Here is a 72,089-nt window from a genome sequence, read left to right as displayed (position 1 = left end):
CAACCCTGTTACTAATTTTTGTTTTAAATTGAAACATTTCTCAAACTGTAATAGCAAAAATGTTATTTATTTATTGAGATGTCCATGTGGTCTACTTTATGTAGGAAAGACAACTAGACCCATTAAATTACGTGTGGTGAACACAGGTCACGTATTCACAATAACGTGGTAGAGGCCCCTTTGGTTTTACATTACAATGAAATGAGACATGCTGACACTGACATTCAGTTCTTTGTGATCTGGCAATATGCACCCAAACCTCACACAAAACAAAATATAGACAGACTTCTGTCTCAACAAGAAAATCGCTTTATTTTTATGTTTAACACAATGTCTCCTTATGGATTGAATACAGCCTATGATTATTCCTGTTTTTTGTAATATGACCTGGTAGCTTTGAACATGTAATTGGCACAAGGCCTTCTCTTGTTTCTAAAATGTACTGTTTCTTTAATGCTAGTTGCACCTGTTGGCAATATAGCACATTTAAGCATTGCTATGAGTACTCATTGTTAAGAACGCTACAAGCCTTCCTCATGACAGATGTGATATTATTCACTGGCATTTGGTATGTATGTGTTAAGACTCCTCTGTATAATTACATTAGCAATATTAGTATTCTTAAGATTGTATAGCATATTCAAGTCTCGTATTATTCTTCTTATATAGAGTCAAATATACTTGCTCAAGCCACCTTAAGCCCGATGGACAAAGCATCAGCGAAATAGGAAAATACCGGAATCCTATTCAGGCTTAAAATATTCTAAGGAAATTCTCCTCAAAGTAAAGGGCAATTTAGCCCTAATTTTTGTTACAATATACTTTAAAATCAAGTTTTGGCTCAAAATTCTTCGGCTACATACAGCCAACATCGATCTGCAACTACTTTTGCCTGTGGTACCTGTTTCATCTGCGGCTCGACATGCCACTAGTGCCGCCCCAGTGAACGGATCTCCAGCCTTCACCTGGAACTTGGCAACCAGGAGACCTCACCAGGTGGAATTTATTTTTCCCACGGGACTTTGTTTGCTTCTGTTTCACTGTATAAGGTTTGATTTTTATGACTGAATTATAAAAAGTCTTATTGATGTTTCCAGTAGCCATCAGTGCTTGTTATTTTCCTTCAGTACCTGGAGGTTGGCAACCCTATCCAGCTTCCACCTAGAAATTGGTAACTATATCCACTAGCTGAAAAGGCCTGAATGTACACACAGTTTACAAGTATGGTTGCCAGCTCCGAGTTGGGAAATACCTGGAGATTTTTGGGGCAGAGCCTGAGGCGGGTGGGGTTTGGGGAGGGGAGGGACTTCAATTCCACAGAGTCCAATTTTCAAAGTGGACATTTTCTCCAGGTGAACTGATCTCTATCGGCTGGATATCAGTCATAATAGCGGGAGATCTCCAGCTACTGCCTGGAAGTTGGCAGCCCTATTTACAAGTCTACCATGGCTCCTGTCAAGTGAACGTGTGCTGGGAGTTCCTGGTTTTTGGGTGTGTGGGGGCCAGATTCAGATGGGGACTGCAATGCACAGGGAAAGGAGGCTGAAGCCTACCCCTCCCATGTCATTTTCCTGACCTGAAATGGCTCCAGGGGACTGCTGTTGGTCCTGTTAGGGAACCTAATGTCCATAAACATGTGGCAGCAACTGTTTATAATTAAGAGCCTAACTATGTCAAAATTCAGAGCGAGAGATCAACAAAGAGCCAGAAACGAAGAAGGCCCATTTGCATAGCTGGTGATATGCAACTGAACATTAATCATCATGGACATGTGGATGAATAACCCATAAATTAATCTTGAACTTTTGTTAAATCTTTTTATAAGTTTTGTTGTACTGGTCAAAGACCGCAATAAAATTTTATTATTCTAACCTATACAGTTTCCACAGCCTAAACACTGGCTGTTGCATGTCAAGCAGCACATGTGAGGTCTCATAATAAGTAATAAATATACACAGGACCACCCAGCTTGATAGTTTTCATGCACTGGCATATATTTGTGCATGGTTTGAACCTGGATTTCTGGCAACTGTACTCTACCATTTCCCTTTTCAGTAAACTCTTTAGTTCCATTTGGCTCCAGAGCTGTAGGTCACTGGCCCTTGGTGTAGGGTTGCCAACCTCCAGGTACTAGCTGGAGATCTGCTATTACAACTGATCTCCAGCCGATAGAGATCAATTCACCTGGAGAAAATGGCCGCTTTGGAAGGTGGACTCTATGGCATTGAAGTCCCTCCCCAAACTCTGCCCTTCTCACGCTCCGCCTCCAAAACCTCCCACCGGTGGCTAAGAGGTAGTTGGCAACCCTATCTTGGCGTAGATCGTCTGGGGTTACCAACCTCCAGGTACAGCTGTAATTCCCCTGCAATTACAATTGATTTCCAGATTGCAAACATCAGTTTATCTGGAAGAAGTGGAAGCTTCAGAGGTCACTGTCTATGGTATACCATTCAGTCCACCTCCTGAAGCTACCATAGAGTCTAGGAGACATGGAAGTCCTCGAGTGACATAATGTTCCCCTCCCCTCAACAAATTCGGCCCTCTTCAGGCGCTGACCCCAAATCTCCAGGAGTTTCCAAAGCTGAAGTGGGCAATTAATTGTAAACCCACCAGAATATATAAGTGGCCAGAACACAATATGAAGGAGGCCTGAACCTTCTTTCCAAAATAAGTTTTGAAAACTCCTCTCAAAAACTGTATTTCCAAGCACAACCCTCGTCCATTTTGAATGCCAGAACGGCTCTAAATTCCCACTAGTCATTTGTTCCAATCCTAGCCTTCCAACCTGATAAAGCAGACAGCTTGTTTGGGAAGGAGCCATTCTCCGAAGGAAGGAGGAGACGCCTCGTGAGGTTGGTTGCTTTCACCACAGCTTCCTGCCTTCTTCTTTCTTTTTACCATAGATGGTAACATGCACAGTCACAGCCTTCCCTGCCATGTGGAAACTAGAAATAAAACAGACGTAATACTGAAACTTCTCCAGAGACGGCTGCTCTATTTCTAGGATTTTTTTGCATTCAGGAACGGGCGACGGGAAGGGATTTGTTTTGTTGCTGGGACAGAAAGGAACATGGTGAATTAATGGGTCATGTCTGTATGCGAGCCGATCATGTAGAATAGCAGATACGTAGCGTCTTCATTTTTGTGTTGATTGTATGAATAAAATCATAAAACGGTAGGACCGGCAAGGAACCTGGACCAGGGCTCATAGCCAGCCTACTTGCTAGAAAGGGCTGCCGCATTTCCCACTGAGGGTTCAGAGAGACCAATGTAAAAATCTGTTATTTCCACATAATCAATAGACGCTCCTAGATTCCTGTTGCCAGATCTAAATATGCATTTTAGTAACTGTGAAATGCTAACCTCAGAAATATACAAGCTGATTAAGAACAATTATTTTAAAGTGTAGCAATTATCCTTTACCCTATGTAAATATTCTGACATGTTCATAGTCATAGTTCCCCCCACCCCTCGGGCAAGGATGAAATGTGAGGAAAAATGATCTTGGAAATTCCACGAGGACCACAAAAGGAGTGAGGTGGGTCAGGTTGAGAAGACTTTGGAGCAGCGTCCCTTAGGGACTAGCGACATCTGTCTCTGGTGTTTTTAAAACCAGCAGATGTCTGTTCTAAAAACATGCTCTTTGCCTTTAAATCACTGGTTCCCAACCAGGGGTCCACGGACCCCCAGGGGTCCGTGAGAACTAAATTAAGGTCCGCGAAACAAAGTTATAAACCCATAATAAATTAATATTTTCAATTAAAAGTTCTCTATTATAAAAAACATATATTCAAATATTATTCTAAGTTTAATGTTTAACTAACAGTTATGATTAAAGTTTATTTTCAAATTCTCGGAATTTTTGTTTTGAACCTTGGGGTCCCTGCACCGAACAAAAAAGTCCTAGTGGTCCCTGGTCAAAAAAAGGTTGGGAACCACTGCTTTAAATCAAAGCTTTCAAAACATGCATTTAAAATATTTAATTTTAAATAGCAAAAACAAATCCTTAAGTGGGGCGAACTGGTACTTGAGGTAGGGCAGTGTACGTACCCTCTGGGACCAGCCACCTTTAACTTCAAGGTTATGTCTGTGTCTCATCAAGGGCCTCCCCCCATCATGCCAATCACAAAAGCAGAAAAATCAGACCGCCAGGGTTGGAGAAGGTTGCCAAATACCAGTAGGAAAATTCCTGGAGATTTGGGGGTGGAGCCTGGGGTAGGGTTACCAACCTCCAGGTACTAGGTGGAGCTCTCCTGCTATTACAACTGATCTCTAGCCAATAGAAATCAGTTCACCTGAAGAAAAGGGGCTCTTTGGCAATTAGACTCTATGGCATTGAAATCCTTGTCCTCCCCAAACCCTGCCCTCCTCTGGCTCTGCCCCCCAAATATCCCTCCAGTGTAGGGTTGCCAACCTCCAGGTAGTCACCAACAAAAATAAACATCTCTGTACTGTTACCACAGGTTAGGAAATTAGTACAAGTATGTGCTAGCACATTCTTGTACTAACCTCCAGGTAGTAGCTGGAGATGTCCTGCTATTGATCTCCAGCCAATAGAGATCGGTTCCCCTGGAGAAAATGGCCGCTTTGGCAATTGGACTCTGTGGCACTGAAGTCCCTCCCCTCCCCAAACCCCGCCCTTCTCAGGCTCTGCCCCAAAAACCTCCCGCCGGTGGCTAAGATGGACCTGGCAACCCTACTTCGGTGGGGAAGAGGGACCTGGCAACCCTAGTCTGGGGAGGGTGGGGTTTGGGGAGAGGAGGGACCCTCAGGGTATAATGCTGCAGACTCTACCCGTCTCCAAAGCAGCCATTCTCTCCAGGGGAACTGATCTCTATAGTCTGGAAATCAATTATAATTCCAGGAGATCTCCAGGTGCCACTTGGAAGCTGACAAACGAAGTTGCTCTGCAAAAGAGAAAACCATTACTTAGCCTTCCAAAGTTAGTGCAGGCCACCATGTTATGTAAGAAGGTTAATTAACTATGAAACCCTCTAGAAATGCCTTTCTGCAGGCTTCCCTTTGCTGCTAATACATACGTATGGAGCACATCAATTGGTGAAGTAAAGTGCCATCAAGGCACAGCTGATTTATGGCAACCCCCATAGGGTTTTCAAGGCAAGAGATGGGCAGAGGTGGTATTGCCTGCCGCTGCACAGCATCCCTTGGTAGTCTCCCATTCAAGTACTAAGCTGGGCCGGCCCTGCTTAGTTCTGAGATTCGACGAGATTGTGCTAGCATGGGCCGTTGGACTGTGGATATTTAGCAGTGAGAGGTGCTTCTGCTGCATCTGATTCGGTCTTGAGAACCAGCCCTCAATCCCACTAAATAAAAGTAGCTGGAAATCATAGAATCATAGAGTTGGAAGGGAGCACCAGGGTCATCTAGTCCAACCCCCTGCACAATGCAGGAAATTCAAAACTACCTCCCCCCCTTACCCCCAGCGACCCCTACTCCATGCCCAGAAGATGGCCAAGGTGCCCTCCCTCTCATGATCTGCCCAAGGTCACAGAATCAGCATTGCTGACAGATGGTCATCCAGCCTCTGCTTAAAACCTCCAGGGAAGGAGAGCTCGCCACCTCCCAAGGAAGCCTGTTCCACTGAAGAACCACTCTAACTGTGTAGCTCTGAATGTACAAGGGATGGTTTGTTGTACAGGTTTGGGCAAAAGGGGCATACTCTTGGGGGCACCCCAGCATATGTTAAAAAAGTAATGTATCTTAAGTATAGATCAAAACTTCTTAAACTGTGGTGGGAGATATTTTGGGTGGAGCCTGAGGAGGGCGGGGTTTGGGGAGGGGGGGACTTCAATGCCATAGAGCCCAATTGCCAAAGCGGCCATTTTCTCCAGGCGAACTGATCACTATCGGCCGGAGATCAGTTGTAATAGCAGATCTCCAGCTAGTACCTGGAGGTTGGCAACCCTACCTGTGACTCCTGCAGTATCCTCCTCTAATTGTTCCATATCTGTCTTTTCTTACCATATTGTCACCGAGAGCTTGCAGTAGTGAGATTTCACTAACTCTGTATTTAAATTTCCTCATACCCAGTGCAATGAATATGTGCAATGAACAAGTCTCTATCCCAACCTTTATCAGTTCTCCGTATATGGAGCCTGGTTGGCACTGTACTTCTGGTAACGATTGTTCCTAGAGTGTTTGCTCTTCCAATTCCCACTGTTTCCTTTAAGGGATGATCGCCATTAGGCTATCAGTTGCTCTTTGTCTTGGAAATCCTAGCAGTGAGGGACAAACACTGTGCCGATTTGTCTCCCCCCCTTTCTTTTTGGCAACAGCAATTGAACGACCTGATTGCAGAGGGTTTAAGCGTTATCACGCTTTTCCAGTTGCACAGAGGGAGTTTAGGATAACTTTACCTTCTGAACCGCTGAGAATCTACTAATCTCTTCATTGCCCTGTTGAAGAATTTGGATAGCATTAGGCCTGAGGTGTTTTACAGAAGCAGAAAAACCATCCTGTTGTTGTAGGGTTGCCAGGTCCCTCTTCGCCACCAGTGAGAGGTTTTGGGGGCGGAGCCTGAAGAGGGTGGGGTTTGGGGAGGGACTTCAATGCCATAGAGTCCAATTGCCGAAGCAGCCATTTTATCCAGGTGAACTGATCTCTTATCGGCTGGAAATCAGTTGTAATAGCAGGAGATCTCCAGCTAGTACCTGGAGGTTGGCAACCCTATGCCTCAGGGGAGAGGAAGAGCAAGAAGGAGGCCCTTGAATGGAGACCCTCTTCCTCAGAAGAAGGCTCATTTTGCCTGAGAAAAGTGCCTCTGGAAGCCAGGGCCAGCATCAACGTATGCAGAGGTGGGGCATCTTCCAGGGCCCAGGGCTTTTGGCAGGGCGTACTGCCAGTGACCCCCACACCCATGCCTCCTCTGTAGGGTTGCCAACCTAGCTGGAGATTTCCTGCTATTACAACTGATCTCCAGCCGATAGAAATCAGTTCCCCTGGAGAAAATGCCCGCTTTGGCAATTGGACTCTATGTCCAATTTAAATACAGAGTTAGTGAAATCTCACTACTGCAAGCTCTCGGTGACAATATGGTAAGAAAAGACAGATGTGGAACAGAATTAGAGGAGGATACTGCAGGAGTCACAGGGAGAGGGGCTCAGAGGTAGATAGGGTTGCCAACCTCCAGGTGGTGGCTGGAGATCTCCCACTTTGGCAATTGGACTCTATGTGGGCCTGCCACTTTCTAAAAACTCTTGGCATGCACTAAAAAGATGTTGGCGGGCTCCATGTAGGGTTGCCAGGTCCCTCTTCATAATAGCAGGAGATCTCTAGCTAGTACCTGGAGGCTGGCAACCCTAGCGCCATGGCACCCACAGACACCACATTGCTCTATGTCATTTAAACCCCTCTCATTCTCCTCAATGGGCCAAAGTTACTTACAACATTCTCCCCTTCTCCATTTTATCCTCACAACAATCCTGTGAGGTGGGTTATGCCGAAAGTGTGACTGGCCCAAGGTTACCCAGCAAGCTTCTACTGCAGAGTGCGGATTCAAACCTGCGTCTCCCAGATCCTAGTCTGACCTTCTAGCTACAACACCACTGGCTTTTTAAAGCTTAAGGTTCCTTCAAACCTCCTCCAATATCAAAATGGCACTAATGCTCAAGTTTTGGTGCTATGCATATTTTTTCAAGTTGAGCAAGATAATCAGTCCCGTAAGAAAATGATAGTTCAACTAGAGATTTCGGTTGGTATCGGCTGTTCAAAATAATTTGTACAGCTGCCATTTTTCCTGTTGTCCAGCGGATGTCGCCCTTCCTCTAATATCTGCGGCAAACATTCCAGTTCCCAGCCCTGAATTTTAGCGCTGGTGTGTTACAAACAGGATGCATGGATTGGAAACCGAACTTGACACGTGAGAACTACTGCGGCTGTGCACAGAGAACAGCATGGCCAGTGCTCGGTTTATTCTGTTAATACAGAAAGCTCTTCTTCACGAATACAAATTCCAGAGGGAATAGTCATGTTAACCTATTAACAACAAAACAGAAAGAATCTTTTGGTACTTTAAAGACTATCAGGTTTACAGTGCAATCCTAAACAGAGTTACCGCCTCTATCTACTCTGTCCCAGATTTTATCTGAGTAGGCTCTAGTTATATATGGTAGTCTTTAAAAAGCTAGGAGACTCTTCTGTTGAATACGTGTGAGCCAGTGTAGTGTTGTGGTTAAAAGCATTGGACTTGTAACTGGAAGATCCAGGTTCAAATCCTCACGTGTGCCATGGAAGCTCACTGGGTGACCTTGGGCCAGTCACACTCTCTCAGCCCAACCTAGCTCACAGGGTTGCTGTGAGGATAAAATGGAGGAGAATGATGTAAGCTGCGTTGGGTCACCATTGGGGAGAAAGGCAGGGTATAAATAAATTAAATAAACACTGAGACATAAGACTTGGTTGCTTTCATAGCAGCCATTTAAGACTAGCATTGCTAAAATTTGTTAAGTCAATTTTAGGGGAGAATTGAGATGACATCACTAGCAACCTGTTGCACTTTGATGTTTACCCTGTTGTTGTCCTGTCTTTTTTTCAGACCAGATTTGTGGCTTAAAAAGCTTCCGCAGCAAAGTGGGGATTCCTAGGCCGTGCTCTAACCACTGCACTACACGGGCTTGCAAGACCATATAACTTGACAGCACCAAATCAGGAGAGCCAATTGTTACATATCAGAAAGCCGAACCAATATTATACTTTTCTGTTGTGAATGAAAATGGATCGACTTAATGGATGTTCACCTCAGTGCATCTGAAGAAGCAAGCCCAGATCCACAAAGTGTACACTGGAATAAAGCGTATATTGTATTACTCTTTAAAGTGCCACTAGATACCTGTTTTATTTAAACGTTCACAAGGTTATTAACATTGTCTAGAATGAATGCATGTGCATTGGTGGGAGAGACTGTAGGGTGGGAACTCCCTGCCCCAGGATGTGGTGATGGGCTGCCAGCTTGGAAGGCTTTAAGAGGGGAATGGACATGTTCATGGATGAGAGGGCTATCCATGGCTAGTCATGATGCACGCCTATTCTCGCCAGTATCAGTGCAGTCGTCTTGTTTGTGGGCTTCCTAGAGGCCCCTGGTTGGCCCCTGTGTGAACAGACTGCTGGACTTTATGGGCCTGGGTCTGATCCAGCATGGCTTTTCTTATGTTCTAACAGGTGTATTCTAGAAGAGGCTGCCAAATCATATACAATTTTCTGGGTTAGTTTATCTTTTCGTAAATCTTACTTGATGTTTACATTTTTCCATTACTGCTGTTTGCATAACTCGTTAATTGTACTGCAAATTTATTTCCATAACTGAGTAATGACTAATATAACTGCTAACATGAAGAAATATAAGAGTTTCTTAAGCTGTGCCTTGTGCCAGTGAAGATTTGGGGCATTTAAAAAAGTGTACAAAAATCCATTTGACTAGCTCAAATGTTCATGCAGCTATTTTTGTTGTTGTATTGAACTATTGTTGTTTTAATGATGTTTTAACTTTGTAATACTGGTCAAGGACCACAATAAATTATAATGAAGACTATTGCCCTTTTATTGTAATTTATTTTTTTCTTCTGCTTGCAGTTTAATTAATTGCATTTTGTTTTAAACTGGTAGTCTGGTCATAACATTTCTGAATCAATAACAAATTAATCTAACACTAAGCACTATACCACATTTCGTATGGATGTTTAGGATAAAGGGTAGCCAGATATACCCATGACATGTAAAGGTCACATGAATACATGAAGCTGCCTCCTATGGATTTGAACCATTCGTCTATTAAGATCAGCCCGGTCTATTCTGACAGGCAGGGGCTCTCCAGGGTCTCAGGATGAAGACTGTCACATAACCAAATACCAGTTCCATTTAACAAGAGACGCTGGGGATTGAACCGAGGACCTTCTGCACACAAAGCAGATGCTCTGCCACTGAGCCACAGCCCCTCCCCAGACAAGTTATCTTTCCCATCGTCTTAGCTGGCCCACTGTATTAAGGTACACTTGGTGATTCACAATAGAGTATGTGAACCAACTTCATTAATAACATACACATTATTGTTGAGGCGATTTGTGGCATTAAGATCTTTGATGACCATTTCTATATGCAAGGCACATAGGAATGTTACAGTCATCCCCTGAAAGAACCTCATGCAATGTAATCTAATGCTTCCTTCATCCTCTTTCTCTTTCTGAATTGGAATCCTTGCTGATGCACTGTAACCTAATGCTTCCTTCATCCGCTTTCTCTTTCTGAATTTGAATCCTTGCTGATCATCACTTGCTTTGACCACTGCAGCCAGAGGCAGAATAGAAAATAAACAGCCCTGGAAAAGAGCCCTGACCCCCCAGCCCACACACACAAAAGTGGGAAGGAGAGACTTCCCAGCCATCCCTGTGCTACAAATAGTTTGGTCAGGCGCCTCCTTTGCTGTCTGGAGTTCAGCCAGGTGCTTCTTTCCTTGCCCAGGGTGGGGCAAAGGTAGCAGGTTCCCAGGCTATCTTGTCCACTGGGACTTTCCCCAGTGGCCTTAATAGCCAACCCACCCCTAACTGCAGTCCTCTTTTCTCTTTCCTGTATTTTATTTACAACATGTCTATCCCACCTTTTCTTCCTTGTTGTGTCCCAATTCAGTTTGAATCCAGAACGGTGCTGCCAAGCTCAGTTCATTTCAGCACCTGTTTCCCAATAGATCCTGTGCTATGCCCAGCTTCCTGAAATTTAGCTCTTTCTCTCTTGCTGCCCTTATTCTCAGGTTGGGCCACCTCTCCCTCATCCTTCAAATCCCTCCTCAATCCCACCTCTTCTGTGTATCCTTTGTCTATAACACCATAGCTTTCATCCCCACACCAAACAAAGCCTAAACATTGCCTTGGCTCACAGTTTTTACCTCCATCACTTTCCACTCAACTCTTTCCTGCTCTGTTCTCTTAGGGCTCCAATGGGCCAGAATTCCTTGCTGCTCCCGCTTAGCCTCCTGTTATGCCAGCGTGGTGTAGTGGTTAAGAGCAGTGGTTTGGAGCAGTGGAGTCTGATCTGGAGAATCGGGTTTGATTCCCCACTCCTCCACATGAGCAGCAGAGGCTAATCTGGTGAACTGGATTTGTTTCTCCACTCCTACACACAAAGCCAGCTGGGTGACCTTGAGCAAGTCATATTCTCTCAGCTTCACCTACCTCACAGGGTGTCTGTTGTGGGGAGGGGAAGGGAAGGTGATCGTAAGCCAGTTTGAGTCTCCCTTAAGTGGTAGAGAAAGTCGGCATATAAAAACCAACTCTTCTTCTTCTAACAGCAGTTTTGAGGTGCACAGTTTTAAGCATGATCAAATAATAGTAACAACATCCAAAGCTGCTGTCTGAACAGTAGCAAAGGCCAGTTTAAAAGTTGGTAACTCCTTTCTTAAGTGTAAGGCTGTGAACTCCTAGGGACGGAGAGCTGTCTTTGCTTGTGTTGTGAATAGTTCATGGCAAACGTCTTTGACAGTCCAAGTTACAGTGTTTGACTGTGTTGACCAGACATGAGCTGACCACTGGCTAGAAAGTCTGGCAAACAGGTATGCTGAGCATTGTTGTTTTTTAACTGAGCATGCATAAAATGCGGCCCATACAAACAGACAGGCAGATGTTAACATTGCTAATGACTGCTTAGATGAACACTGAACGGGTTTCTTTTAAAAAGGCATTTCCTTATGACTGATTTGTATGATTTGCAAAGGATTTAATTGTCTATGTAAACAGTTGCCTGCAAAGCAGAGCAAGTGGGCAGCAGGGATGGGACACCCAGGCTTCCTTACACTGAATCAGACCACCGGTCCATCAAGGGCACTATTGTCTGGTCAGATTGGCAGCGCCTCTCCAGGGTTTCAGGCAGAGGACTTTCACATCACTGAGGCGCTGTGGCTCAGTGGTAGAGCATCTGCTTGATATGTAGATGGTCCCAAGTTCAATCCCCGGCATTTCCAGTTAAAGGAACCAGGCAAGTAGGTGATGTGAAAGACCTCTGCCTGAGACCCTGGAGACCCTGGAGAGCCGCTGCTGGTTTGAGTAGACAATACTGACTTTGATGGACCAAGGATCTGATTCAGTAGAAGGCAGCTTCATGTGTTCAGAATTCCAAATTGCCCCCCCTCCATTACTCAAATGATTTTTGGGAAGGGCTGTGGCTCAGTTTGTAGAGCATCTGCTTGGCATTCAGAAGGTCCCAGGTTCAATCCTCGGCATCTCCAGTTAAAGGGACCAAACAAGCAAGTGAAGTGAATGACCTCAGCCTGAGACCCTGGAGAGCCACTGCCAGTCTGAGTAGACAATACTGACTTTGATGGACCAAGGGTCTGATTCAGTATAAGGCAGCTTCATGTGTTCATCACCTACTACCTTTTAACGGGAGGCAAGGAATTGAACCTAGGACCTTCTGTATGCCAAGCAGATACTCTACCACTGAGCCACCGCCTCTCCCCAAGTAGAACTCTATCAGGCTCTACAAGAATGCACATGTGAATAAAGATTATTGTGTTGCCCTGTTTCATTAGGAAGGGACCACTGAAGCAATCTGCTGAACAGCCAGGAATGGGACGACAAACCGTTTGCTGAAAAATCAACTCACTTGATTGAGAAGGCAATTGGGACATGTGAGCCGAACCGGCGGATGTTTAAACATCCCTAGCTGTGAAGCTCTACATGCATCGATGGCAGCGGGAAATTAATAAATAATAATAATAAAGACAGCAACAGCTTGCCAACCCATTGACGAGGAAAGTGTTTGCTGATAATTGCCACCCTGGCAACTGCCCAGGTGAGCAGCCGCCAGCTGTCATTCTGAACTCAAGGCGTCAACAGAGAGATCACGTATTGGGGCACCTTGCTGCTTCTGTCTTTGTACACGTTCAACCCCGTTTCATTGGTTGCTATGGATACTATCTTCCCACCTGAGGTCCAGGATGAATTGAAAAATAGGCACAGGAAGTTTGTTTCCAGGCGTTTGTACTTTCCCCAGAACACTCAGTGCCCTCCTCCTGTAGAGAGGGCCGTCACGAATTGGCTCAAGTGATACGGTGAAAGGGGCCAGCCAGCTGGCTTCAAGATGGCTGACGTTCACATTAATCCCTTTGCCAGGCATGACCAGGGCTGCTTGTCTTCTGAGATTATCAGGTGGCAATTTCTTTTATGCTCCCACCCCCCACATCTTTGTGGCTGATTTTCATGGGTGTGGAGATAATACCTAAAAACATACAGTCAGCTGTAAAGGGTTTCGCATAGGGTTGCTGTGACAAGCCCATATTTTCCCTGCTGAGGGAACACACACAAGCTCCCAGGATTTTCTGGGACCTAGGGTTGTTTTAACCTAGCAACCTCCCCTCAGTTACCACCGTTTTCTAAAGGTAGCGTGTTTATATGCTTTGGGTTTGCTGCCTATCACTAGGGTTGCCAGGTCCCTCTGCACCACCGGTGGGAGGTTTTGGGGGTGGTATTTTTAAACAAGCGAGACCCTAATCTCTCACAGGTTGTATCTGGTCGTTTTATTCTGGCCTTTGCCGTAAATAAATTCATTCATTCATTTATTCATTCATAATAAATTATAATAACGCCATCACTTCATGCCTCTGCTCCCCCCTCCCCATGTCTCCTGCTAGTTGCGTGGCAAATCAACCCTAGTTCTCTCTGGATAGCAGAGTTGCTGCCCTGCTGTAGGACTGCTTCATTGCATGCACTTATGCTCTGCCCTTTATATTTATAAATAAACATTGCCCAGATGGGTAAGTCTTGAGTGCTTTCTCCTCCAAACACAAACAAAAAAAAACACCATCCTAAGCAGAGTTTACGCTCTTCTAAGGGCAAAGAGGTCAATGGGCTTGGAAGGGTACAACTCTGCTTAGGATTGCACTGCAAATGCCATAGCTCTACCATTGCCAGGACCGCTTGCAGCTCAGGGAAGCAAGGGGTGTGCAATGCTATTTTCATGCTTATGCCCTCCCCGCCTCCAAATTACCGAGTCTGATTTCTCTTGAGTGGCCCATCTATTTTTTCCTTTTCCACGGGCAAAGTCACGGCCTTCTCTCGCTTTTCCATTTCTTTCCGAGCTCCCCAGCCTCCCCACCAGCCTATTCAGTGAGGCCTTTCTATTGCCGCCTTTGTTCACTCGACCCGCCCAGTCGTTCAACGGGGTGTAGAAATATTTCTCTTTGGCTCTTTCCCATGCCTGACCCCCACCCCACCCCACCGCTCTTCCCCGCCTGCGTTTTGAGAAACAATCTCTTCCCTGAACAAGCTTGCCAGACCATTGGCATCTGGGACGGTCAATCAGCTCTCTCCTACCGGATGAAGAAATTCCTGGGTTTCTGATCTAAGAAGCCCCGAGATGTTTTGCACCTTTTGTCCACAAAACCAAGGCCAATTTCAATAGCAGAAAGACCCGTCCAGAACCCCGCACAATGGCACAGCCCCTCATCCCGTCAGGCTTGACAGGCTTTGGGGGATTTGCCTCGCTTCTGGATTGGCATCGGCAAATGGCTTTGCCCTGCTCCTCTCGGCCCAAACAATGGCCCGCTTTCCCATCTTTTATGCAGAGGCCAGTCCGGCTTTTCCATCTGGGGGCGAATCCCTTTTGTCCTTTTTCACCCACTCCTCCTCCCGGCCCCTTCGCTTTGTTCGCCATTCAAGTAGCGCATGACTCACCCTTCGCACACCCTTCCCCATCCATTTACAATAACGGGGTGCTGACGTCACTCTGCTGAACGTCTGCTCGTGGGAAATGCTATTTAGAGGGTGCCAAAACCGTGCTAAGGATGTGGCAAAGAGAAGGAGGCCCATGGACTTTGGAGTTTTCCCCATCAGTCCCTGAGGACTGATACAAAGAGGTTCAGTTCAAGCTAAAATGGCTTTCAGAGTGCAAGGAATCGAAGCCTTATTGCAAAAGGCTTGGACTTGCCAGAACCAAGTGGCCCTGGAAAATACAGGAAATGTTTATTTATTTCCTCATATTTATATCCCGTCCTAGTTTCCAGCAAGCTGGGCTCAGAGCGGGTCACAACTAGGGTTACCAGGTCCCTCTTTGCCACCGGTGGGAGGTTTTGGGGGCAGAGCCAGAGGAGGGCGGGGTTTGGGGAGGGGAGGGACTTCAATGCTATAGAGTCCAATTGCCAAAGCAGCCATTTTCTCCGGGTGAACTGATCTCTATCAGCTGGAGATAGGGTTGCCAATGGCCCAGTGGTGGCGGGTAAACTACCGCCCATCCACCGGGCTGCCCGCCAGCCAGCTGAGGCCCGGCGGGAACTGGGGGCACGCACGCGCAGATGCAGCACACGCATCACTTTCGGTTTAACCTGAAAGTGATGCGAACGCTCAAGCATAGAGTTTTGGCTGGGATCGCTAGAGCGTCCCCGTCACTTCTGGGTTAAACCAGAAGTGGTGTAGGCGGATAGCACGCGAGCACACTGTGCCAGGCGTGCGCGAGCATCGTGCGCTAATGCCACGGCCCCTCGAAGCTCCCGCTGGTGGGGCTGCGGGGCCTGGCAAGCCTAGCTGGAGATCAGTTGTAATAGCAGGAGATCTCCACCTAGTATTTGGTGGTTGGCAACCCTAGTCACAACATTTAATATAAAACATAGATTGAAACTTATTTAAAAGCACATAATAAAGGAGTACTTCTGAGCATGCGCAGATTCCTCAGCCTCCACACTTTTGAGATTAGCAGGGGACATTACAACGGCAGGAACCAGCCTTTCTGTCTTGTGGAGCAGGTGGAAAATGGCCACTGCTGACACCAGGAATTCTGGGTCCAGCAATGAATCCAAGAAGAAGAATCCCATGGCTAAATGTATGGCCCCCTGCTTATCAACAAAGCACAGAGGGCCCAAATTCAATCCCTGGCATCTCCAGTTGAGAGACAAACCTGGGAAAGCCCCTCCTCTGAGATCCCAAAGAGCGGTGGTCTCTCAGGTAGACCAGACATGATGATTATTATGGCAGTGACGAATATAAAGCATGAATCATCAAGAAAGGCTGATTGCTATTAGGGATGCCAGCCTCCAGGTGGGACCTGGGGATCCCCTGGAATTACAGCTCATCTCCAGGTTCCCTTGGAGAAAATGGACTCTATGGCATTGTGCCCTACTCAGGTCCCCGTCCTCCCCAGGATCCATTTCAAAACCTCCTGGAGTTTCCCAGCCTGGATCTGGCAACCCTATCCTCATCCCCCGCCGGTGAGTTGCCAACCTCCAAGTGGTGGCTGGAGAGCGCCCGCTATTACAACTGATCTCCAGCCAATAGAGATCAGCTCACCTGGAGAAAATGGCCACTTTGGCAATTGGGCTCTATGGCATTGAAGTCCCTCCCCTCTCCAAATCCCGCCCTCTTCAGACTCCACCCCCCAAACCTCCAGATGTTTCTCAGCTGAAAGCTGGCATCCCTAGCCAGGGGTGACCTGGCAACCCTAATTGCTATCGATGACTTGCCAAATGCTCTATCTCATCCCTCCTACGCCATTTATAGAGTCAGCTCAGTGGCCATTTGAGAGCCAGCGTGGTGTAGTGGTTAAGAACGGTGGTTTGGAGCGGTGGAGTCTGATCTGGAAAACCGGGTTTGATTCCCCACTCCTCCACATGAGCGGCAGAGGCTAATCTGGTGAACTGGATTTGTTTCCCCACCCCTACACATGAAGCCAGCTGGGTGACCTTGGGCTAGTCACAGCTCTCTTAAGAGCTCTCTCAGCCCCACCTACCTCACAGGGTGTCTGTTGTGGGGAGGGGAAGGCGATTATAAGCCGGTTTGAGTCTCCCTTAAGTGGCAGAGAAAGTCGGCATATAAAAACCAACTCCTCTTCTTGATTCCTTTTATTCTAGCTTGTGCTCCCTTGGTGAAGGATGTGTAGCCTCTCATTTTGTGCTTGTCTCTTGCTTTGTGTTATAACAGTTATGAACCCAAGTCTGCAACAAGCTGAAATTCTAGTTTATAGGAAAGACATATTAAAAGTATAACCTTATGAGGACCCATATTAGAGTGAGTACACACATTAAAGGTTCCACCTTATAGTTAGCACGTCACTGAAATGTGTAAGAAGTGTATGGGAAACACTTCACTGAAGCATCTAAAAGAATATATGCTGAATCCTTAAATGTATACATAGGCCAGAAGGTATCTCAAAGAAGTAGAAGTTAAAGAGCAGCAAGAGTACAGAAGTTCACTAGATAAGACAGAAGCTTAGAAATATTCTGCAAAGATTAGATCACACCTACTTAATTGGACGAAGGCATGCCAAGATGACAGCTTAATTGGGAAAAGGCATGCCAAGATGACACCAAGAGGTATACCTTATGTGTTATCTCATTTGGGGAGTTAAAAAGGGGTATCTGGCCAGTTTCAAAGGTATAGGGCCTGGCACAGGAATGAAGATGGTGAAAAGGCCAAAGGCCAAAGGCCAGTACCAATTAAGCTAATTGATTATGTGAGATCATGGGCATGCGTATGTAAGCCTTGTAAAAAATTGTATTTATGTTGAAAAGTGTATTGCCCTGTTTGACTTGCAAAGTTATGAAACACTAACCTAGAAGCACTGCCCTCTGGAGGGAGGTGCCTATTACAGGGGAGGTTGGGGGGGAAAGGCTTTGGGCTTGGGAACAGGAAGAAAGAAAGGGGGGGCTTGAACAGGGATACTATCCTGGGTCACTATAAATCCCGGACCGAGCCCCCAAAATGTAACCCTTTTTGCTGTAAAAAGGGCCAGGTTAGTGACCACAGGATTTTAGAGGCCCTATTCAAAACCTGGAACACTTACACACATCACGTTTATTGAAAGGGGAAGGGAATAATAAAGTCAAACTGGGAGTGTGAAGCAAAACAGTGAGCACAATAATTATATTAACCAGTCCCAAAGTCAGTGGGGGAAAAGGGGAGGAAGTCTCTTTAGTCTCTGGGGTCCTGACTCAAACTCAGTCCCCGTGACCCTCAGGATCAAAGACGGAGTCCAGAAGATGGCCACTCTTCTGCCAGCTGGCGTTCTCTGCGTCCCCGGCTGCTTTCTCCTCTGTAGAGTCTTTTTAAATTCCCCACAACATCAGGAGGACAATCCTCAGCTTCTCCTCTAGCTGAGCCTCCATCTTGGAGTCCTCTCCTCCTCCTTTCTTTCTTCCTGTTCCCAGGAAGTCAAACAGGGCAATACACTTTGCAAGTCAAACAGGGCAATACACTTTCCAACATAAATACAATTTTTTACAAGGCTTACACGTAGAAAGCACCCAAATATAAGAGGATGGTAGACAAAGGGCCCACAAATGTATAAATACTCCCAAATGCTGTATGATGTTTTGAAGAGTTGCATTTGTCTGTCTTGAGACAGAGTTCTTCCTGCTAGCACAATAAAGTTACCTCTTGCTTCTAAAGAAAGAACCTGAGTCGTCCCCGTTCTTGGTGGGTCTGTGCCATAGAGCGGGGTCTGGCTTTTACGTCCAACATTGGGACTACCCAATTCAGTGCTAGGGAGTGTAGGGGCAGGTTATAATTGCCATGCACACGCAGCTTAGCATTGGCATACAGTGCAAAGCTCCTTGTGAACCTGTCCCTCTCGCATTCCAGTCTTTAAGGCTGCTAAGAAGTTGCCCTTGAAGGCATTCAAGCAATGGCTGGTGCAACCTTAGCAGCCCTCGGAGAGGTTGAATAGGGACTTTTGTAGGAAGTGGCTGGTCCTTAGGGTTGCCAGATCCCTATTCGCCACCGGCAGGAACCTGAGGAGGGCATGGTTTGGGAAGGGACTTCAATGCCATAGAGTCCAATTGCCAAAGCAGCCATTTTCTCCAGGGAACTGATCTCTATCGGCTGGAGATCAGTTGTAATAGCGGGAGATCTCCAGCTACTACCTGGAGGTTGGCAACCCTACTGGTCCTTCAACGCATTGCTTACCTGCTCTATCCTTCCCTCCATTTAGCAGAATAACAAATGGGTCAAATTAAGGAGGGGAAAGTACACAGTTTGTAGAATCTACAACACCTGTACAAATAAAGTCTGCTATTTCTTTTACTAGCCAGCATGCTTGCCCAAAAACATACCCATGTTTGCCACAAAAAGCTCCCATGATTTAAGTTTTACCAGTGAGGCCGTGCTCCAACCTTCCTCTTCTGCACTTCCAAGGCTTGGTATCCATTCAGAGCAGGATCTGTGCAGTGGCTGTCCTGCTACTGGGGAACACTTCTTCAAGGGACACATTGGGCCCCATCACTTACGCGTGAAATTGACACAAGTGTTTTTGTTCTGTGAGGCCGTGAGCAACAAGTCCTGCATTTGCTGTCTGGCTGTTCTTACTTTCAACATTTCTTTTAATAATATTTTGCTTCCTTCTAAAGCATTAAGCAGCTTTGAAAACTGATATTAAAAAGTGGTATACACATTTCACCTCATTTCCTCCCTCGGATAACTAGAAGCCGCTGATGCTACTTCAGATAAGTGAACATCCGATGTTCAAAGGCCACAAAAATCCCCTTTTGTAAGAGTAGTAGTAGTAGAAGAGTTGGTTTTTATATGCCACTCTCCCCACTCTCAGGGGAAAAGATGCTGCTATATCCAGTAAGGAAAGGATGAAGACCACCCGCCTAGTTCCTCTGTTCTGCTTCATGGGCTTTCATGGGAGGATTTGGAAAGGCATGTACATAACATTCCCCCGGAATACACACCTGTTTTTAAATTTAGCTTGGCCCTTAGACTTCAGAGGGGTTTTTTTAAAAAAGAAGTTCTGTTTAAGGACTGTGGCCCTCATTGCAGAACAATAATGTTCGTAGAACACAACCCTACATTTCTGTGCTTCAAACTTCCTCAAACACATAACAGATCCCCCTTATTTAGGACTTTATAACTACCAAGATGTTAAGTTTTTGAACTGGAAAGTACAGATGAAGATATACACAAGGGAAACACTAGGACACTGTTGATTGTTATTTTTGTGCACACATCAGCTTGAAAAATAGCATGACCCCACCCACTGGTCCTGGAACCCTCACCCTGGGATTCTCCTTGCTACTCTGTAAAACGGGTGGGGAACGTCAGGCCCCTGGGCTGTTTAAGGCCAGCGAACTCATTTGCTTTGGCCCTTTGTAGGTCCTGGCAGATCTCTAGCTCAAAAGGATCTAAGACTGGTGATCCGCCCCCTCCCACGGAAAGGAATAGCCTCTATTCAAGGCGGATGTGAGTTTGTTTTGCCGAGAAAAGGAACCTGTTCCCCCCTTGCAGAAGAGTCGTTAGCTATGGAGCTGCTAGGACTGCCCAATAAACGGTGTTAACCCTTTCCTACCTGGGCCATGGAGAAACGTATTCCCTCTGTACTACAAGAGGGCTGGGGGCGCATTCCAATTTTAATATTAATATTAAGCATTCCAATTTTAATATACAGCTTTCGTTCACTTTGATATTAATTAGCTATGTACCTCTGCAATTTTTTTTTACATTTTAAGCATTTACATTTTAATGGTATTTTGTACTTGTTTTACTCTATATTAGTCAGTAATGTAAACTCAATTTGTTTGATCGTCTATGACTGCAAATAAAATGATTGAAAATAAAATAATTTCCAGTTCTTCTACAGGTATATGTATACACACACAATGTGGATGTCATTTTTGCATTTTAATTATAACTATATTAATAGTTCCACAGTCATCTTGCTGTACATATACAAATAGGGAAAACACAATTGTATTTACAACAAAATTAAGTTATTCCAATTAATTAGGCTCTCTATATACACACACACATAAAACAGGAGAACACAGGATATTTCTACATTAGTCACGTCTGATTTACAAATCAGTACGAGGTTCAGTTTGGCAGGGTCATGTCCATAGTGTAATATACACTAAGCAGCACCATATGGGTCCACAGTACAAATAATAATAATAATAATAATAGCAATATAAAAAAACTTAACGGTACCACAGAGACTTCCGCCGGACTCAGTGGCAATGGCATCAAGTGGATTAGTGGGGCTGGCATATGGAGGGGCACCAACCCCCAGGACATCACCGCTCAAAAGACTCGTGTCATGTGCAAACTAAAATCTGCTCAATGACGGTGCTTATTCCATTCGAGAGGTACCTTTTTTTTTACCACAGCGCTGAATACTGTCCTGCTTTGTACACACATGCTCAGTGCTCAGTGAAATCCCCTATGTAGGCACAATGTAGACCAGTGTTTGGCTGTTTCTCCAGAACGTTCTGGAAGGATGTTGTAGAGCGCTCCCCCTTCCACGGGAGTAAGTCAGCATCGCTCCTGTACGACAGAGGCCGCATCCGCCCCCTTCCCCGCCTAAGGGTCCCCCAGTGTGTAAACAAGTGAAACGAAGGAAAGCCGGTGGTCAAACGATGCTGGCTAGCTCTGTGGAGTCCGACTCAGAACTGCTGTTACTGCTCTCGTCCTCCCTGGGGGATAAAAAGGTATTGAGAATGAAGTCGAGGTTAAAACAAAAACCACACACATATGGATGCTAAATAAATGACTTTTCTATTACTCTCCCAGGCCAGAGAACACTCCGTCCAATTTCAAGGCTGGGCCAGCCATTTCACAAGGTGGGATCTGTGTCCCCAGTGTAAGGAAGAAGAAGGGTTGGTTTTTATATGCCGACTTTCTCTACCACTTAAGGAAGAATCAAACCGGCTTACAATTGCCTTCTCCTCCCCACAACAGACACCCCGTGAGGGAGGTGGGGCTGAGAGAGCTCTAAAAGAGCTGTGACTAGCCCAAGGTCACCCAGCTGGCTTCATGTGTAGGAGTGGGGAAACCAACCCGGTTCACCAGATTAGCGTCCGCCGCTCATGTGGAGGAGTGGGGAATCAAACTCGGTTCTCCAGATCAGACTCCACTGCTCCAAGCCACCGCTCTTAACCACTACACCACGCTGGCTCTCCATGTATTGCAAATATTTCCTTCTGGACTCTTAACATGTACAAATTCCTCCATACTTTGTGCGAGATGGACACAACACAGACACTCTGACCACCAGCAAGGCCAAGACAGTTTGTAATCCAATTACAATTCTTGGGGTGGATCCTACCACTCCACTGAGCAAAGTTGATTTATTTACACCTCAACTTTCTCCTTTTGGCTCAAGTTGGAAGTCTTCCTCTAAATTTAAGAAGCCTTGGAGGAAGTACTTAAGTAACTCGCACAGATCAACCTTTTGGGAGGAGCCTCAGTGATTGTCCTTTGAAGTTTTACCACACTACAGATTATGATTTTCTGGCTCTCAAATTAACCAATGCAAGGTCATTCATGACTGATTAAGATTCATATATCAAAACAGGAACTTAGCTGGTATCCTGTTCTTTGATGTACGCTCTTCTCCAGCTTGTAAACTGTTTTATAGAATTGCCTCACTGAAAAGTCCTATACGATATTTGTATTGAAATTGTTATTTGCTATATGTGACTTGTAAATCCTTTGATGGTGTTCCTGTTTGGTTCTTGTAGGTTATCCGGGCTGTGTAACCGTGGTCTTGGAATTTTCTTTCCTGACGTTTTGCCAGCAACTGTTACTACTCTGAAGATGCCTGCCACAGTTGCTGGCAAAACGTCAGGAAAGAAAATTCCAAGACCACGGTTACACAGCCCGGATAACCTACAAGAACCAATGAACTCTGACCGTGAAAGCCTTCGACAATGTGTTCCTATTTGTTTGCCCATTTTATCTTGGACGTATGATATAACCTTGTATATTAGTAGTGACATTAGAATTCTTTGAATTCTATTACATTTTAAAATTATATGTACTTTTTGGCATTTTTGATGTTCCTATAATCATTTTTTAGACCTCTAGTACTGTGTACTCCTTGTTTTTGCTATTCAGCACCCTTGCAGCGCAAAAAGAGGATTTATTTACAGTCTTCTTTTCTTGCCGAGACGCAAGCTGGATAACTAAATTTAGCAATGTATACATCTCATACTTTTCCTCTTACAACTAGTGTTAGGAAACAATGCCATAAAAACAGTGTAAGGCTTAAGAAACGCAAAAACTGGATTGCGGAAGTTAGAGAACAATGCAGTAAACACATGGGAATGCACATAACAAAGCGTCATAAGCTACAGCCCTTGTCTTCTTTGATGAAGTGTCCTCCTGAACAGTTCCATTTTACTACAGCCTGACTCACATTGGAAAAATGCCCTTCTGATCACATGCTACTTTCGGGCTGGCAAGGCAACCTGATTCAACTTCTGCATCATCACAGAGGCTTTTGAGATGACGTTATTTCCCCAATGATAGCATGGGCCCTCGCCAGGTAAGCTGCCCTGAGACTTACCCAGATCAGCTTCTCCTTATCAGATTAGGAGTTCAAGGAGTTGGGTGCTTACGTACCAGGCACCTGTCCTCTTTTAAGAATTGTCTTTATTTTTTTTAAGGATGCCAAAATGGTGTTTGCCAGGGAAGAAAGCAGCACACTTTTTTTATGGCCAGGAGAGTGACAAGAGCTGGGCAAGGCAGGGAGACCAGGACACTTTTAAAATTATTAGGACCAAATTTGATGTGTGTCTTAGTTAGGGTTGCCAGGTCCCTCTTTGCCACTGGCGGGAGGTTTTTGGGGTGGAGCCTGAGGAGGGTGGAGTTTGGGGAAGGGAGGGACTTCAATGCCATGCAGTCCAAATGCCAAAGCAGCCATTTTCTCTATCAGCTGGAGATCAGTTGTAATAGCAAGAGATCTCCAGCTAGTACCTGGAGGTTGGCAACCCTAGTCTTAGGGCATTCATTTGACTTTTCCCTGCGGACTTAAGACAACTATTTTTATTCGTTATTTGAACATTGTTAGCAATATTACAGGCAGGCCATACACAACAGCTAAGTATTTGCAGGAAGATTATCATTTCCTTCTTTAAGACACTATTAAGACCAATTGGTTCGTCCTCATAATAGGGCGGAAACGCATGGTCGCTTTAGCCTCCTTTATTCCCTGTTTCAGCCAGGATTCAGCCAGGATCGAACGCACGTTTGGCGAAACGCACGTGTTCGATCCTGGCTGAAACGGAATAAAGGAGGCTAAAGCGACCATGTGTTTTCGCCCATAGAAGGCATTACACAGATTTTGCTATTCTTCTTACAATAAAGCTTAATGTTCATTTTTATTCACTAGCATGAGACTTGCCCTCATTATATTAACACAGATGTCTATCTTTGATGATATCTTTCCATCAATATATTGCTTGGTCCCTGATATTCGTTGTAGATCATACATGCAGTTTGGAAAAAGTACCAGAGGTCAAAAACGGGAAAGTACAGAAATGCATGTGCTAACTTAGACAGGATTACTCAGCATTTTATATTTAGCCTCCTCACATTTTTTCCAGACTGCCGCATCAGAGACACTCGACACCCATGTGGAAGTGCGCCACCGGATGCCAGCTGTATTTTCAGCCATAAAACGGACGTGTCACAATGAGCAAGACTCCAGAAGTTCCACCTGTCCTTGCAGGATCTTGACCGCCAGCCACACATATGGGCCTTAAAAAGAGCACTTCTTGGGGGTGGGGAGTTTTAGCCATGCTACTATCACAGTTAGAATGCTTTAACACCAGCTGCCTGTTTTAGCACACAGCAGGGGGAGAAACCAGAACCGCAACATGCGCATGATTGGATTCAAAAAGAGTGGGACCTTACAATTATTACCAAGCTGTCATAATAAGTTAGAACTCAGCAAGGGAGACAAAGAGGATCATTTTATGGAAGAATGGAGGCCTGTAATTGTTTTTTCTTTACAAGGAAAGCCTCTAAGTTGGGGAAAACCAAACAATTATAAGGCAATATGTTTATTTTATTTTTTTGCTGTCAAGTCGCAGCTGACTTATGGCTGCAAGGAGCTCACCTCAAATCCTGCAGAGCCTTCTTGTTTTTCCTTCGCCTCTCCTCATCAATGGGGTACAACTTGAAGAGAAGGAGGCCCAGGATTATCAAAGCCACAGGGGCGGCTGAGACAAGCAGCCTCAGGGTCAAATTCACCCTCTCTGGCTGGCTGCAGCCTCGAGTCTTGTATCCAGCAAAGCTGTGACAATGAAAAATGTTGGTTTAGTTATTTCTACAGCACCTCAAAATAAAATAAAAATGGATCACTTTACCAAAACTGATCTTCACTTTCTCCTTCTCCTGGCTATTGCTGGGGAGAACTTGGTGCTAGTGTGCAAGGGCATCATGTCTCCTTTACCACTATGCGTGCGCGCACACACACACACACAACACCAGTAGGATGCTGAGGCATGGTCCCTCAGTGGTGGAGACGACTCAGCATGGCAGGTTCACAGATTCCTCCCCCCGACAAATGCTTTCCCTTGCCTTTTTCTACCCCTGGTTTGGCCTGCCCTCAACCACTTGATGCTCCAATGCTGCATGCATGTTTGCATCATAGTGCCCCCCACCAATGAGGTCACAACTCTGACTTCTCTTCCTGTCACGTGACTGTCATGTGCTTGCAGCTCAATGGGTCCCATGTTTCCACCTATGCATTAAAGATGGCTCCCAGGCCTGGAAAGGTTGACTACAACTGCTGGAGATCTCACTAGCTCTTGTGCATCTACTAGAGCTCATCACCATTTGACCACCCCTCTGGAATTTGTTACCCTGTTGCTGTAAAACCACAAGCTTTAAAGACTCGCAGATTTATGGCTTAATAAATGTGCTGGGCTTCAGGGTGCTACAAGACACTCTTCTGCTGCCATCTTCCAAGAGAAGATGCCAACAGTACTTCCCGTGCACCAGAAGTAGCCAGATGGACTCACTCCAACATGGCTATAAAATGCCACCACCCGTCACAAAGAAAGAGACTTACTCTAAACTGAGGGTGGAGATCCCGAGAGACACTCCAGAGGCAAACTTGGTGAAGAAGACGTAAAAGGAGAAGAAAATGGCTTCGTGCCCAGCGGAATCCGGGTGCTGTAGCTTGAAGTCATCTATGACATCTGGCAACATGGACCTATGCAAAGATGAAGGAATTATAGGTGGGTGAAACAGAACCACAGGCTGGGGGAAACACCAGTCATCTAAATCTCCTAGGATTGGGTACAGAGAAGCCAAAATATGCAGGAGACACTAGGCCGACCTGGACTACGTGTATAAAGTCGTGTGAAAACCTTTCCCCCCAAGAACATAATAGCAGCCCTGTTGGATCAGACGCACAGCCAATGCAGTCCAGAACCTTGTTTCCCACAGAGGTCTACCACCTCCAAACATGGAAGGTATTATGGGTCTATCCTCCGCGAATTTGTCTACCCGCTAACTGGCGGACATCACTGTAATCTTGCGGCAGCAAGATCCGCAAGTTAACTGTGTGTTGTGAAGAGCTGTCTGAAAGAGAAGTTGGAAAAAATGACTCTCGTTGACCCATTTAGCTTGGTATCTTCTGAGAGTCCAGAGCCTCAAGGCAGAGAAAGGCCTCCATTACCAGAGATCCTTTTAGAGGTACTAGAGGATTAAACCTGGGGCTTTCTCCACGCAGAACACAAACACGCCCATTTAGCCTTGACCCTTACATTTTATCATAGAGCTTAAAGTTCCACCATAAGATTACGAAGTTTCTAAAAATGTATATGATCTGTTTTCAGCACTAAAAGCATGGTTGTGACAAGCCCTTTTTTCTCTCTCCTTCTGAGGGGACGCACACAACCTCCTAAGATTTTTGGGATCTAGGTTCATTTTGACCTATAAACCTTCCCATCTGTTTCCAGGTGCTCTACATGTAACGAGCGTATAGGCCTTGGGTTCGCTGCTGTGAGGTAATGTTTTGTGGTGCACAAAGAGATTATTGAGACCACTGTGTGAGTGTAAAGTGCCGTCCAGTGGCAGCCGACTTATGGCGACCCCTTTTGGGGTTTTCATGGCAAGAGACTAACAGAGGTGGTTTGCCAGTGCCTTCCTCTGCACAGCAAGCCTGGTATTCCTTGGTGGTCTCCCATCCAAATACTAACCAGGGCTGATCCTGCTTAGCTTCTGAGACCTGACGAGATCAGGCTACCTTGGGCCATCCAGGTCAGGGTATTCAGACCACTGGGGCTGGATTAATACACAAACAACTAAGAAGATGTATTTATTTACAGGTTGGTTTTAAAGGAACAAATTAGCAGCACAGGTCTCCAAGTAGACACAGTAGAAACCTGGCTGAGGCACAAAAAAATGGAAACTGGTTATGACTTCAGAGAGTAGTGAGACTTTTCTACAATGCTTTCAGGCACAGACTTTTATTGTCTAGCCACTAGGTTGGATCCTCTCTCATGTGCAGGATTCCACCCACACAAGCCTGCCCTTTCCCCAGGGTCAGACTAAATTGTACAAGGTCTGCTCGTCACCAGAGACAGGCCTAGCAATCGAGCACTTTTGTCCCAGAGATAGAGCCTATGGCTGAGGCCAGCGACGGTTCCCTATATACAAATACTGGCCTCCCTAACCCCTACTGTGGTAATATCCCTATTCTATCTGGGATTTATTCCACCTTCTCGCCTAGTTGCAGTTTGTGTTTTACACTTTAGAGGTGCCTTGGGTAAACTAGGTCTATGTTTATATGATTGTATAGGGCGATTTTAAATGTTTTAATGCTTTTACTGATTTAATAGGATATCTATATTCTTGCAAGCCGTTCTCAGCCCGGTTTTTGGCTGGGGAGAGCGGGGGAGTAAGTGAAAATAATAAATAAATACATTTAACGCTCTGCCACACGAGCAAATAGAGCTACCTTTCACTCTATCTGCTCTTTTTCCTGAGCCAGACCTGAGCTGTCCCTGCTCTCTCCCGGTCTCAGGCAGAACTCAACTCCCTCTTCTCCTCTGATCCTTCCAACATCTCATCCCTCTTCTCAAAGGTGACTTGGATGCTGCAGCATCACTCCTCTGGGCTCATCTGAGTGGCTGATTTCCCCTTCAGGGGCAGGACAGCCTCCTGTCTGTCACAGCGGCTCTATAATTAACTGTAGCTGCTACACTTACCATGGCAAAAGGAAGGCGGCTGCTACACTAATCCCGGCCGCGACAGCCACAATATAGGTTACCACAAGGTTACTCTTCAGAATCGCGACCATGATGAGGAATGGCGTGGCTGACTGCAGAACAAGAGAGAGATTATTACTGTTGACGCTTTATTTGAGTTGCTGATGTTTTTGTGAATTGATAACATCTGTCACATTGTCCTCATAGGCAGCTTAGAAGAAGAGTTGGTTTTTATAGGCCGACTTTCTGTACCACTTAAGGAAGACTCAAACCGGCTTACAATCTCCTTCCCCACAACAGACACCCTGTGAGGTAGGTGGGGCTGAGAGAGCTGTGACTAGCCCAAGGTCACCCAGCTGGCTTCATGAAGCAGGAGCAGGGAAACCAACCTGGTTCACCAGATTAAGAGTCTGCCACTCAGGAGTGGGGAATCGAACCCGGTTCTCCAGATCAGAGTCCACCACTCCAACCCACTGCTCTTAACCACTACCCCATGCTGGCTCTCTCATTTTCTGCCTAACAATTACAAGCACGAGACCCACAGGCCTGATTCAGACATTATCCTTCCCAGTAAGGGCTGCCAATTCCAGGTTGGGAAATTCCTGGAGATTTGGGGGCAGAGCCTGGAGAAGGGAGGGACCTCAGCAGGGTACAGTGCCAGAGAGTCCGCCCTAGGAAGGCTGGAGTGAAGGAGCCACACCTGGGCCCAGCAGTGTAACGTCAGTCAGCCACAGAAAAACAACCGCAGCAAGGAGCAGAAAGGAACAGGGCTAATTCAGCACTGCCAATAAGTCTCAGAACAATTACCGAAGATCTTCCCGAAAATCCGAGAGACCAATGGATAGTAGAGTTACACATGTTAATTTAGGATTGCCAACCTCCAGGTGGTATTTAAAGCAAACACCTCGTGCTTAAGTAGGAAGTTAAACAAACAAAGTAAAGCACTGAAGGCATACTGTGTATGTACAGAAAATCCTTTTATCTATATAATAATAATGATGACTTGCAATTCAACCCGACTCTCTGTAACATTTACAGAACATATGCAATTAGCAAGGCGGCTGTAGTGTGGAGGCAGGCGGCTCTCCAGAGCAAACATGAAAATCCGGAGTGGATTTAAAAATGAATGAACTTCTTCAGGATTGAAGTACACTGTGCCAAGATATATAGTTCATTCACATAAGAGAGTCGGGTTGAATTGCAAGTCATCATTATTATTATATAGATAAAAGGATTTTCTGTACATACACAGTGTGCCTTCAGTGCTTTACTTTGTTTGTTTAACCTCCAGGTGGTAGCTGGCGATCTCCCGCTATTACAACTGACCTCCAGCCGATAAGAGATCAGTTCACATGGAGAAAATGACCGCTTTGGCAATTGGCCTCTATGGTGTTGAAGACCCTCCCAAAACCCCGCCCTCCTCAAGCTCCACCCCCAAAACCTCCCACCGGTGGCAAAGAGGAACCTGGCAACCCTGTTAACTGCAGCTAGAAAGGTCTTTGCTAGGCAGTGGAACCAGAAAACCTCCCCTAAGATACATGATTGGTTGTCAAAAATAAAAGGAGATGTCTATTTTAGTGACACTAACTGCTTACCAAAAAAATAATGACATTAATAGTGTAGACCTGTTATGGACAAGAACCATTCAAAGAATGGAAATAACCAAAACTATATCTTATTATAAAATGGACAAGCGAGAAGGAGCTACGGATGCAGGGTTGTAAAGTATTTTATGTGATTATGTGACTATTTGTTTTTAGTTTATGTATATATTTACTGCTGACTTTCCTTTTGTATTAATAAAACTTTTTTTTTTTTAAAGAACAATTACTGAAGAGACCCTTGAAAGGGCCTATTAGGCTCATTCATTCATAGCTTCATGCCATTCAGCTCTTGCTCTAGCAGCTTTGCCAAGGCCTACCCCAGCTTATTTAGAAGCTGCCCAGCAGGCCGCAAAAGCTGGTATTTTCTCATTGTTACAGGCCTGGCAGCGCCATGCAAGATGCTTCAGACCCTAACTCCTCATGAGACTTGGCACCAGCTCCACAAACCCTCTTTACGCCACCCTCTCTCCCTCACACTAGATTGTGTTTACTCACAGAGATGCCAATGTAGACCGCCGTTTTCTTTCCAAAGCGAGTAAGAAACCACTGCCAAAAGGGGATTGTCAGAGTGGCAGAGAGCTGGAAGACAGCACAAAAAAGGAGAGGACGAGAAGAACCATTATTACACGTGTCAGCCAAACGGCCACCTCTGCGGCAACCCTTCTGACGGAGCAGCAGGGCAACCTGTCACATTACTTATGCGAGACCAGTCCCCTCTGCCTTCACACAACAAGAGGAGGAGTTGATTTTTATATGCCGACTTTCTCTACCACTTAAGGAAGAACCAAACTGGCTTACAATCACCTCCCCCTCCCCACAACAGACACCCTGTGAGGTAGGTGGGGCTGAGAGAGCTGTGACTAGCCCAAGGTCACCCAGCTGGCTTCATGTGGAGGAGTGGGGAAAGCAAACCGGTTCACCAGATTAGTCTCCGCCGCTCAGGTGGAGGAGTGGGGAATCAAACCCAGTTCTCCAGATCAGAGTCCACCGCTCTAAAGCACCACTGTTAACCACTATACCATGCTGGCTCTCTCCTAGTCAATCTGGAGTAGCAGCTGCCAGTCCCCACTCCCAATTATGCATGCATTGAAGGCGTGCGGGAAATGCTTCGTTTTTACAGCAACCCTAACCAGGAATCAAAGTGTGCACAGTCACTATATAATATTATTTGATCCCATAATAGTGAAGTAGAATGAGAGACGACCTGCAAACCACCGACTATCCAGACCACACGCTATCTGCTCACCGGTTTCTACACTAGCTTCCCACCACCTTCCACACCCAGCATCCACACATTGTCTTTGATGCTCTTTGAGGGCCTGGCTCTACTTCTCAAAATACTCCTGGCTGGCAGCACCTCCCCCCCCACCTCTACCACACTCTACCAGATATTCCTCGCTGCCTCTTTTACCTTGAATGCTCACCCAGAGGAGAGGGATCCCCCAGCTTTAAAATCCCTCCTTAAAACCCAGCCATCTGGCGTCATCTTTGGTTTCAACCCTCAATCTTATTTCCTTCTGAACTGAAGCTAGGGTTGCCAGGTCCCTCTTCTCCACTGGCGGGAGTTTTTTTGGGCAGAGCCTGAGGAGGGTGGGGTTTGGGGAGGGGCTTCAATGCCATAGAGTCCAACGGCCGAAGCGGCCATTTTCTCCACGTGAACTGACCTCCATCGGCTGGAGATCAGTTGTAATAGCAGGAGATCTCCAGCTAATACCTGGAGGTTGGCGTTGGGTCACAATCATTTCCCTCCTTCCTCTCTGTTGTGACCACTCCCGAGTCCCGAATGGGATTTATTTCATTCTTAGGGCAAATGGGTGGGGGGGAGGTTGGACTCCTTCCACTTATGAAAAAGGTCCAAGCATACCACTGGCCATACATAACCCTTTTGAGGCAATTTGGTATTTTACACTGTCACTTGGAGACCTTTTCATTCCATTTTTTCTCCTCCCGTGAAAAACAGAAACCTCGGGAAGAGACTGCCCGTGTTGCAACTCCAAAAACGAAGCATCATTTCCTCTGCTATGACTTGGCAAAGCACAAGTCCCGTCCCCACCTCTTCAGAGTAGCAGCTCGGCCCACCCCCATTTCTAAAGCCAGCCAGGAATTTGCTACAGCTGTGTCAAAACCCTTCCCTCCATTCCCACCCACCTAGCGACCCCCCTCTGTTATGTGCCGGAGATTGGAAGGCGTTCCAGTTCCGCAGTTTGGGAGAGAAACGGAGGAGCAGCTCCCTCCGCCGTCCACTGGAACATATTTCACAGTCCTTACACAAAGGCAATGGCCGGTACCAGCAGCCTGGACTCCTGCCTGGGAAAAATCTGAATAGCCCACAGAGTCAAGCCCAGACCCTCTCCCACCCTCCCCTGAGCCCCAGCCTCTCAGAAACAGCACAGAGAGAAGTGGAGGTGCCAGGAATTGAACCTAGGAGAATTCTCCATGGAATGCGCATGCCCTGGCCCCTTGCCAAGCATGACAGCAAGGTATCAACAGTTTCACCTTCACACAGCCTTTGCGAATGGCACGCAGCTATTTTTTTTAAACTCCTGTTTCAGATTAGGAGACTTGCGCCTCTCTTGCAGCAAACTGTACATGCACACACATAGAATCATATAATTGGAAGGGACCACCAGGGTCATCTAATCCAACCCCCTGCACAATGCAGGAAATTCACAACTACCTCCCCCCCACACCCCCAGTGACCCCTACTCCATGCCCAGAAGATGGCCTAGATGCCCCCCCCTCTCATCTGCCTAAGGTTATAGAATCAGCATTGCTGACAGATGGCCATCTAACCTCTTCTTAAAAACCTTTAGGGAAGGAGAGCTTACCACCTCCCGAAGATGCCTGTTCCACTGAGGAACCACTCTAACAGTTAGAAAATTCTTCCTAATGTCTAGAAAGAAACTCTCTTGATCCAATTTCAACCCACTGGTTCTGGTCTTATCTTCTGGGGCAACAGAAAACAACTCGGCACCATCCTCTACATGACAGCCTTTCAAGTACTTGAAGGTGGTTATCATATCCCCTCTCAGTCTTCTCCTCTTCAGGCTAAACATACCCAGCTCCTTCAACCTTTCCTCATAGGACTTGGTCTCCAGACCACTCACCATCTTGAAAAGGGTGAGGTGATGGGGGGGGGGGGTTGGAAGACAAGAGAGCTTCAGCCACCCTTTTCAAGCTGCCCGTCTGAGTATACAATACTGACTTTGACGGACCAAGGGTCTGATTCAGTATAGAATCATAGAATAGAATCATAGAGTTGGAAGGGACCACCAGGGTCATCTAGTCCAACCCCCTGCACAATGCAGGAAATTCACAACTACATCCCCCACACACCCCCAGTGACCCCTATTCCATGCCCAGAAGATGGCCAAGGTGTCCTCCCTCTCATGAACTGCCTAAAGTCATAGAATCAGCATTGCTGACAGATGGCCATCTAGCCTCTGCTTAAAAACCTCCAGGGAAGGAGAGCTTACCACCTCCTGAGGAAGTCTGCCAACAAACACTTTTTTTGCAAGATACTCAGCTACAGAAACCCTCCTTTAAAAAGTCATCCCCCAAATTCAAACTTTTGCAGCAGTAGCCACCTCCCCAAGCCTTCTAGACCGAGTTGTTCTACACATTATGGCAAATCGGGCGGTGGACAGACTATAAAGGCTTGGACCACAACGCGGCTAATTGTGGGCAGGATGGACAACATTGCATGCTCTTGCACATAAATAAGGCCTACCCTCATGTAGTGAACTAGCTCATCAGGGAAAATGCTATCTTTCCCCAGAAAAGCTAGTTTTCTAAACGCTGGAAAGTCCCTAGCACTACCACGCAACATCTTTTCAAAACCGCAATCCCTCCCCAAATTGCAATCTGAAACAATATACAGATCCACAGCTCTGCAATCTCATTCTGCCACTGGGCAGGTAGAGGCCACAGCTTCCAAGGTAGCCTCTTCATGGTTCCCATCTGGCAGTCTGCAAAACAAGATTGATGTTTGGAGGAGGGGGGGCAATCGATGCGAGAGAAATGGGTGGGAGAAGGAAGGTCAACTCGCTTCCCTTCAAAGAACCATTACTACCCCCAAATGGAATGTTAAGAGCATGTACAAGCCTCTGCAGAGCAATAATGGAGACAGGGCAATGGATTGTTTGGAATGACGGCTAGCTGAACACTTGTGGGATGTGCGCGCGCATGGGGGGGTTACTTGTGACGACAGGAGACTTTGCAGCACCTGACCAATGCACGGTGGATCTCTCTCCATGACTTTTGTGCGTGGCCTCCTTCAGACCAACTGGCATGTGTGCACCAGGGTTGCCAACCTCCAGGCACTAGCTGGAGATCTCCTGCTATTACAACTGATCTCCAGCCGACAGATCAGTTCCCCTGGAGAAAATGGTCGCTTTGGCCACTGGACACTATGGCATTGAAGTCCCTCCCCTCCCCAAACCCCACCTTCCTCAGGCTCCGCCCCAAAAACCTCCCACCGGTGGTGAAGAGGGACCTGGCAACCCTAAAGGTCAGTTTTGTATTCCCATGCAGGAGGATTTAAAGTTGCTGCTGCCGAATTACAGCGTGTGTGGTCTCCAGGCCCCACAGTTCGCTCATGTTAATTTGGCTCAAATCAGCAGGCCCGTTTCCCCTCCTCTGCCAAAGCAGGTTAGGGCTTGGCATTTGCAATTAAGTGCCAGGTCTTCGGAAGCAGATTTGTAAGTATTTAGGCTGCAAGTCATTATCTTTTATGCTACAAGGGACTTAGTGAAGAAAGAAACACAGCTTTGGAATTGTTAAACCTGAGTGAGTTCTGGATTGGGCTCACCTCAAAGCTGCTTCAATACAGACGTTTCTGCAGAAGACCAAGCTAACTGTGGTGTAGTGGTTACGAGTGGTGGTTTGGAGCGGTGGACTCTGATCTGGAGAACCGGGTTTGAGTCCCCACTCCTCCACATGAACAGCGGAGGCTAATCTGGTGAACCGGGTTGGCTTCCCCACTCCTACACATGAAGCCAGCCGGGTGACCTTGGGCAAGTCACAGCTCTCGTAGAGCTCTCTCAGCTCCATCTACCTCACAGGGTATCTGTTGTGGGGAGGGAAAGGGAAGGTGATTGTAAGCTGGTTTGAGTCTCCCTTAAGTGGTAGAGAAAGTCAGCACGTAAAAACCAACTCTTCTTCTTTGGTTCTTGTAGGTTATCTGGGCTGTGTGACCGTGGTCTTGGTATTTTCTTTCCTGATGTTTTGCCAGCAGCTGTGGCAGGCATCTTCAGGTGGACTGATCTCTTGCCTGGATATCAGTTATAATCCCAAGAGATCTCCAGCCACCACCTGGAGACTGGCAACCCTATCCCCGTCAGAATGGAGAGTCGAGCCTAGGTCTCTCCGATTCTAGCCTGACACACTAACCACAGCCCCACCTTGGGCACTATTAGTAGGCCTTCAAAAGACCATTGTGCCTGCCACAGTTGACTCATTCGTGGGAATGGATTTACAGAGTCGCAGGCTTTCTTTTCCTCAGGATCACATGAAGCTTCCTTATACTGAATCAGACCCTTGGTCCATCGAAGTCAGTATTGTCTGCTCAGACTGGCAGCGGCTCTCCAAGGTCTCAGGTGGAGGTCTTTCACATCACCTACTTGCCTGGTCCCTTTAACTGGAGTTGCCGGGGATTGAACCTGGGACCTTCTGCATGCCAAGCAGATGCTCTACCACTGAGCCACAGCTCCCCCCCACAGGTTCCATTTCAGGCTCAACTGCTTTCAAGAGCCTGACGCAGGGAGAGTGTCAGTCCCCCCCACAAGCAATGGGGCTTTCTGCCTTGGCAAAGCATTTCCAAACACAATCCCCCCCTCCCCTGCCTGCCCTCCTCCATCTATCAGCTCGCAAAGACTTTCCCCAGACAAATCGGCTCCATTCCTTTCATTCAATGCCTCTCTCTCTGATAAACACTCAAGCCTCCTTTCTTCTCATGGTGAAGGGTAAAAAAAATGGCAGCATTTGGACAGAAAAGACTTGCTCGGTTTCTATCCTCCACCCCTTTCCATGGCCAGCTTCAAGCATGAACAAAGGATGAACAAAGGAAGCAGTGTTCGCACCAACCCGCTGTATCGTTTCAGGCACCATGTTAAGGAAATGCTCTTCCCTGCCAAGGTTACCCATCTTTCAGCTCGACAAAAGAACTTCTATTGCAGTTCTCCAAAAGGACATACCTAACTTCTCTACTGTTTGTTGTTCTCCTTATGGCTGCATTTGCGCCGGCAGTGTACCACCAGCCAACTGCTTGGAAAGTACCTCTGCCACTGTAAGTTTGCAGAGGACCAGTGGTAATTTGGTGCTAATTATTGGTGGCAGATTCAGGAAGAAATTCTTGCCGTTTCCCTAGGATGCTCAACAGAAAACCAGAACTAGGTGTTTTTTTTAGAAATAAGACCAACCACTAGGGAAGGAGCCAGCGTGGTGTAGTGGTTAAGAGTGGTGGTTTGGAGTGGCGGAGTCTGATCTGGAGAACCGGGTTTGTTTCCCCACTCCTCCACACGAAGCCAGCTGGGAGACCTTGGGCTAGTCACAGCTCCCTTAGAGCTCTCTCCGCCCCACTTACCTCACAGGGTGTCTGTTGTGGGGAAGGGTAGGTGATTGTAAGCCGGTTTGAGTCTCCCTTAAGTGGTAGAGAAAGTCGGCATATAAAAACCAACTCTTCCTCTTCAAATCCCTGCCACTGCTGTGACATTAGGCAAGCCGTTGGGGTGGATCCAACCATCCTCCCTCCAATGCAAGAGCCACTTAAATTGGAGGAAGACTCCATACAGCCATTTCCACATTACGAGAGCCAGTTTGGTGGAGTATCAGACTAGGATCTGGGAGATCCAGGTTCGAATCCCCACTCTGCCATGGCAGCTTGTTGGGTGAGCTTGGGCCAGTAACATACTCAGCCTAACCTACTTCACAGGGTGGTTGTTATGATAAAATGGAGGGGAGAATGTTATAAGCCACTTTGAGTCCCCACTGGGGAAAAGAGTGGGGTAGAAATTAAGTAAAATAAATAAACAAATAACATGAGACGGGGGGCTGAAGGAGTTAAAACTCTTACATGTTCTACAGTTCCATGTAATATTGTATTACAACTGGCATTATATCTGCTTCTCTTCTAGCATTTATATGGCAGTTATGAAGCGCTTTGCTTGTAAGAAATCCTCCCTTGCATGCCCAGGGTAGTGCCAATCGCCACTTGGGGTCAGGAAGCAATTTTCCTCCAGGTCAGATTGGCCAGGGATCCTGGGGGGTCTTTTTTGCCAACTTCTGGGTGTGGAGTGGGGGTCACTGGGGGTGTGGGTGGGAGGTAGTTGTGAATTCCCTGCATTGTGCAGGGGGTTGGTCTAGATGACCCTGGTGGTCCTTTCCAGCTCTGTGATTCTATGATTCTACTATGACAGCCCAGTAAGGTTGGTTGGAAATAACATATTGCAACAATGAGTAGCCAATGTGGTAAATTATATTATTGGGAAAAGAAGCATGGTAGAGAAAGGAATAGATCAATTGCAGCGTACATACCATGATGGCTAGGAGAATATTCTGGAACTCATTGCGGAAGCCCAAGGTGTATGTGCAGAACAAAGCAAAGTTGCCTTCCACCAGCTGAAAAGAAGCAAAAATGTATAAGTTATCAGAGGCAGCCCTCAGAACGGTACTTGTTCCAACCACCTTGTGGCTGCCTGCCTGTGCACCATAAGCATGGTGCCAGAACACAACAGCCAGAAACATTTTGCTTTCCTCATCAGGGGTCAAATGCAATTCAGTTCTGGTCAATCTGTACCTTGTGTGTGTGTAAAGTGCCCGTCAAGTCGCAGCCGACTTATGGCAACTCCTTTTTGGGGTTTTCATGGCAAGAGACTAACAGAGGTGGTTTGCCAGTGCCTTCCTCTGCACAGCAACCCTGGACTTCCTTAGTGGTCTCCCATCCAAATACTAACCAGGGCTGACCTTGCTTAGCTTCTGAGATCTGATGAGATCAGGCTAGCCTGGGCCATCCAGGTCAGGGCTAATCTGTACCTTACAATATAAAAATTGTTTCCCTCGCCTCAGAAATACTGGACATTTGAGATGGGTTGGACCGGGGTTTTCTGTGTGTGTTTCCCCTTCTGTGAAACGCTACTGAAGCTGACAGCATTCTGCTACAGACCATTTCTGCTTTTACACGCTCCAAAGAGAATGTGTGTCCTGACCAAGGAGAAAGGCTAGTGGATAAAGGCCATGGAGGAGAAGGAAGAAAGCCAGCTAGAGAGAAGAATCCCACAGATTCCCTAAGGCCACAGAAGAAAAAGTTGCTGTTCACAACTGCGTTAAAATCAAAACGAACAACAAAAAAACAATGGAAGCATTCCAGCTGCTAATGCAGGGATACCGTTATTTGCTGGTAGAGCAAATTCCAGAAGTGCTACACAGTCTAAGGGGGTGTGGGGACATGATTGGTTTAGATCAGGGGTCCCTGACATGGTGCCCATGGGTGCCGTGGCGCCTGCCAACACCTTTCCTGGTGCCCGCCAATTGCTTGGTAGGGTTAGGTGGGTCTGTTGCCCGGCAGGGCTTCTGATTGGCTGTGCAGATTAAAAAGCATCCTGATAAACAGAGCTCCTGCCTGAAATGTTGAAGAGGTACTACTAGAGTTATATACAACATTGCTTCCTGACTTTTTTGAGGTTGGCTCCACCTCTTGCTGCAGCCATCTTGTGAGTGGCTCCGCCTCCTGCGACAGCCATTTTGTGACTGTGCCCACTAGCCAGGGTCAGAATTCGAAAGGTGCTCACAGGCTCAAAGAAGTCAGGGACCCTTGATTTAGACAGCGGCGGGTGCTAAATCAGGTTTTGAGATGTACCCAAGACTGCTGGGTCAGCGAAGGAAAAGAAGTGGCCACTCTCCCTTTGGGAATGTGTCCAACAGGCGAGCCTGATATTTGAGCAAATCCATGCAGTGCAAGAGTTACTTGAGGGTCGGGGGGGCAGAAGAATCCAAGTTTCCCCAGCCACAATCCTTGCAACGGAACAAACAGCACGCCTCTTGTTCCACAGGACCCTCTCCCTTACCATGAAAGCCAGCGATGTAAAAAGGAAGCCAGCAATCAACTTGATGTAGGGGCCGTGGTACATCACCAGCTTCAAGCCTTGGAAGAAAGAAGCAGGCTCATCCGTCTGAAGCTCAATAGATGCTGCAAGGAATGAGAGAGAAACTATGCTTTCAGCTCAATAAGACTGGGCAGTGTGCGCGCATCACAGGGGAAAAAGTTAACTTCAGCACCTAGGCAAATAGGACTCTAAACATCTTATGCAAGTGGAAGACATTGGCCTGAATTCCATAACTTGCTTTGCTATTCATTTCCTACTTGTGCTAGCCATGGGAGAGAAGGGGACACTGATGCTAATCACTGAAAAGCCAGTGTGGTGAAGAGTTTTTACATCCATGGCAAAGGACTGTGGCTCCGTGGCAGAGCATCTGTTCTGCATGCAGAAGGTCCCAGGTTCAATCCCTGCCATCTCCAGTTAAAAGGATCAGGTAGTAGCAGGTTATGTGAAAGACCTCTGCCTGAGACCCTGGAGAGTTGCTGCCAGTCAGAGGTGACACTGACTTTGATAGACCAAGGGTCTGACTCAGCTTCTTGAATTCACAACCACTAGAAACTTGTCTTTCAATTTAAAAAACCTGGAGATAAAGAAAGTAGATTCCACTCCTGCTAACATATCCCACAGCCATAGGAAAAGAAACATAACAGCAGTAGTCTGGTATTCCAGTGACATTTGACAGTATTATTAGAAGGGAGCGTGGGGGGAAGGGAAGAAAGATCGAAATAGGTCCTTCTATACTGCATCATTGCAGACAACATTTGATGGAGTTTAAGATTACACAAGCTTCTTTTGCACACATATATTTTGCAACGTATGAATGAAAACAACAACACGAGGCTAAAGAATGGAACAATATATAATGAAATACACAAAATACAATTATGTATAGCAATCTATATAGTGTCTAAACAAACATGTAGACAAACATTACATGTAGACAAACATTTAGACAAACCTCACATGGGGGTAAATAAGACAGAGAAATCCAACAAGACGTGAAGAACACTGGTGGTCAGGTTAAGTGTAGATGCTGAACAACGATCCAAAATGGATCAAAATGGTCCAAAAAAGATCAAAGAAGGGACGGTCATTCCGGATACACGTTGGAAGTCCGTTTCTGCCAAAGGCTTCATCAGTCATTGGATCTCATAGGACATTTAAGCCTCTTGCCATATTAGATTCAAATTTGTTTAAAGATGGAGCCAGCGTGGTGTAGTGGTTAAGAGCGGTGGTTTGGAGCACTGGGCTCTAATCTGGAGAACAGAGTTGGTTTCCCCACTCTTCCACATGAAGCCAGCTGGGTGACCTTGGGCAAGTCACAGCAGAAGCAACACCAGGGTATTACCGGGGACGCCCTAGCATTGCACAAAAGCTATGGTTTTACCATAGAGTTTTAGTTGAAAACTAGAGTGTCCCACATCACTCCCTGCTGAAGCTGGAGGTAGTGTGGGCACACCAGGTTGCTGCCAGGATGCCAGGCCTTCCCCCCCCAGTCCTCCCAATGATGCCCGAGGCACCAGCAGACATCAAAGGTAATTACTGGGAGGCCTTTTGTTATATCAGGTTACTTGAAGACTACTTAAATCACTTTTTAAAACAATTAGTAGCGGCTAGAGTTGCCCACCTTCCAGTGGGGCTGTAGAACTCCCGGAATTACAGTGAATTTCCAGACTACAGAGATCAATTACCCTGGATAAAAGGGCTGCTGCTTTGGAGGGTGGACTCTTACAATATTATACCCTTCTGATGTCCCTCCACTCCCCAAGCTCCACCCCCAGATCTCCAGGAACGTCCCAAGATTTGGCAACCCTAACGACTAAATATTTGGTGGTGAGACTCCAAGCTTAGGGACATTATTATTTTATGAACCTGTTGTAGGTTCTTGTGCGTTACTCTAACCAGGAAGTTTGAACTTCCTAGTTTGCATCTGGGTGGTAGCCGATGTGAATTTCCTTGTAGGCAAATTAGGTTGGCCTTCCCCTTCCAAAATCCTTCCCCTCTGCCCACTTATTGAGGGACCCTCGCTAAGAGAAACTGGCCAAACAGAATTCTGAAGCACAACACTTTCTATGGAAGTAATGGTGTTGAAATTTTGATTGCATATGAAATGTTGGGCCATTATCTTTTCCCTTCCCCTTCATACCGCATTCAACAACTGCCCTGATTTAATTTCTAATTGTGACATCCAGCTGGACCACTGCTCTACAATTGTGAAACCCTGTTCACAGGATAGATTACACAGCTCTTTCATTGTGTAATCCAGAGGTAGGCTTGTGCATATTGATAAACCTAAACCGAAAATAAACCCCAAAAAAGCTTTTTCAGTACATTTCGGGTTCCGATTTACCGAATGCCAAAACCTGGGGAGAAAGCCAAAGCCAAATTGCCAATTCCCGAAAAAAATGGGTAATTATTCGGCTTTTTCAGGTCCAGCTTTCCCCAGGCTTTGCGAAGCTCCTGAAGGGGGGGGGCATTTGTTGAGGTAGAGCCCCCAAATTTGCAGCATGGCTGCAAGGGACTCTCCTTGCATGGACCCACAAGTTTAGTGAAGATTGGGTCCAATTTTATGGGGTCTGGAAGGGGTTGCCCCATCCTCCTCCATAGAGAAAAATAGTGGCCACGGTCAGATTCTCTATTGCGAACTTCGCTATGCTTATCTATTGAGGAGCCCGGCCAACTGTCCCATCATAAGATGTAAGATGTCAGGGACAAAAGTAGGGCATAAGCAAATAATTACTAAATGAACTCTAATCTCAACAAGAGGAAAAGAGGAAGACCCAACAAGAGATGGATTGACTCAATAAAGGAAGCCACAGCCTTCAATTTGCAAGATCTGAGCAAGGCTGTCAAAGATAGGACATTTTGGAGGACTTTCATTCATAGGGCCGCCATGAGTTGGAAGCAACTTGACGGCACTTAACACACACAATCTCAACAAGAGAGGCAGAAGACAAATGAATGAGTCGGTCTGTTTGCTCACCTCGTTTTTCCCGCACGCCGACAGACAGGACAACAGCACAAAGAATGTAAATCCCACCAATGACACCAGCGGCAATCATGTAGGCATTTCTCTGTATTTGGGGCAGAAAGAGATGATTATGATGAACAAATGTCCAAAGCAGTAAAACATAAAGGAGCCCCCTGAAGAAGAAGAGTTGGTTTTTATCTGCTGACTTTCTCTACCACTTAAGGCAGAATCAAACCAGCTTACAATCACCTTCCCTTCCCCTCCCCACAACAGACACCCTATGAGGAAGGGGAGGCTGAGAGAGCTCTAAGAGAGCTGTGACTAGCCCAAGGTCACCCAGCTGGCTTCATGTGTAGGAGTGGGGACTCAAACCCGGTTCTCCAGATTAGAGTCCGCCACTCCAAACCACTGCTCTTAACCACTACACCACGCTGAACTTGGAGGCAGGGCAACAGGTCCGTTAACTGGACCCCCCATCAAGGGTATTCATTCAGGATCAGAAGATCCAGGACATAAGCCTCAACGGCCGGCCAGCTTACTGGAAGAACAACCTTTAGAAAAGTGGTCTTCAACCCACAGCTCCTGGGCTCCTGCACAAGAGCTACCATTCTGGGGGGCTGCTTTTGAGAAGGACCTGCTGCTAGTTAGCTCACCTGTGTAGAAAGCACAGGCGCACGTCTCTCAGCATCCACATAAAGAGGAGCAGCAGGATGGGGAAGCAAGATCACTTGGTGTACGGTTTCTGTTGCTCCCCTGATATAACCCCCCAATTGGGATTGCATACCCTCTAAACGGGCGCATACCGTATCTGTCAGTGAGCCTGTTTCATGGGTGACATTCACCTCCTCCATGACCACCGAGGAAGAGTTGGCCATTTTCAACAGCAGTGGGTCTGGAATGCATGGCGTGTCAACTTTGCCGACTATCTGGCCTTGAATGGCTGTTCCCAGGACAGTGCCGAGCACTTCCACCGTCATACCTGTGGGCCATGCACAAAACACACGGTGAGGCTCCTGTGCATGTACCACTTGGGGCTACCAAGTCCAGTAAATGCAAACCCAAGCTGAACATTACAAAATCAAGGTGGTGGCTAATTCAGCCATTTCTGTTTTAAAGCCACTTATTACCCAACCAAAAGCTTTAACAAAAAAAAAGTACAGAGTCCCCCCATGAAGATTTCTTGGGAAGATATTGCCAAGCAAATCACTGCAAGATAGAAGAGGGGTTGTGGCTCAGTGGTAGAGCATCTGCTTGGCATGCAGAAGGTCCCAAGTTCAGTCCCCGGCATCTCTAGTTAAAGGGACTAGGCAAGCAGGTGATGTGAAAGAGCTCTGCTTGAGACTCTGGAGAGCTGCTGCCAGCCTGAGTAGACAATACTGACTTTGATGGACCAAGGGTCTGATGCAGTATAAGGCAGCTCCATGTGTTCAAGAATGACATTTACAACAGCCTAACAAGTCTGTGGCAAACAAGAGAACAAAATCTCTGGTTCCTCCCATTTCTTAGCCAGTATTGCTTCACAATAATCAAAGAGATCCACAATTGGTATGAATTTGAGTTATAACTAAGCCAGCAGGATGGGAAACTCAAAAGTTTTTTTTGCAAGACAGGAGGGTCGGTCGACAGATCAATTCCCCTGGAGACAATGGCTGCTTTGGAGAGTGGACTCTATTGTTATTATTCCCCTCTGAGGTCGTCGTCCCCAGACACCACCTTGCCCAGGCTCTACTCCCAAATCCCCAGGAATTTCCCAGTCCAGATTTGGCAACCTTAGTTCTAGCTGGGTTTGAACCCACCGGTATAGGGGGTCATTCTGCATATTACACTGAATTCAGGCCTGCACAACTGTACTGGGAGGGGGGGGGCAGGGAACAGAGTTAATGTTTTTGAATACTTCCCCAGATTAAAACAAAAACCACCACCCTACATGTACTAAACCAGGTTATCAGAAAGTAGGCGAGACCTGATGTACTGTTTTAACATACACAGGGTGTTTGTACCAATATAATCATCCTCAAATGAAGCAAGTTAAATGTCAAAGTGACAAGCGGTGGAGCCCTCTCCTGAATGCATTCACACATTATGTTTTATGCGCTTCTGCATGTAAAAGCTCAACATAGACACACCATCTACAGCCATACGGAATGGAAGCAGCTCATTACGTAATCAATGCAAGTACTTGGAGACCCACTGGCATAGATTTTATGCCAAGGAGCTTAAGGGCGTATGAACTCCCTAGAGTTTAAGAAACTGGAACAAGGAAAACGCTTGCATGGGTCTCAAGAGGGGACTTCAAACATTAAAATTATTCTTTAAACAGGCAAATTTGCGTTGCAAAGTATGTACATTCTGGTTCCAGCAAGATCCAAAAGGCCTCTTGCCTTTTTCTAAAAAAAATAATTTTTATTGAAATTTCAAACACACACACACACACAACAAACTTGATCATTCCCATATATACAATATTGCCCAACTTCCAGGGGATTCGTTTTAAATTTATCGGTTCAAGCTTACAAGAAAGAAAAAATGAGAAAAGCAGAGGCTTCTTCAGCTCTTTCAATACACTGCTTAATCTTAAACTATAACAATAATATTAATCATTTCTACCTATTCACTTACTCTTCACTTGGCTAATAATCTCTATTTATCGTTCCATATAAGCTATACCATATATCCATTGAATTTATATTCTAATATTGCTATTCCAATTATTTCTCCCCATTTTTAATTCCCCCCCAAATAGGCGCAAATATACCACAGCCACTCTTTACTTAGTTATAGTTTGAGTTTTACATAATCAAAGTAAGATGCCCAGTTCTTCTGGAATTCTTCCATTGATCTTCCTTTCACCAAATTAGACAGTTTTGCCATCACTGCGCATTCTGCCATTTTATCTTGCCACAAGGCCTCTTTGCCTTTTAGGTTCTAATGCCCAAGGGCTTCCAGGATCACCAGACACAAACTTTACAAAGGAAGCCTTGCAAAGGTGTGGTTTTCCTGCCTTGAAACAAAAACTAAAACTCTGGACAGGAGCAGCCTGTTATGAGCTTTCTATTTAAGCCAGTTCCTTATGCTCAAGAGTATTCCATCATAAACAACAGCCCTTAGCAAGCTTTCAGACCTTTGGTCATAGCAACCAGAGAAAACATGCATCACTCTCAAGCCAGCACATGTACCCGTAATGGGGATACACAAGCAAATTTCATGTGGTATTCCTAACTTACTCAGACAGATGGTATTCGTTTTGGTTTCTAGCTAGTTGAGTCAAGAGGGAAGGGGGAGACTGAGAAACAGAAGCACCTTGACCTCTATTTTGCACCAGGCGGGGTGGGGCGGGGGGTAGAGAAAGAGGAAGCTCTTACGGTAGGCAGTGGCTGAGTCACGCTCACTCTGCTCTTGGCTAATGAACATGGTCAGGGCCGAGTACGGCACGTGGAAGCACTGCAAAGGAGAGAAGGAAGACTTAAGTCATGCACAAACCATTCAACCTGTCATTAGGGGGCCATCAGACCCAGGATAGGCGTGTGCAAGCAGCTAGTATTTTTCAAGGGTGTGGTACAGAGAGAAAGTTGAGCAAGGCTTTGGGGGCTGAATGCACGCCAAGCTTCTCAAGACCGACAGAACAGGTCAACTGGACAGGCCGAGACTGCTGCAAAATCAGGTAACGCTCAGCTTGCAGAATTGAGAACCAACTAGATCGGCTGGAATCCTTCCCCAAGACAAGCATGCATATGCACTCCCCCGACTATGAAAAGCCAGGGCATGTATCTTGCATATATCGGGGCGCCAAATTGCTCCATATCAGTACTGCTGAAGACTGGACTGTTTCAAGAAGAAGAGTTGGTTTTTACATGCTGACTTTCTCTACCACTTAAGGCAGAATCAAACCAGCTTACAATCACCTTCCCTTCCCCTCCCCACAACAGACACCCTGTGAGGTAGGTGGGACTGAGAGAGTTCTATCAGAGCTGTGACTAGCCCAAGGTCACCCAGCTGGCTTCGTGTGTAGGAGTAGGGAAACCGACCCAGTTCCCCAGATTAGCATCCGCCGCTCATGTGGAGGAGTGGGGAATCAAACCTGGCCCTCCAGATCTGAGTCCACCAGATCTGAGTCCACCGCTCCAAACCACCGCTCTTAACCACTACACCACGCTGGCGCTCTCAAGGTATTTCAAGTTTCCCACACCACCATAAGGTCTAGAAGTTGTTGCTTTTTAAAACACAGATCATCAAAACCCAGATTCTGCCGATTAGATGTGGATTTACAGTCGGCTGAATACACACAAGCCTCTACGCAAAAACCAAGTTGCGCACTTTCCCCTCATTTTCACTAAGTACAGAAAGTAAATCTGCTCAGTTAAACAAGAGTTTGCTTATAAAAATGATCTTAGGATCAAGTGCAGCGTGCGTACAGTTTATTACGGGGCTTTAATACCTTGCTCTTTTAAGACCAGCTTTGCTGAGCCAGCAGTCGCAGCCATGCTCACTGCAGTTAGTCTACGCCAGCGTTTCTCAACCTTTTTACCCCTTGCGGAACCCTTGAAATAATATTCATGTCTCAGGAAACCCCTACATAGGATTACAGTACATACGATTAGCCTATTCATCACTATTTCTTGCAGAACCCCATGCGATTTCTTGCGGAACCCTGGTTGAGAAACACTGGTCTATGTGTTTCAAAAAACACACATACAAGGTACCGTGCAGAAAAATACATGGGATGGGAAGGGAGAGGAAGGGCTCAGAAGTGAAGAGGCCGTTGCGGCACCAAAGTTGCGGCAAACTCACCGTTACGAGGGTCTGGAAAATGCAATAGAAGAAAAGGTACCACATCATCTGCCCCCCAGAGATGTCCGGCACGAACCATATCAAGAAGTAGGAGATCACAGCAAAAGGAGTGGAAAATATAATCCTGTGGGATATTAAAGCAAGATTTAACACATGTCCCGCTTTCCCACTTGGGGCACCCAAATACTACCTCACACAATTTGGTCTCTTTCGAACAGTTTAAAATATGCAAGGGAAACCGGTCCCCATTCCCATCCACGAGCAAACGGTTTATTTATCATTTATTTTTCTATCCCGCCCTCATTCCCGGCAAGCCGGGCTCAGGTCGGCTCACAACGCAATATAAAAATGTCAATTTAAAATCTATATTAAAACATAATTTAAAATTCAAACCGCATATTAAAAAAAACCCAAGATGGCATAATTTCATAATTCCAGCAGCTGGACAGTCCTGACCAGCCAGGGAACCCCACAACCAATTGGGGGAAGATGGGGAGACCAGCAATTTGTACCAATGGAAAGGCCCGCGGCCTTTTGATCCTCTGGCTTCATCCCACCATTACTAATCCCTGCTAGAAGCACATACCCGCCCGGCTACTGCACCTGATGGATAACAGTCTGATAGTGCTAGGAAGATAGCTTCATGCCACAGGTTATAGGTGATTTGGCAACTCCCACAAGAAATACACAACCAGTTTCTTCCTGAAACCACTAAATGGTGATTCTTCGCTCCCGCTAAAAGTGCGACATGTGAAGGCCCTGGGCTTAATCGAACGTCAACCATGAGCTTACTGAGAGGCCTAAGGTCCAACACTCAGCGCCCAACAAACTGCTTTTCTACCCAGCGAGGACCAAAAGCGGCTTACAACATCCTTCTCCCCACAAAACACCCGGCGAGGCTGAGAGAAAGCGACTGGCCCAAGGTCATCCAGCGACCTTCCATGTCACAGTGGGGGTTCAAACGTGGTCTGCCCAGATCCTAGGCCAACACTGTAGCCACGGTACTACAGTGGCCCTCACACTGCATAACACTGGCCTACACTGCAGGGTGGTGGCAAGAAAAGATTTCCTTATAGATTCTGTTGTAAATGTTCGTATCCTGCACCCTTAGGCAAAGCAGGCTCTTTTTTTTTTTTAATATAAATTTTATTGGTTTTTATAACAGAAATTTTCCATTACAATCAAGAACATAAACATTACACAGAAAAAGAAAAAAAAGGGAAATTTCTCAGACTTCCCCGCCACCTCTATCCACCTCTTAATAAAGTATTGTTATCCCAGCGTGATATGTTCTGATCTTAATTGTTCTAAAACCCATTTAAAATTCATTTAAATTTCATCTAACATACTCTATTAATATAAATGGTTATAGCTCTTAATATTAAAAGTATCATCTAGATCAGATTGAAAAATATGCTTGCATTTTTCCCAGTTTTAATTCATGTTCACAATATTTAGGCAAAGCAGGCTCTTGAGGTGGTTTACAATACATGTTGGGTATCCCTCATCCAAAATGCTTGGGACCAGAAGTGTTTCGGATTTCTTTGGATTTTGGAATATTTAGAATATTTGTATACACATAATGAGATCTCTTGGGGATGGGACCCAAGTCTAAACACAAAATTCATATGTTTCATGTACACCTTGTACATGTAGCCTGAAGATAATTTTTTACAATATTTTAAATAATTTTTTGCACGCGGGGCATTGCGAGGAACCTGCCGTTGGCGCGACCGGCCTGCCCATGTGCCATTGCATTACCCTTTGTGGACATTTTTAAAGTTTTGGATTTGGGCACATTTGGGATATCGGATTTCTGGATAAGGGATACTCAACCCATGCAAACATTATGTATAAATTATATGCATATATAATCGAACATTTACCAATAAGCACATTCCAACTCAAAATGTCTGGGTAAACGTGTACTTGAAATGTGCAGAATATGTAACTGCAACAATAGCAACCGTGTTCCTGTTTCTCCTCCCTCTTCTGAACAACGGCCGCTCTGCCTCCGAGCCCCACCTTAAGAACACAACCCAACCGAAACCCCAAATGACCTTCAGATTTCATTCCCAGCCCTACAGATTTGTAATCCCAGGCCTGTCCCAGCTGGGAAAGAGGAAGAGTTCCAGAGAGCATTTAAAAAAGAAAAAAATGAGTATGTTTTTTACGGAGTGGAGCTTTGATCCCAAAGACCAAATCCCCTTTAAATGAGGCAGCGGGAAGCAGGCCTGCAAGCTTTAAAACTTTTCTGGAGCAATAAAGAAGGCGCTGGCGAGCTGCCCAATAACTAAAGGAGGGAAGGAAAAGTTTGCGTGCCGTGGAAATGAAACGAGAAATGAGGAACTGAAGCACCACGACAGAACGAGGAGGGGAAAATTATTCGAGGTAGTTCTCTACGGATCTAGATGGGAATAGAGAATCATTTATGCGGTTACCTCTGGAGAACCAGTTACCCCCTGCACTGATCAGGGGAGGCTCATTCCTGTTGCCGGGGGGGGGGGGCAGCAACCTTGTTGTTAAAGCTAATTAGAATGGAGGCAGGAATAGGGTTCCCAACCTCCAGGTACTACCTGGAGATCTCATGCTATTACAACCGATTTCCAGCCGACAGAGATCAGTTCAAAATATTGTCGAAGGCTTTCATGGTCAGAGTTCATTGGTTCTTGTGGGTTATCCGGGCTGTGTAACCGTGGTCTTGGTATTTTCTTTCCTGACGTTTCGCCAGCAGCTGTGGCCGGCATCTTCAGAGGAGCAACACTGAAGGACAGTGTTACTCCCTCCAGAAATGCTCCATCCAGAAAAACTGGCCGGCGCTCCCTTAGATAAGCAAAAAAGTTGCAAGCAGTGTTACTCTTCCTACACACTTGACACCGAGAGACACTGTCCTTCAGTGTTACTCCTCCGAAGATGCCTGCCACAGCTGCTGGCGAAACGTCAGGAAAGAAAATACCAAGACCACGGTCACACAGCCCGGATAACCCACAAGAACCAGAGATCAGTTCGCCTGGAGAAAATGGCCGCCTTGGCAATTGGACTCTATGGCACTGAAGTCCCTCCCCTCCCCAAACCCCGCTCTCCTCAACCTCCATCCCAAAAATCTCCAGGTGTTTCCCAACCCGGAGCTGGCAACCCTAGGCGGGAGTGGTCTAGCCGAGCAGTCCCTCTTTCCAAAGCACAAGGGAAGCAAACCCAGAGCCAGTGCAGAAAGAGTTAATGCTCCATCCAGAAAAACTGGCCGGCGCTCCCTTAGATAAGCAAAAAAGTTGCAAGCAGTTCTGGTTTAGGTGTGTTCCACCCCCACCCATTGAACAGTACTCAAAGCTTCTTAAACTGTGGGTCATGACTCCATATGGAAGGTCGCAAAAATATATATACATGCACACATACACACACCAACTAATTTTTTTAAAATAAATTTCTTTATGGTTTATTATCATAAAATGTTTGATTTGTATACCTATATACCCAGGGTCGCATAAAAATTTATCTGGCGAAAAGGGATCACGAGTGGGAAAAGTTTAAGAAGCCCTGATCTAGACAAGGCAAGAAGGCAAGGCCATTTGATTCTGCTTTTTATCCCAACCTTTCCCTCCAAGGAGTTCAAGATGGCATATATGGCTGCTTCACTCACAACCACCCTGCAAGGTAGGCTAGGCGGCAAACGTGATGGACCAAAGGTCGCTCAGGAAGTCCCTCCTCCATGGTAAGCAGGGATTGAACCCAGGCCTTTCCAGGCCTAGTTCAGCCATCACACACCACTCCTGCTGTTGGGACTGACAAGTAGGAAGCGAGGCGGAACGATAGTTTCTCTTCCTGCACGCAGCTGGCCGTAGGGTTGCCAGGTCCCTCTTCGCCACCGGCGGGAGGTTTTGGAGGCAGAGCCTGAGGAGGGCAGAGTTTGGGGAGGGGAGGGACTTCAATGCCATAGAGTCCAATTGTCCAAGCGGCCATTTTCTCCCGCAGAACTGATCTCTATATCTTGCTGGAGATCTCCGGCTATTAGCTGAAGTTGAAAGGAAAAAGGCACCACTGTGCATGTACCAGAAGGGTTTGGAAATCAGCACAGGGGAGAACGATACTGCTACACAGTTGTGTTACCCTACGTGGGAACTGGTCAAAATTTATCCTGCTTGAATTCTTCGCAAACGTGCAATGTGTAAGCTGGAGATATTACATGATGACTGATCTTTGAGGGACTGATGAAGAAATGTAAAGCCAAAGAATTCGAAACGGCCGTATCCCTTCTTCAATTTTTGGCATCATCGCAGGGTAACGTCAGAAACACCATTATAAATTTGAAGAGGAACCAAGGACTTCCTTGTGAATGTAACCCAAGGACTATACCTATACTTTGAATTTTCAAGTCTGGTTGTTCCAACTTGATTGGTGTAATATACATTGTACATAGTAGGATCGATTATTTAGGTTGTTTGTTATAAGTGTATAGTTGTGACTCTATGGGCTCTGTGACTCTATGGGCTCTATGACTATGTGACTCTATAGTTGTGACGCATGGTCGCTTTATCCTCCTTTAAGCCCTGTTTTATCCGGGATCGAATGCACATTAGGCGAAACGCATGTGTTCGATCCAGGCTGAATCCTGGCTGAAACAGGGATTAAAGGAGGATAAAGCGACCATGCGATTTCGCCCTATGTTGTATGTCGTAGCAATTTATATAAACATTTGCACTTTGTTCTACTCATTCGCTCCTGCGCTGATTACCTGGAAGTTGGCAACCCTGGCTGGGTGGCTGACTTAAACCTCTGGCACCTTACCCAGAGGTCGAAAGGAAAAGAGGGTGGAGGGAGGCTGAAGGGTTATCAATTAGCCACCGGGGCATTTCCCCCACCATCTGTCATTTCCTGTGATGTAGGAAGTCAGCGCTGACGTGGGAGGGAAACAATGGAAAGCCCAGACGCCCTGAAGCTCGTAGTAATTCCCCCCTCTTGTACATGTGTACAATCAAGGTTTCCACCAAGCCCTTACACAAACACGCACACTATGGTCTGCTGATCAGGCCCACGAGGTAGATGGTGCGCGTGAGCATGAGGGGGATTCCAATTAAGAGGCAAAAAACATGCTTTCGGGGCGTCCTTGTAAGAAGACCCTTTGGGGCCACATGGGGATACGGAAGCCCGGCAGGGCAGTTGCACGTTTAAAGACCAGAACGCGAACTTCCCTTTCCCCCTTCCCCAGCAACCCTTCACCCCACCCTGGGAGCACCTGGATCGCAGCGCCCTGTTTGACCCTTAGTAACCTCCTCCCCACGGCAGCGTGGCGATTAGCAAAGACATACGAAACAGGCTAGACAGCAGGCACACGCACACCCAGCCGCCATTGGCTGGTGCGGGGTGGTGTGTTCGGCTGCGAGTGGCGCACACCCCTTTCCCACCTCCCTCGCTAAGCTTTAACCATTTCCTCCTCGACGAATGGATTTGCCGTGGCTTCCTTTCCCAAGCGGGGCTATTATGCAAGCGCAGAAAAGTGCCACGAGGAGGTTGCAACGAGGCCGGCTGAAGCTGGGGAAGGGAAATAAGAGGGGGAAGCCTTCCTTCCAAGGTTGCAATCCTAAGCGTGCTTATTGAAAGCCCTTTTTGTCCAGATCTATAGGGTTCACAGGAGCCCCATGGTGCAGCGTGTTAAGCTACAGTACTGCAGTCAAAAGCTCTGCTCACGATCTGAGTTCGATCCCAACGGAAGTCGGTTTCAGGTAGCCGGCTCAAGGTTGACTCAGCCTTCCATCCTTCCGAGGTCGGTGAAATGAGTACCCAGCTTGCTGGGGGTAAAGGGAAGATGACTGGGGAAGGCACTGGCAAACCACCCCGCAAACAAAGTCTGCCTTGGAAACATTGGGATGTGACGTCACCCCATGGGTCAGGAATGACCCAGTGCTTGCACAGGGGACCTTTACCTTTATAGGGCTCATGGGTACATCTGAGCACTAAAACATCCGCTCTGTTTAAGCCCCCTGGTCTCAAGCTTTCTGACATCAGGAATACTCAACCCTTCTGCCGAGAAAATCCTGAAACTCATACAATTGCTGGGGTAACTGCAGTGTTTCTTCCAAGTTCTCTCCCTACTATACAAGCACCCTTCTCGTCTATAAGCACAAAGGGAATAGTTCTCTAACCAAAGGGGGGAAAAATGGCAAAGAAAGGCAAGCACCTATTTGCCTCAATTTCTTTTGAAAAAACTGCCTGGCTTCTTATTAACCACAGCATGCCCAGTGAACAAAAACTTTCCACAACGTATTCCCCCCTCCCACTGCACAAGATGTGCCCATCAAAACGTTCCAATAAAACTTTTAGACCAGTGGTTCCCAAACGTTTCGGGCCACCCCCCCTCGGTCCCACAAACTCAATCCCAGCACCCCCTACCCTATCCTATAAAAACCATTATTCAAAATTGGGGTTTTGCATGACTCACTAAAGATAACAATAAAAGTTCAAAGCAGTAACAATTAATTGCACATCTATCCAAAACCAAATTCAAACTTTTTAGTTGAAATTTAGGCTGTTACCGCACTAGGTATTCCCAGCGATGTATTAAGAGTTTGGAAATGTTATAAAAAATACTGTTAGCACTTTCTGTGTATTCCCAGCGATGTATTAAGAGTATGAAATGGTTATAAAAAATACTGTTCGCACTTTGTTTGGCCCCTTTAGCTGTGAAGACGTCTTGCAACAATTTTTTAGCCGTAGTATCCCAAAACCCTTTTAAAGCGATGTTTTTTATAACATTTCCAAACACTTGATACATCGCTGGGAATACCTAGTGCGGTAACAGCCTTATTCAACAAAACTAATTAACTTGATCCAATGGAACCAGCTCTTCAAACTCTGGAAAAAAATTCTGATAGTTTCCACCAATTTTGCCAGCATGGTGCCGTAGCTTGATCTATTGTAAATTAGTGAACCACACAATTGAAGGGGCCCACCTCTAGCGCCCCTGCTTTTTTGCCTCTTAATGCCCCCCTAGGTAACCCCACTGCCCCCCAGGGGGTGGTACTGCCCACTTTGGGGAATCACTGGTTTAGACCATCTGCCATGGAAGCCCTGCACACTGCAAAGAAATGGGTGCATGTTCTACAGCAGAGGTTCCCAAACTGTCCTCCACGGAGCACTTGGTGCTCCGCAAAGCATCTCCTAGTGCTCCGTGAAGAGACTGGAAAGAAAAATACTACTGTCACTCGGCTTAGTATATAGGCACTAGGTGAAGATTAGTGCTCCGTGACAAATTTCTCTCCGGAGAAGTGCTCCATGACTCAAAATGTTTGGGAACTGCTGTTCTACAGCATACGTGAATTGTAGGTATGCTGTCCACTCGACTTTCATGGTCTCTCTGTGGTGAACAGAGAATTTGTGCTAAAACACAAACCCCTCAACACCGTCAGCAACAACATATTGGCGAAGATCGATATTGGTGAGAAAGCCGTGTTCTAAGGATGTTTCTCGGCAATTATTGCATGTAACATTATGGCCGTTTGAATCCATTTTCATTTACAGTATGGATATTAACAGATCTATTCTGAGATTCATTCGAGTACTGTTGTAAACTGCCTCAAGTCTTTTTTAAGGAGAAAGGTAGGTTAAAAATGCAAACTAAGGATAGTATTCCGGGTAGTTCTTCAGCAGGAGAAACCTGCACAGGGAGGAGCCCAATTTGTGAGACAAAAGCAAAACCAGATGCGTAAAGACCTCTTAAGACATCTACCCCAACTTTTTTCTTGCATCAGGGAACCTCAAATGTAGCCTCCTCCTGACAGATGGCCATTCGTAATCTGCAGTGCTTTGCAAATTCTTCCACATTCATCAGTTTGGTTGGCCTGTTTTCATTAGCTCAACAATGTGGACAGCTTTAAGAATTTACAGCAGCTGTTTTTTTCTGAATAAACTGCCAACTCTAGGCTGAAGTTATTTGGGTGGGTGGATCATCAGAACACTTCTAACAATAGCCAGGATTTGGAGTAAAATAACCAGACAAATCACTTTGTTATGCAATAACCCTGCTTGCAAAAGATCTTGCTATGAATTCCTTGCTGTTAACACCAGATTAAGCCATAATTATTTCTGCACATCTTCCACAGAGTCCGGGATCACATCTTTATAGCCTTCTTCCTTTTAGGCAGAGCCAGGGCACAAAGAGCAAACAAAGAGCAAACATAATCCTTGTCCTACTAACAATAGGTATCAGGTATAGATTTATCGAACACATTACTACAACGAGTTAAAAATTATAAAACTAATAAAATCCAGAAAATGATAAAATTCTCAAATTACACCCAACATTCCGTTTCTCATTAAAACAATATATATAAAACAAGAAAGATAAAATTCGGCTCTGTCTTTTTTTTTTTTTTTTTTTAAGGTCCTATTAATTTAATGGTTTTCTTTGCCTTAATTTTCCTGGCTGCCAAAGCATAAAGAGCCATTTTTCAAGAGACAAAAGAATCCACAACCGATAACAAAAAAATTAATTTATCAGCATCAGATAAAGAGTGTAGAATAGTTAATATATTCGCCATGAACTTGTTCCTAGGCTCAGTATACAGAGGACAAGCCAGGACGTTACAGGGTAAATCTTCCAATGAGCTGCCACATGTACAAATGCGCTGAATTAATGGTCTTTTTGAGAAGCGACCAACAAGAAGCTCCGTGGGCATGGTTTGAAATCACAGTGAGGTAAATGCTGCCCTAAGTCTGTGAGCTGGTAAATCAGCCAGATAAAGAGCTCTAAGATGGTCTTTTTAAAATATAAGACTGTACCATGGGGAAAATTTCATGGCTGTCAATTAAGGCATCTCCTTTGTAGACCCGATCACGTAGATCGGAGTTGCTCCCTGAGGGCTGAAGCAAATAGTCTTGGATGGCACAGTGGAGAATGGATGGAAGATCAGTATAGTGGTCCCCAATTGTAAGAAAGAGGATAGAGCCGATCCTAACAATTGTGTGTGTGTGTGTGTATAAAGTGCCGTCAAGTCGCAGCTGACTTATGGTGACCCTGTAGGGTTTTCAATGTTTTCAATGTCAAGAGACTAACAGAGGTGGTTTGCCAGTGCCTTTCTCTGCACAGCAACCCTGGACTTCCTTGGTGGTCTCCCATCCAAATACTAACCAGGGCTGAACCTGCTTAGCTTCTGAGATCTGACAAGATCAGGCTATCCTGGGCCATCCAGATCAGGGCGATCCTAACAATTACCGTCCAATTAGTCTTCTTGATACAGCATCACAACTTTATGGAAAGTATCTTTTGCAGAAACTAGAGACTTGGGATACTAACAATAGATCTGAGTCAAATGGATAAAAAATTTGACATATTTTTAACTACATTAGAAATATCCCATCTCCTGGAACCAGCCCAATTATGCATCACCAAAACATCTGAAAGCACTTAATCATGGTTAAATCCTAACTGTGGCTTGTTAACATAACATGAGTCCCATGGCACCTTAAAGATTTAACAAAGTTTGTTTCAAGGAGACGCTTCCATATCCTCCAACTCACAAAACCTTTTGCTGGAAAGAGAAACCTGTTTGGCTTTGAGGTGCCACCGGACTCCTGTCTTATTTTGCTGTTGTACACTAACACGGCTTCCCATCTGGATTGCTAAACACATTGTCAACAATTGCAGCTGCTTTTGATACCCAAACTTCTAGAGTTCATGACACTTTCACATGAACACATGAAGCTGCCTTCGATTGAATCAGACCCTTGGTCCATCAAAGTCTACACAGCCCGGCAGCAGCTCTCCAGGGTCTCAGGCAGGGGTCTTTCACATCACCTATTTGCCGAGTCCCTTTAATTGGAGATTGCAAAGTGGTTCTATGAAGTTTCAAGAGCACCAGAAGGCGATAAAATTGTCTCACCCTGATGCTTTTAGAAAACCTAGGGTGGGGGGTGAGTTATAATAATCCCTTGCCATGGAAAGCAGTCTCTAATCTCTCCTCTCCACCCCAACACCTGTAACTCCTCCATGTGTTGAAATGGAAAACAGTAGAACAAATATGCTTCCTCCACACCCAAAGTGCAAAGACAACCACAGAGAAGTACAATCAGCCAAAGTGAAGGCAGCACATACTCTGATTTCAAAAGATGGAGGATAGAGCATGAAGCTCAGCCTACCCTGAGACAAGCCAGGCACTAAACACTCTCCAACAAAAGGAGAAAAAAGTTCATATGCTGATTATCACTGGGGGGGGGGGCGCTTTGCTTCTTTTTGCTAATGGGCAGCATGCTCGAATCATCCACTAGACAGATCTTCCTAATTTCTAGACTTAAGGCGACCCCCTTATGGAGTTTTCAAGGCAAGAGACTAACAGAGGTAGTTTGCCATTGCCTTCCTCTGCATAGCAGCCCTGGTGTTCCTTGGTGGTCTCCCATGTACTGCAGACTTAAAAAAAAAAATTCTGTATTCAGGGACACAATTTCAGCCCAAGAAGAACTTGCCTTTGAACCTTGGACACTGGCCGTCACCGACAAGGACCCTGCAAGCATGTTTACAGGCAGTACATACAGGAATCGATTGGCTTCACAAAGGAATCCTAGCGAGATACAAGACCTCTCCCCACTCTCACCCCTCCAGGTATTTTGCCACCGTCTCCAGCAAGCCTTCCTTACCAGGGCATCAGGCGCCCGAAGCGACTCCATGAGGTTTTACTGATGAAGAAGCCGACCAATGGATCGGTGACGGCGTCCCACACACGTCCCACGAAGAGGATGATGGAGGCATAGAAAGGGTCCAGCTGTTAAAGAGAGAAATGACACCATTAGCCACTTGGGCCAGGGGCACAGAGCCTGTCTCCACAACATGTGAGAAGAAAGCCACGTCGATCATGCTTTCAGGGCTCCTAAGGTGACCACCGGAACCTTCTGCACCACTGGACTGTCAAGCTATTGATCACCTATTCTGACTGGCAGTGAAATTCGACTCGAAAAACTCCTCTCTGATGAAAATCCACAAGTCACAAGTAATGTCGCTAAGTTCTTGCTTTTGTACATAAAATGCACTATAGGTATAATGATAAAAATGTTAAATGAATTTAAATTTTAAATTTCATATTCATATTTTTACTGCCTTTTACTGTATTGCATATAAAGATTTTAATTTTAGCTTTTACAGATTTATTGACTCGTTATTGGAATTATGTGTGTGTGTAAAGTGCCGTCAACTCGCAGCCGACTCACGGTGACCCCTTATGGGGTTTTCAAGGCAAGAGACTAACAGAGGTGGTTTGCCAATGCCTTCCTCTGCACAGCAACCCTGGACTTCCTTGGTGGTCTCCCATCCAAATACTAACCAGAGCTGACCCTGCTTAGCTTCTGAGATCTGATGAGATCAGACTAGCGGCTAAATGGTTTTACTATTATCATGAATTAGTCCTTTGGTGTTGTCCTATCCAAAATTGCTTTTGTCTTCACTTGAGTGTTTTATATATGTGAATATGTCTTTTCTGGTCAATGACCGTACTAGCAATAAATGAAAAAAATGTAATGACGGGCAGTGGCTCTCAAACAAAAAAGGTTTTTTCTCTCTCAATGCCCCTCTTTCAGACATCCAGCAATTGGAGACTTTGGGGATCGAATTGGGGACATCCTGCATGAAAAGCAGAAGCTCTTCTGCTGAGCCACAGCCCTTCCCCATGGTTCTTCTCAGCTTCTCCTGCCTTCTAAACTTGCAAGTCCAGCAGCTGAGTATGAAGTTCAGCCAAGCCCAGCCTGCCTCTTTTTTGCACTCCTATACTGGCAGCAGAAGCCAGGCACGATCTGACTTTGGCTTCGAACGCCACAAGTGCCCCCCCAAAGAACTCGCAGAGGCAAATGTACAATTTGCCCACCCTTGCCAACGCAGCAAGAACTCTCCACCAGGGGCGAAATGCCAGCCGAGACACTGACCTCAAAAGGTACACAGTGTGCCATCTCAAGACAGCAAAGTGTTCCAAGCATTAAGAACCAGCAGTTGCTTGATGCATACTAAAGTTTATGTGAAGACAGACTTGGTCCACAGGATATAGAATCACAGTTACTTCAGCCCTGAAAGGGGAGGTTTGCTTCTGTGAGGAATAGTGGGGACGGACAAAAGGGGTGACAGAATCTTTTCTCCCACAGAGGCTTAAGAGACCTACCAGCGACTGAACTGGCCCTTGGCCAGTCCCTTAGCGGGCAGCACTGAGCAGCTATCTTGACTTAGGAGAAAGGCACTGCTTTATGTGCAAACATGAGATTCCTCACAATTCCTAGCCATAGGTGAGCTTTTATGCTCACCAGATCGGATGTCCTGCCGACAGCTGAACTGAGAGGACAAAATTTGACAAAACGCCATTCTCAGATAGGCTGTGTGCTTGCACATCAGGAGCAACTGAGACGATAGATCACCTTCTATTATTTTGTGATCAATGGTCTGTACCCAGGGAAGTCTGGATTGCCCCTATTCTATCAGAACATCATCTTCCTGCTGACCCCTGGGTGGTTTCAATACTGATGGGAGACTCGGACCCAGAAATAACTGGAGGTCTCGCCAAATATTTGACAATAGTCCTGCCTTTAAAGACACAATAAAGTTAAATTATGTGCTGAACAAAGATATTATCACTACTGTTTATACCACCATCCCTTTTACACTATTTATTTATTGTTATATTTGTAATTTTAAAATGATTGATGAATCCCCAAATTTTAAAGTTATATTGTCTACAATATTTGAATGTCCTATAATGTAGTAAATTTTGTTTTTTCTCTTATGTATGTTGCATTCAAGATCTTTGGTCGGATGAGCTTGAAATAAAAGGAAAGGCTTTATGTGCAAAGATTTGTGGCTTTTGGCATTCACCCAACAGTGGAATCACAACTGGACATCCGATAGTGCCTCAACGTATACAGAAGACCCACCAGGTCACATTTAGAAAATAGCACATAGGATTCTCTAGGCTCACTTGATGAGCAGGTCAGCGGAGGGGCCCTTGAGCAGACTGCAGTAACCCCTCATACATGTACGTTTGAGCTGCCCCTGAGTCTTCCCTCAACAGAAGTGCGTCTGAACAGCAGGACTTACCTGTGCCACGTCTAGCAAGTAGATCTGCAGGAAAAAGCCCAGGGCGCAGCCAGTGATCTGGTATGGGGCCCCGCCAACGGCGTAACACACTTTACTGCATATCGATAGTCTTCCTTTGTTCTCTCTCTGGAAAAATTGAGGAGGGAGAGAAAAGGGACGCAACAATTCAGTGCTACTGCTACCAGCAATCAAGTTTCTCCCCCAAGGCATGAGCAACACGTAGTGCATGGTGGATAAAACCCCACAAAACATCCCTCCCGTCTTCAGCCCCCCCCCCCCCACCTATGCTGCTAGGAACCGATTATATTTCAATGACAGATAATGACGGGTAATGGCAGGTAATAAGTTAACACCTATTTCATTGTGATTAAGACACACATTTTAGAAGCTTGATGTGAAACAGATCTAATCTCACACTCCCCAAGTACCATTAAATAAAATCATAGCATGCACATGAATCAAGCCACCAGGTGGTCTACTCTGAGGAAAAGCAGCATCAAGGAAGGGGTTGTTCCTGCCTGTGCAGTCTAGAGATCTATTCAAATATGCTACAACAGCTGCTAGAACCGTTTTAGCTAGAAAGTGGAAGCTGACATCACTTCCAGGTGTTGAAGAATGGGAATGAAAAGCAGTCTAAATATGCAATTATGGCTAAAATGACCAATTTAGCAAACAGCGATCAACATTATGAGTTGTTTTATTATGAACTGGAAATTTTACTATCAATACGTAAATTATTAATCATATAAGATGTTAGAAGGATAGAATTGATATTAATTTTGATATATTCACTGACTATTTTTTAAAGCCAGGAAAACTGGTTATGTGTAAACCATGTACCCCAAAACACAGACATATGTTACGTAACAAATTTCTTTTTGTATTTCCTTTTTTGTTGTGACTGTTTCCCCCTAACCAGTACTTCCCTTTTCCCCTCCCTTCTATATTAAAAAAAAAAAACTGGAAAGAAAGAAAAAGCTAATGTGAAAACAAAGAACAACATATTAGGCATGACATGTTAAACAATGCAGAAAATGGTATTACACCCAAAACACTCGAGAGCCAGCCTGATGGAGAGCTCCGGTGAGTCTGAAGCCTGGCACAAGGCAGTGTGTCAATTTGGTTGGTCCTAATAAAAAGTGTTAGAAGAGTTGGTTTTTATATGCCGACTTTCTCTACCACTTAAGGAAGAATCAAACCAGCTTACAATCACCTTCCCTTCCCCTCCCCACAACAGACACCCTGTGAGGTAGGTGAGGCTGAGAGAGCTCTAAGAAAGCTGTGACTAGCCCAAGGTCACCCAGCTGGCTTCAGGTGGAGGAGTGGGGGAAACCAACCCGGTTCTCCAGATTCCACTGCTCCAAACCACCACTCTTAACCACTACACCAGCTTGCAGTTCACAAGCATGCACGGGAAGAGTGAAAGAATGCCACCCTCACTGCCAGATTTAAAAACCAACTCTTCTTCTTTGTTAACTTTTATACCCCGCTTTTCCTCTACCTTAAAGGTCGAGAGTCTCAAGACGGTTTCCGATCACCTTCCCTTCCCCACAACCAACCGGCAGAGAGTTCTGAGAGATATTCATATCTATTGCTACAGATTTCGATATTGATGTTTTTATCATTTGTCAGATTCTGGAATACCTTGTACGATTTGTTATGCCAATAAAGGTTTCTGAATTGAATGGAGTTCTGAGAGAACTTCAACCGGCCCAAGGTCACCCAGCAGGCTCCGTGAGCAGGAGTGGGGGAAACCAACCCAGTTCCCCAGATTAGAGTCCGCCGCTCATGTGGAGGAGTGGGGGAATCAAACCCGGTTCTCCAGATCAGAGCCCACTGCTCTGAAGCACCACTTTTAACCACTACACCACGCTGGGTCCCTTACATGGGTTTTGTTCTCGCGCTCTGCATGGCCGTACAACGCATTCTACTTCAAGGACGTCTTTTGGTGGGACCAACATGGCAGCCAAGAATCCTTGCAAGCGGGGCTGGTTTTTTTCACCCCTTCGAAACACAAGAAGGAAACAATAAGGGCTGAGCCCAGATGACCTGTTGAGGGCAGCAAGAAAAGAGGAAGACCCAACAAGAGATGGATTGACTCAATAAAGGAAGCCACAGCCTTCAATTTGCAAGATCTGAGCAAGGCTGTCAAAGATAGGACATTTTGGAGGACTTTCATTCATAGGGTCGCCATGAGTCGGAAGCAACTTGACGGCACTTAACACACACACACACACGCCAGATGACCCCCAAGGAGCTTCAGCAACACCGGCCTGTATCAGCCAGAGAAGGGCTTCCTTTCGACCACTAACTGCTCCACAGCTCCCAGCTCATCTTTATTAGCAGAGGTCTATTTCTTCCATTGTTTGAGGGCGATTAGCCTCAGACAGCAAGGCGTTGTGCCAAGGAAAGGCAACTGCTGGGCTCGGAGGCTGCGTGTGCTGCCAACGACACCCTTGCTAGACAACACTGAACACTCGTTCTGATGACACCCGGCCTGCCAGCTAAGCCCCTCCACAGCCCCAACCATTTATTTCACGCCTATTTGGGAAATCGACAGAAGGAAAGTCTAGCACGGGGGTCAGCAACCTTTTCTAACTTGGTAAGGGCCAGACAACGTTACAATTCAGAGCAAGTGATCAAGGAAGAGCTGGTATAAGAAAGCCGGTTTGCGAAACTGAACATATACAGCTTGCAGGACTAAAAACGGACCCACTGATTAATAACCTGTAAAGTTTCTGCAGGCCCCATCACTGCCTGTTGGAAGTCTTATTACACAGTAAATCTCACAGTGAACAACGAATTTGAGTAAGAGCATCCTGAATTAAAACCCAAAGCACACTTCTGTCTTCCAAAAGGGGAAACTGTGTCCCAAAACGTTTAGCCTGTGAATGTAAGACTAAACAAGAGTCTTTCATAGAATCATTGAAGGGACCACCAGGGCCATCTAGTCCAACCCCCTGCACAATGCAGGAAATTCACAATTACCTCCCAACACCCCCAGTGACCCCTACTCCATGCCCAGAAAATGTCCAAGATGCCTTCCCTCTCATGATCTGCCTAATGTCATAGAATCAGCATTGCTGACAGATGGCCATCTAGCCTCTTCTTAAAAACCTCCAGGGAAGGAGAGCTCCCCACCCTTCCAAGGAAGCCTGTTCTATACTGCGGAACCACTCTAACTGTCAGAAAGTTCTTCCTAATGTTTAGCTCTCCTGAAACTCTTCTGATTTAATTTCAGCCCGTTGGTTCTGGTCCGACCTTCTGGGGCAACAAAAAACAACTCGGCACCATCCTCTATATGGCAGCCCTCCAAGTACTTGAAGATGGTTATCATATCCCCTCTAAGACTTCCCTTTAAAGTACTCTTAATTTTATTTTATTACTGTAACATTAGCTTTTGTGGACTAGAAGCCACCAAACCTTTTCTCATAGGATCTTTCAAGTTCCCTCTATTTCTGGATGAGTCCGGGATCTTGACAGCGCTCTTGATAGGCAGGAAGCCTGCCCTGGGGAGTGACTCACACAATACCTCCTCTATTTACATAGTTTTGGTGTGACTGCATCAGACGTGATGCATGCAGCCAATCATCTGTTGCAGAGAAACAGTCGTCGCCCATTCCTGGAGAGATGCAGGCTTGGTGGAACCCTTTATCATGCTCTTCCACGTGGCACACTAACCCCTCTTTCCTAGGACTGTAACGCAGCCCAAGACACAATAAGGGAACCAGCACATGGATTCAGCTCCATGCCACCAGCTGCAGTTTTAAGAGCCGTTCTGGATTCAGAGTGTATCATTTCTCCTACAGCTGCAAGGACATTATACAACATGCAAAAAAAAAAGGTTGATTCCCAAAAATCCCTCCCAGATTTGAGGTTCTGGTGGTAATCTTTTACAGTCCTTTCTGCTGCTGAAAGAGCAATAGTCCACATACTTTCTATTCTTTAATGGGGAGGGGTCGTGGCTCAGTGGTAGAGCATCTGCTCAGCATGCAGAAGGTCCCAGGTTCAATCCCCGGCATCTCCAATTAAAGGGACTCGGCAAACAGGTGATGTGAAAGACTTCCCCCTGAGATCCTGGAGAGCCGCTGCTGGCCTTAGACAATACTGACTTTGATGGACCGAGGTTCTGATTCAGTATAAGGCAGCTTCTTGTGTTCAAAACCTTCACAGAGATTCTGGATTCACAGCTGATTAATTCTGTACTCAGAATTTAAAAAACCCCAAACAATTTCTCAAGCATTTCCTCAAGACATTTAACTGTATGCATAGCTTGTCTTTTTTAATTAAAACAAACCGAAATGACATCATAGGATATCCAACATGCAAGTCTCAGATTTCAATTTTAAGAAGCAAGACTGTCGTTCCTTTGGAGGCAGAAAAAGTTTCAAGCCTATGTGGACAACTGCAGATGCAACCTTGTGTGTAAAGTGCCGTCAAGTGGCAGCCGACTTATGGTGACCCCTTTCAGGGTTTTCATGGCTAACAGAGGTGGTTTGCCAGTGCCTTCCTCTGCACAGCAACCCTGGACTTCCTTGGTGGTCTCCCATCCAAATACTAACCAGGGCTGACCCTGCTTAGCTTCTGGGATCTGACAAGATCAGGCTAGCCTGGGCCATCCAGGTCAGGGCACATGGAACCTTAGAGGGAATTATTTGGGGGAGGTCAAGATCAGTCCCCTATTTTGCTGCTGCCCTTCCACAGGTCTGGGCAAATTTTGGCCTGGGGCCACATCTGACCCCCCCAAAAAAAGTCTCATCCAGCCCTTAGCCTGCTTAACAACCCTTTAAGAGCATCATCCCAGAGCATTCCAGCATCGGTTAGCATCCCGACTTAAGAAAAATGGCTGGAGAGTTTGAGAGCTACTAAGAGCAGCCGAAGAAGACGGGGGCTACATTTGGGCCTTGCCTTGTGCTTAAGAAGAAGAGTTAGTTTTTATATGCCGACTCTCTTTACCACTTAAGGGAGACTCAAACCGGCTTACAATCACCTTCCCTTCCCCTCCCCAAAACAGACACCCTGTGAAGTAGGTGGGGCTGAGAGAACTCTAAGAGAGCTGTGACTTGCCCAAGGTCACCTAGGTGGCTCCGTGTATAGGAGTGGGGAAACCAACTCGGTTCACCAGATTAGCCTCCGCCACTCATGTGGAGGAGTGGGGAATCAATCCCGGTTCTCCAGATCAGACTCCACTGCTCCAAACCACTGCTCTTAACCACTACCCCACACTGGCTCTCAAACACAGGCAGACACCCAGATGTGGCCATCAGGCCAAAACTCTTGCCCAACCTGGCTTATAAGCAGCAGCATATTACTGAGAATCCTGTGCAAATATGTGCTTCATTCATTCAGGCTTTTCAAAAAAGGAACACAGAGCGCACAAACCGGCAGCCTTAGCAACAGGACGTAAAACAAACATAGGTATGCGTAAAGTATTTTAAAGAATTTTCAGCTGATCAGTTCCTGGTAAGTACCTTAGCTTTTTAAAAAGGAAAAAAAACTGAACATATTTGTTTGATCCACCATTCTCAGTAAAACTCAAAAATAGTCTTAAGGGCTGCTCTGCTGCCAAAGATCTCCATCTTCCTTCATATCCATCACTAAACTTTCCAAGCGCCAAATGAACCTAAGATGTTATCTATGTTACCCTCCAGTTTGTGGTCAGATGGACCTTGGTATGTTGTGTAGTCTCTCTAACCAGGGGATGAAGCACTCACAAGAACAGAACCAGTTTGGTTCCTAACCTAGGCTTAGAGCATTTGTAGTCATTCATGATGCTGCAAGGATTAACCGTCTACTCTAAACCTTCAGCAGCTATGTTATCACAGTAAGCACATTTCTTGCGAGCAATTCTTTTTACCACAATGATCATGTGCGATCAAGTGGTTAGTTCTTCCCTTAACATCCAATATTTATGTAGAGCTTCAGTGCCAACTTGGGAGGCTTTGAGAGTGGACATGTTCATGGAGGAAAGTGCTATTCATGGCTACTAGTCATGATGTATACCTATTCTCTCCAGGATCAGAGGAGCATGCCCATTATATTAGGTGCTGTGGAACACAGGCAGAACAATGCTGCTGCAGTCATCTTGTTTGTGGGCTTCCTAGAGGCGCCTGGTTCTAGGCCTCTGTGTGAACAGATTGCTGGACTTGATGGACCTTGATTTGATCCAGCATGGCCTTTCTTATGTTATGTAGCGTTCATATCCATCAACAACAGCCCTTAATGTAGGCCACCTTGAGCCCAGTATTGCAGACGGGGGGGAGGGGAGAGGCTGAAAAATAGTGCCTTACCAACCGCCACTTAAAAGGTCCCCTGTGCAAGCACCGGGTCATTCCTGACCCATGGGGTGACGTCACATCCCGACGTTTCCTAGGCAGACTTTGTTTATGGGGTGGTTTGCCAGTGCCTTCCCCAGTCATCTTCCCTTTACCCCCAGCAAGCTGGGTACTCATTTTACCGACCTCGGAAGGATGGAAAGCTAAGTCAACCTTGAGCCAGCTACCTGAAACCAACTTCAGGTCGTGAGCAGAGCTTCGACCGCAGTACTGCAGTTTACCACTCTGCGCCACGGGGCTCCTCAACCGCCACTTAGTCAACCCAAAAAGGAAGTGTAATTTGAACAGGAAGGGATGTGGTGGGGAGTGAGGAAATGTCCTGGCTCCACACTCTTTACCACTATGCTCCACCAAAGGTGAGCTTCTGCCAGGAATTCGGTGCAAGATCTACATGGCTGGGCAGCCTTTGAAACTATAGCATGTCAGAAGTACAGGAAGATGCGCAAAGGTTCGTCCCCAGTCCATAACAGCAACACCGATGGCGGGAGGTATAGACACAAACCTCCGTACATTACAACCAGAGGCAGCCAGCAATAAGCAGAGAGATTCAAAATTGGTGCCATAAAACGAAACAGCTGCCAGTTGAAGAGCACAGCTGCGTCCGTGGAGCGGAAGCAGCTTCTTCAGAAGTTGGCGACTCAGAGGAGGAAGAGAGGGGCTGAATGGGACACGTAAGCCAACCACACGGGTGCCATCACGTGCAGGAGGTTTTGTGGCCTGAAAAGCAGATATTATTCTCACTCCGGTCCAGTACTGGAACCAGGCTGCTATGGGTCGTGCCTCCCCCTGTCTTTCTGGGTACCATAAATAGAAGAGATACCCCTTTAGGAAGATTACCAGCTTTCCACCTCACACACCATTCCTGACAAAGCGCACTTTCACACATGCCGAATAATGCACTTTCAATCCACTTTGCAGCTGGATTTTACTGTGTGAAACGGCAAAATCCACTTGCAAACAATCATTAAAGTGCATTGAAAGTGCAGTATTTGGCATGTGTGAAAGCACCCAAAGATTCCACAGGCACCCTGAGCCTCGGTTTCCCTTCTGTTGCAACGTGTTGATGTGGAGAATGGAAGTTGCTTGCAGAAGGCAGCCAGAGAAGCTGCTAATGTGGAGGGGTGCCGTCACCCCACACACACACACACACACGAATACATGAACACATGAAGCTGCCTTATACCGAATCAGACCCTTGGTCCATCAAAGTCAGCCTTGTCTACTCAGACCGGCAGCGGCTCTCCAGGGTCTCAGGCAGAGAAAGGTCTTTCACATCACCTATTTGTCTAGTCCCTTTAACCGGAGATGTCGGGGATTGAACCTGGGACCTTCTGCATGCAAAGCAGAGGCTCTAACACCGAGCCACAGCCCCTCCCACCACACCATCACCCCTGTTGCAGATCCCATATGGCGGCTCCTAAGGAGCAGTCATATTTCAGGCCAATGCCATGGCTCTATACACAATTGATGCAAAAGACTGAATGGGTCCAATGAACCCCAGCATACCTACAAAGAACACAAATGCCTTTGTTGAACCAGGTGACTGACCTGCCAAGAATTTTTTTAAAGCAATATACCTCAAGAACCTTTGCAATTGTTTTATAACTAGCTATTTAGCTTTGAATACACATGGGTCCTTAAGCCTGGCTAAGAAGCTGGCACCACCATAACTGAAATGCACCCCCACTCACACACCGATGGTGGAAAGAGCCACCAAGTCCTAGCCAACATATGGTGACCCCTCATGGGATTCTCAAGGCAAGAGACAAGCAGAGGTGTTTTGCCATTGCCTGCCTCTGCTTGTCAATCCTTGACTTCCTTGGTGGTCTCCCATCCAAGTAGAAACCAGGGCCAACTGTGCTTAGCTTCCAAGATCAGGCTAGCCTGGGCACTAGCTCTGTTCATAACGTTTTGTGATTACTCTCGTTTCTCCTGCTCTTTTAAAAGCATCTCTGAACGCAATACGTTTCAATGCACCTTCACGAGTTCCAAATGCTTTTATTTTTTTCCCTTCTCACAGGAACCCTGCAAGGTGGACTCCATTCGCGCTCCTATTTTGTAGATTGAGGAAACGGAGGCTACAACCCTAACTACACTTCCTCTGGAAGCCAGGCCCATTGAATGCAATAGGATTTATTCCAAGATCATACGTTCACAATTGCACCACAAAGTTAATCAGTAGCTGTGTGAAGGGCTTTCTTTTTTGTCTAATCTGGAACCAGTGTGGTATAGTGGTTAGTGCGCTGGATCATGAACTGAGGCCATTTATGCATGGGAGGTTTTGATGCTCTCGAGATGCACATTTTCCCCATCGGAATTCTCAGAACTCTGCATGGGGGCTTATTTTTGAGTTTTGAGAATTTGGCTTGGGGAAATGTGCATTTAGAGAGCGGCCAATCCAAGGCAGAACCTCCCATACGTCTTCGCTAAATGTCAGCAGTCTTCATCACCTGTGACCTCCCTCCAAGTAACACCTTATGTCAAACTCAGAGTTTCCTCCATCTTTAAGGGGAGACCCCCTCTCTTACTCGCATACACAACAGTCACCATACTGTCGCAATACAGATTCTCTTAAGGTTACACTCCTCTGCACATGTGTCTGGAGTGAGCTCCACCATATACCGTGCCGCTTACTCCCTAAATATGCACAAGATTGCACTGCACAAACAGAAAAAGTAGACAGATCTCTTTGAACGCAGGTTCCTAAGGATGCTCCGCAAACCGAACCGATTCCACCAGTGTTTTCTGAGCAGGCTGATCGGCTTTCTTAAAGGAGAACTATTTCTTTGGGCACTTACACATGGAAGGTTTCGCCTTGGATTTGCCACTCTACGGATGCACATTTTCCCCATCCAAATTCTCAAAACTCTACACGAGGGCTTATTTTTGATTTTTGAGAATACGGATGGGGGGGAGAGAGCCGCAAACCCAAGGCAAAACCTCCCATGCATCGATGGCCCTGAATCAGACCTCGATCCCACCCTTTCCTGGCCAAAGCAGGGCTTACTATCTGTAAAGGGGTTTCTTCATTCTTCCTCCACAGCTGTTCTTAGTGTGTGTGTGTGTGTTTGTGTGTCCCCAACCAGTCCCGCTGCTTTCTTTTCAATGAAGGGAAGGCAGCCTCTCTTGCCAGTTTGAAGCCAAAGGGGTAGAGGCCAGAGGGAAACGCCCGCTCCAAAAATGGGGGGTGCGGCCCCTTTAAGGGAAGTTTCGCCCGGGCCTCCAGGAGCCCATCTGCTACTCCGGGTGGGGCCGCCCGGACGACCCTCCCCACCCCTGCGTCCCCCAGGCGACCTCCCGGAGGGAGGTCGAGGGAGGGGCGCCGGGGAAGGGGGAGGGCAAGCCCAGCGGGGTTCCCGCTTTTCGCCTTCGCCCCTTGGACCCGGGGAGAAAGGCTCCGGGAACCGGCCGGGGGGAGGAGATCCCAACCAGCGCCCAGCGGATCCCATCCGGCCGTTCGGGAGACCGGTTCCCCCAGCAGAACCACGAAGATGGAAGGGAAGCCTTAAAAGGAAAGCGCCCTCTCTTTCCCCCCCTCCCCAGGATGGATCCGAAGCCAGTGTAAACGCCAAGATCCGCAGCGGGGGGGGGAAGAAGAGGCGGGGAAGACATGGTATTTTTTTTGGGGGGGGGAGTTCTCTTTGCGCCCCATGCCCGAGAAGAGAATACTTTTCGTCCCGAACGACACGGGCCATCGATGCCTGGGAGGTTTTGCCACTCTTTCGATGCACCTTTTCCCCATCCAGGTTCTCAAAGCTCAACAATAAGCCCCCCCGTGCAGAGTTTGAGAACTCAGATGGGGGAAATGGGCATCTGCAGAGCGGGAAACCCCAGGCCCAACCTCCCAGGCATCAATGGCCCTGGAGTTATTCTTCCATTCTCTCCCCCCCGCCTTTCTTTTACAACCGCGATCGGCCCCTTTTCTTCCGCCGGATCTCCGCACGTGCGTCTTCCCCTCCTCGGAAGCCAGCCAAGGGCGAGCGGAAGGGCGTGCATTCCCAGGGAACTTTTTTTTTTACGCCTGCCCCCCCCCCCGAAACTTATTTCTCCCCTACGTATACTAATTTTCTGCTTGCATAAAGGCTCACTGGCTAGGCACCTCTCTACCTGTTCATCTGAGCTGTTGCTGAGACTAAGCATTTGCGAGCACCTTAGAAGAAGGGTAGGACAGAGATGTCACGAATGCAATTGGGAGGCTGAAAAGATGGAAACACGAGCCGTCACTAATACAAAAATAAATACAAACAAGGTAACCCTGATAATCCCTATTTTTTTTAATGAAAGATAGATCTATTCCAGATTGCAGATCTGTCTAGGGTAATGGCAATTAGAAACATTAGGAGAACTAGGAGAAGCCTCTTTCACCCCCTTCGGCCGACCCCCGCTTCCTCCTACCTTGGGACGCATTAGCTCCTCTTGCTTGAGGATACTCTGCTGTAAAAGTCCAGCCGAGGAAACGCTTTCTGCGCCTTCGCCTTTGGCCATTGGAAAGTTGCGGGGGGGGGGACGGGATCAAACACACCAGGATCTCCCCTTTTTACGTTCCCGGTGGGATGGCTCTTGTTCTTTTTTCTCTCTCGGGCGCCCCCCCCCCCCTTTGCAGCAGGAAGAAAAGGATTTGGGGAGAGCAGGCGCGTAAAGAGGCTGCAAGGAGAGAGCCGCAACCCGAATGAATGAACCGCCCGGCTCGGCGGCGGCGGGTCGTGTTTCATTCCACGCTCCCTGCACAGACCCCGCCCCCTTTCCCCAGGCGGGACACGCCCCCTCCAGTGGAACGCGCGGGGAGGGGGGGGGAAGGACTTCTCTTTTTGGGGAAGGGGCGGCGCGTCCTTAATGGGAGCGAACGCCGTCCGATGCGCCGGAGCCAATCAGCGGCGGCGGCTCGGCAAACACCCCCGCTTTACCCCTCCCTGACATCACGCTTGGGCCGAGCTGACGCCTGCAGAAAGTGGGGCGAGATCTCCTAGCTCAGACCGGCCTAATTTTAGCTTCTTCACCTGCTGGGAGCTTTAGGCTGGTGGGATCCGCCGGCCGGGCTCACCTGCCCGCCTCTGAGATTGATTTCATCCCAGTTGGGAGAGAGGGAAGAGGGGCAAAAGGTGGGAGGGGGGGAAAGTGACAAACTTGGCCCAATCCCCAGTTCCTGATCGGTAGGGTTGCCAACCTCCAGGTACGCAGAGAATGTTAACAACAGCCAGCGTTGGTCCCTGAAGAAGGCGTTAATCGCTGAAACAGAAAGATCACCGGGCTTCTGTTGAGAACAACTGCTCTACTGAATTGCTACTCTCAAGAAGCATATCTGTGGAAGAAAGGGAGGTTGGCACCCCCTTTCATGGACTTACCTATATTACTATTATTTGTTTGTAACAAGGCATAGTCCTCTCTTTGGTGTTACTTTTAAGGCAATAATTAACAACACATGTTTTTGCCTACATACTATCAGTGGTGGATATGTTATTAAATACCACTACTTTATAATCATTGTGTCTAGCTTGTGAAGTGCTGTTTCTAGTTTGCTGAACCTCCAGGTACTAGCTGGAGTTCTCCTGCGATTACAACTGGTCTTCGGCCAATAGAGATCTGTTCACCTGGAGAAAATGGCCGCTTTGGCAATTGGACTCTATGGCATTGAAGTCCCTCCCCTCCCCAGGCTCCACCCCCAAAAACTGCTGGTGGCGAAGAGGGACCTGGCAACCCTACTGATCAGTCCGTTAAAGCACACTTCGCTGCTGGTGTGTAATGGTTAGAGCTGCCTGTCTTGGAGAAAAGCTGCGTATGAAATATGTACAGTAAATAAATAAATGTCCTCATAGAGTTCCTTTCGCCGTCCAGTTTAGACTCTCCCAAAGGGTGTGCCTGTGTCTCTGCTTGAGTCCCTGGTCTGTCCTGTTAGGAACAGTGAATCCACGCAGAGATGCAGGGCTGGTTCAAGGTGTTTTGGTCACTCTGAGCAAGGTACGCCCATTACCTGCTCTGGGCCTCTCATGGCTGGGAGTCAGCGGAGACTCCAGTGTACCATGGTCCCTCTTTGCTGTGCCATCCCAAGAGGTAAGGCTTGCAGTGATGCTGCGGCAAGCCTCCATCTGCGCTAGTTGTTAAGGGGCTGCTAGACACCTGGTTATTTTGCCTTGACCTCCGAGGCTGCCCTGGGAATGTTTGAATGGTCAAATCGCTCCGTTTCCTCAGCAGAGACTGACCAGAATGAACGAACACTCCCACCCCACACCCTGAACATGGACAGTTGTCTTGAATGGCAGCCTCTTCCTCCAATGCATGAAACAAAAGTTCCCTATAGAGGGAGAGAGGAAAAAATT

General features: G+C 46.5%; 1 protein-coding gene across 1 annotated transcript; it reads right to left on the bottom strand.

Annotated features, from left to right (window-relative positions):
- Positions 1-21,216: 21,216 nt before the first annotated feature.
- On the bottom strand, positions 21,217-70,260 carry MFSD2A (MFSD2 lysolipid transporter A, lysophospholipid). Its single transcript, XM_056847496.1, has 14 exons — positions 70,171-70,260; positions 59,441-59,566; positions 57,010-57,134; positions 46,387-46,510; positions 44,961-45,039; positions 42,402-42,577; positions 41,611-41,701; positions 38,595-38,716; positions 37,066-37,149; positions 30,028-30,111; positions 27,929-28,041; positions 25,783-25,926; positions 24,826-25,002; positions 21,217-21,397 (listed from the first exon to the last, which is right to left on the bottom strand). The coding sequence occupies exons 1-14, from the start codon at positions 70,258-70,260 to the stop codon at positions 21,334-21,336; spliced, it is 1,599 nt and encodes a 532-aa protein (XP_056703474.1). The 3' UTR covers positions 21,217-21,333.
- Positions 70,261-72,089: the final 1,829 nt, after the last annotated feature.

Source organism: Euleptes europaea, chromosome 3, assembly GCF_029931775.1.
Source record: "Euleptes europaea isolate rEulEur1 chromosome 3, rEulEur1.hap1, whole genome shotgun sequence".
Taxonomy (NCBI): domain Eukaryota; kingdom Metazoa; phylum Chordata; class Lepidosauria; order Squamata; family Sphaerodactylidae; genus Euleptes; species Euleptes europaea.
This window is presented reverse-complemented; position numbering and strand designations above follow the sequence as displayed.

Excerpts from the sequence above, each read along its gene's own strand:
- MFSD2A (XM_056847496.1), bottom strand. The coding sequence starts at position 70,260 with ATGGCCAAAGGCGAAGGCGCAGAAAGCGTTTCCTCGGCTGGACTTTTA. Across the intron at positions 45,040-46,386 it reads TTTTCCAGACCCTCGTAACG|TGCTTCCACGTGCCGTACTC; the intron begins GTGAGTTTGCCG and ends TCTCCTTTGCAG. Across the intron at positions 21,398-24,825 it reads AAGGCTCTGCAGGATTTGAG|GGAGGACGAGAGCAGTAACA; the intron begins GTGAGCTCCTTG and ends TTTATCCCCCAG.